The following is a 72,089-nucleotide window of genomic DNA, read 5'->3' on the forward strand; positions in this document are numbered from 1 at the left end:
TGTCAATAACCTGACATACCTTCGGGTTAGACGACAATCTTATGGTCACTTGATTAAGTTCACCAATCACTTCGACTTGAGATCGATCAAGCTGAACTATGCGTACTGCGGATTTTTGTGGTTGAACATTCAACTTGGCACATATTGATCTGGGTAAAATATTCGTTGAAGAACCAGAATCTACCAAACAATTGTGCACATTTTTATTGAAAATTTCATATGTGAGAAGAAAAGGGGGAGTATGAGACCTTGATCTTCCTCCAATCAAGGCGATGTCATTTGGATCAACCTTATTGATCGTGTTGGTTGGAGGTCTTCCCATGTTGTGGGAAGCTACAGCTGTAGGCAAAGATGTAGTAGGCACGGCATGTAATTCTTTCATCATTATCTTCTGTTGATGTTTCAATTTGCTCAACTCATAAAGAGTGATATTAGCCCTAGACTTTTTCATGTCATCAATAATATTGTACTCCATTTCATCCGACACAATCAATGTTCTTGATGGAGGTGTTTGATCTGATTGGACTGGCTAGATTGAGTCGCTTTAGCGGTCGTTTTCTTTGTTGCGACTTTATCTTTTGCTTCAGGGCTTGCGCCCTTCTGCTTAGGGTTAGTTTGGGGAGGATCAAGTTGATTTTTGCTTCGTGTGCTAACCGGAAATGCTTCTTGATCTTCTTCTTGCGGGAGGATGAAATCCCACATTCCTTGTAGTTCCACAACTTCTTCGTCATCGGTTTGCCCTTCAGTGGTATTCTCTTCTTCTTCCTCTTCTTCGGATTCGACATTTGAGATAGCGTTGGGTGGTTTCAGATCCATTGAAGGACTTCTTTTAAAATCTCTGTAGGGCTTTCTTGAAGAAGTTTCTTCTACTTGTTTTTTTATGTCAATCATCTCATTGGACATGGTTTTTAACACTTTTTGTAATCCTTCCAAATCGAAAGGGTCATTCATTTGTTTCTTCTTGGGGTCTTCCTTGAAGGAGACTTTCTTAGATTTGCGTTCCTCTATCGCAGATCTTTTTTCCAGGGCTACTACACGTTTCTCTACTGCTATCGCCTCTGTCAAGTTTTCAACTAAGGTTGTCTTATTTTCCCTATCCACGAAGATTGCCAAGTTTGATGGTAAGGCTATAATATACCATTCACATCTTACTTCTTTGCTGGGTTGGGAAGCAGCGAGAATTTTGTTGAGGATTTTAGTGAACCGTAAATTGAAATCTTTGATGGGTTCTCTAGCGTCGGCTTTAAGATTGGACAGGTCATTGATTAACATCGCCGTTGATCTGTCATCACCAAACTTGGTAAGGAATTGACTTTGAAAAATGTCCCAACTTGTGATAGACCCGGAAGGTAATGAAAAGTACCATGACCCGGCTGTTCCTTGCATTGTATAGGGAAAAAGCTGGACAACAGCATCCTCGTTGGTAACTCCGTTGAGATTAACAGAAAGCATGAAATTATTAATATGCTCTTCAGCTAGCATGACTGCTTCTGGATTGAATTTGGGTAGCCATTTCTCAGGATGGGCCTGTATTTGGCTCAGGGGTTGGGGCATTAAAACTGCCCCAGGATTGCTCCATGGAGACTGGGCCATCGTTGAGCTGCTAGTAAATGAAAGTGCAGAGGATGATCCCTGAGTCTGGGAAGATGAAGATATTATGATCTTTGATGACTGAAGAGGAGGGGTTGTGGAAGATGGATGAGTGGTTTGGAATGAAGATGTGGGTGGATGACTTCGCGGTGAGGGAGTTGAAATGGACGACGTAGATGAAAGAGTCTCACTGTCAGACTCTGGAGGTATTTTCCTTGCTCTTTTCCTGGTGGGGAGAGGGAATTCAGTTGGCTGGATGCCAAATTTTTCACTCTTTAATCTGGTCAGTGGATGAGCAGGATTGTACTGCGAAGTCACGATGCTTTGAGATTTATCAGACCTCTGTGTAAAAATAGAAAATCCCTGGAGTTTGCGAATCAGAGTTTGAACTTCAGGGGGTTCAATGGCAAATTGGTCTGAAATATTAGGGTATGTAGCAGCGGTTGATACTCGAGCGACTTCTGACTCTGGATTTAAACGTATTGGGGAAGTCGGGGGAGTTGATGAGGGTGATTTACTCTCAGAATGGTATTCAGATTTTGATTTAGGTGCCATTCATAGTTCGGGCCCTCCTTCTAGCGCCAAATATGTTGAAGCCCCGAAAATCGGGTCGACAACAAGGGGGATACCCACCCGGTCCGGACCTTGGTTGGCATCTCCTTATCCGTTTGGTATAGCGGGTCCGACTGGGGATAATGGGACCAGTTTCCCAATCTAAGGGGTGTGTGTGTGTGTAGAGTTGGATGATGCTGATCTAGGAGTACTTAAAGCTAATTTAATTCAAACTTCTAAACTAACTCTATGCTATTGTAATCTAATGAGAAACAACACATCTAATCTACGCTAACCCCAGGGTGTATTTATTCTATTATGCGACCTAAAGAGATTTCGAACAATAACTAGTAATAAAGATCATTCAGCTATCATAAGAATAGAAATCAATTAAGATAAACCACTCTGAATAAAAAGTTAAGCAAAACAGTTGTGAACAACATATCGCATAATAAGTTATTCATATATCAAACACAAATAAATGACTCCACCGTACAGAAGTGCCAAATGGTAACCCACACATTCATGCATTAACATATAAACAACTGAAAACTGTATATCACTTTAAGAATATAAGCAGAAATGGTCAAGATATAAAAGTACCATTTATGACTGGTTCCACTCATAAGCTTCAAGCAACAACGATTTATCTCTACTTGTTCTAACATCTACTAAGAGTACAAAAGTGCAACATCAGTAGCAGATATCAAATGCAAACATTGATAAATCTCGATCCATCCATTCATCAAAAACACCCTCCGAGGGAGCAAAAGTGCATGTTATGAGGACAAGTTTTTTGACAAATTTCTGGACCCTTCTCCAAATGCCTGAGAAGGGTTTAAATACTGCTAACTAATTAATCTTAATTACATAAATTTAGGACACAGTTTTAAATGACCGCCCTTCTACTAAAGCAAAATTATTTCTAAAAATTGAATCTAATTCCTAACCGTTTCTGTATTTGCTCCTTAGTGCTGTAAGAATGCAACATTCGCCTGGGAAGAGTCGGCTGGTCGTCTTTTCCTTTCGTTTGAGCTACGAAAATAGAAATAACAATCGCTGGCACTACTTTCTGGTAAACTAGAAGATATTTTCGAAAATCTTCGTCTGGCTTGGTGTATTCACTGTGTGTATACTTGGTAATAACCCAAATTTCTCTCAAACTAATTCTGCTTTTGCTATTTCGGTTTCCGGTCTTGCGAATGACTGAATAAGTTAGGGACTTTGCTCTCTGAACAATTTTCTGTATTGAAAACTGCCTCCGTTCTTTGTTCCAGGCTTTTCTGGTGCGTTTTCCCTCTTTAGCGCCTTTTTATTTTTGCTTTACCCAGTCTAAGCTTCAGGATCTTTTGTAAACATGTTGCTTTTGTGCGCCTTTGACTCTGAGTTTTGGATGGCCTATTGACATCAGTATCTGTTGAGTGATACTCTGGAATCTGTGGTCCTGTTGCATGCGACATCCGTTTGTGAAGGCATCTCTTCTCTGTTCTCCGAGCATTGACGCTTTCCCCTTTTCCTTAGATGTTTCCTGCACATTGCTTTATGTTATTTGCTATCTTACAGTTTACCCAAAGGAAAAGAGTAATGATGAAAAGATTGACATGAAAGCTTTAAGCTCTAATGAATGCATAATCATGACACCCATAATGAACTGACTCTTCGAAAAACACAACACAATACTTCTTGGATACTTTGGCGTACAATCATTAATTTCTTTTGAGGCGCGCACCCAATTTTGGTCTACAGATAGCTTTCCTTGAATAGTGTGCCGAGGAAATTTTGCGATGGGTGATTTCTGCGACTCGCATCGCAGTATCGAGGATTGCGTTGTCAAGATGTGTCATCACAGGAATTGATGATCGCATTCATCGCAGATCGCAACATCGTAGATCGCAATATCGCAGATCGCGATATCGCAGGTCGCGAATCGCAAATCGCGCTTAGTCATCCAATCATCGTGTGCTGCTTATGCGATGTTGCGATATGCGATGTCGCATATCGGCCGTCAGAGATTCCTTAAGTTTTTTGATTTAAGAGTGCTTCATAATATAAGCGATGCGATGAATTTCGCGTCACTTCTTCACAGCTTATTATGCGCATAGGAAAACGTTTCAATGTCTTCTCGTGATGCGATACAGCTTTAGGGAGTTAAAATACAAAAATTTTGATAAAATGTTTTTTTGGATTTTTATTAAGGGTCCCCATTTGCTTGGTGTTATCGCTAATACCAAACAAAGAGGGGGGTTGTTGGTGGCCACAACAGAAACCTACAGGAAACCTACATGATACAGAGAAATCAGCATACAGAGCTATCAGTGGACACTAAGGAAAATCAAATCAAGGGTTATCCTCACTAGAGCGTGGAAAATTGAGGTATGATCCATACCTTCCATATTTTCCATTTAAAAAAAAAGGATAATCCTCAATTCTGTTAGGAATTTGCAGTGCATCTCGGGATAGAAAAATTGTATTGCATATCAGTAAAAGTCAAATTCCAAAACTTCCTCACCTACTAGAAGTCTTAAACTGTACCCTCACAAGCCTCAAGAATTACTAGGAAAATATGACAGGAGGTTTCAATAAGAGATAACCCACCTACACAACAAGGATTGACAAGCATCCTCCTATGGTGGAAATTTTTACAAGGCATCAATGGATGGGGTTCTTTGAGAGGATGAGAGGATATGATGATCATGTGGCCAGAGAATTTTCCCTCTCACTCATACCCCTCACTAGGACTAGTGCTACTGTTGTGGTGAAGGGTTTATCAATAGAAATTACCCCTAAGGTTATAGAAAAATCACTACACTCCCCCTAGGGTTGCCATAGAGAAAAGAAGACAAGGGTAACAACACCCTTGCAAAGAAAAGCTTCCTTTTTGGAAGGAGAAGAGCCAATAGAGGAAAACAATTGGGTTAGAAGGAAGACCATTCCATACCCTTGGAATGAAGTTAGTTACCACCTCATCAAATATATTTCATGTTAAGGGAGATACAATGTAGTGTATGGATACCACTTCCGACTGCTTCAAGAAATGAGATTTGGAGAGAACACACCTCCTCATAACAGATTGAGTATACCCTGTTTTCTTCTATAATCCATGATAGACATGAGAATTAAGGAGCAAGAGGGAAAAAATCAGCAACTAGCCCATCATGGGCTGATCAAACTCATCCTTAAAGATGCTCTACAAAACTTATGATTCCCTATTGCATGGACAAAATTTGAGACATGCAGATAGAAGGAGAAATTCAAGCTATTGAGTATGACAGAAGCCCTACTGCTAGTGAGGGAGAAGAAGAAACAGAGGAGGAAAAAGAAAAAGAAACGAAGGATGAAAATGAAGAAGAGACAAAGGAGGAAAATTAAGAAGAGACAGAGGAGGAAAAAAAGAAGAAATAGATGAGCAGAGTGAAGAAATAGAGGAATATAAAGAAGAGCAAGGAGACAAAGAAGAGGATGAAAAAGAAAATGGAAAGGAGGAAAAAGGATAGAAGGGTGAACAAACATTTGTAGCTCAAGGAACAGAAGAAGAATAATCACCAAGGGTGTCTCCAAAACCTACAAATAAGGAGGCAACAACTACTCTAACTTCCCTAAGTACACCTATAAAATCAAAGGAAAGAGGCAAAGACAAACCCCACTGTACTTCAGGACAAGAAAGAGAACTAGGATTAGACAAGGGAGACCTCAAATCCCTACCAAAACTCCATTTGTCATTGAGGATTCACCAAAGAAACAAGAGAAGGTAGTCCCTCTAAAGAAAAATGAAGGAGAAGGAGCATCAAGAAAGCTTCTCCCAAGTCTCCAATCACCTATGTTAGGAGGCATGTCACAAGGTCAGCCTCATCAAAGGGAAAAGGTCTCCTACAGGAGACATAGCCAACCCTACAGGAAGCAGAGACCATCCTATAGGAAACTCTTTCAAACCTACAGGAAACATAGAAAAGAGACGAGGAAGGAATTACTCAACATGAAACAAAGGAAGAGGGCGAAGAACTGAAAGAACCTCACCCATAGCCAAACCTTAGCTCCTATTACAGGTTCATTGAAGGAGGTTGGGTGATACCACAGAAGTTTTCCATTCCAATATTCTTTGAACTTTAAAAAGAGAGGGCAACGACATAGAGGTGGATGAAAATTTCTAAATCAAAAGGGGTAGAGGATATAGGCCACATGGAGGAGAAATTGTAGGAGATGGGTAGAGAATTGAGAAGCATGAGAGACACAGAAGCAATGATGAAATCTCAGTTAGAGACTGAGAACACATGGCTAAGGAAGTAGCTACAAGAAAGGGAAAGCCATTTGGCAACTATGGCAAGATTTTCCATGGAGGAAATCCAGTGCAGGATTCCAGTAAATTTTTATGCCTTGTACCTCAAGGGACAATGGCTACAATTCCAGATAAAGAACCTGGCACAAAGAGTAACTATGCCCTTCCAAGACTATAGAAAATTCATTGATCTTTGTGATAAAAGAACCTTGGAAGATAGAGAAAAGATATATGAGTTTTACCTACACAATTTGGCCTTGACAGATTTAAATGTGTGGCGCCCAAATCCAAAGCTATGGGACTTGAAATTGATGGCCTTATCATCTTGGATTAATCACGAGGAGGAAAGAGCTACAGAGATGAAAAAGGTATTGGAAAAAGAAGGGGCAAAACCCCTTATTATCAGAGCAAAAAAATCTAACCCAATGGTTGTCATCAGCACCGACAACCTTATTGCAAATGATCCCAAGCTTGCACCAAGTTACCTTGTTGTATAAGAACAGGTAATCACACACTTTGAAGACATGCTAAGATTTATAGGAGATGACAGCTAGCAAGCCTACCAAAGGAGATGGAACACCTTGCCTTACAACCTAAAAATCATAGAATATCATTCTCCCGACAGAATGAGAGAGGCAATAAATAGAAACCCAATGTATAAACAGGCACTACAAAGACTCAAAGTCAATTGGATTGGATTGAGGTTTAGTTCACCATTTATTTTGGGAATGTTGGAAGGAAGAAAAGAAGAAGAAGAAAGAAATCAGTGGGAAGAGATAGAGAAAAATGCACGGTTTTATTCACAAGAGGAAGAGACTACAACAGAAGCATCGGATGTCAGGGAGGCCATGAAATAAATGAAGGACATGGACATAGATTGAGTTGCTTAGAGGATGAGCAACACTTTCAGTAGGGGGTGATGATGAGGCTAATCATTGGGTAAAATATATGGACCTTAATACACCTCCAAGCTTAGTAAAATCATCTCTTATCATAATTCTTTACATGTTTTAATTATATTTTGCTTAATGAGATCAGTGAAAGTAAGATTTTATGTCTAGTGGTCTAATGTGCATTGAGTACAGGTTTTTGGGAGAAAATTATGGATAATTAAGGTGCAGGAACTCGAATGAGATAGGGATGAGAGATTATAGGAGATGGATCTCCCTCATTAAATCCTCACTCACTCGAAGATACCTCAATCAAATCACACCAACTCAAAGTTTCAGGAAGTCGAGTCATGAGGATCATTGGTAGCCAAGCGAGTGATAGTTAAGAACCAGTTAATATTAAGATTGGGAGGCAAGCCTTCCTATATTTAAGGAATTTGTTGGAAACTTCAGTTGTATAAATAAAGAGGCCTACAACCTCATTAGGATTCTAATTTTTTAGGTAAAATAGCTAAGCATTTTCGAGTTAAAGGATTGTGACCAAACATTGTTATGTATTTTTTGATACGTTTATGAAAATGAGCATTCCCTTGATCCAGCACTGAGTTGACTCAGAGAGCTAAAGCTCTTGAGTTAGGGCCCAACTCTAGTAGCGTAGGTTCCTATTATATTATTTGTATGCTTAGGTTATTTAATAGATTACTTGTTAAATTGATTTTGGCATTGTTTCATTGCAGGTATTAGTGAATTTGATTAGTTTGCTTCCATTTTTGCATAGCTTTAATAGTAGCATTAGAGAGATAAGGAAATATCAAAAAAGGCTGATAATAGGTGGATCTTACCTCATTCCTCCCTTCAAGGACCATGGGTTGAGGAAAAATTCCCATTCAACCCAAAAATATAGAATTATGGTTTCTTATGAGACTTAGGGTTTTTCTGCTAATTAGGTCATCATATTTCAGTTCTAGAAGATAGGTTGCAATTGTCATTTCTGATATCTTAAGTTCTATAGATTTTATGTTGCTTTCATAATAGATTTAAAGCATTTCCATGCATGAACTTGGCAAATAAATGATGCGAATTATGTTTCCTTATATTGTTGTAAACCCTTCATGTTTTGAAATGATTTATGGATAAATGCCAATAGTGATGTGTATGTTGCAGGAGTTTCAATATTGCAGGAGGACCTCTTCTTATCAGCCTCAGCCAAACCATACACACCCATGATCACCAAATGCCACTAAGTTCTCAATCTGAGTTATCATTTCACAAGGACAACTTTCCATGCTTGTTGAACAAATCCAACCATCATAGAGCTTCGGTTTGAGTTCTGACTGAGTTCCAACCACTTCCTTGCCTTATTCCTTCCGTAAATCACCTTCCCTAAGCTCCATACCACTGTAAAAATCACTCCTTATGCTTTTGGCCTACTCCTGTAGGAAAATAGGGGATCCTGTAGGTGAACTTGGACATCTTGTAGACATCCTGTAGGAAAACCTGTAGTGGCTTGTTTTCAGCGCAATTTGTGAAAAATGCATCATGAAATCTAGGAGAAGACCCCTACTTGCTTCCCAAGCCATTTGACCCATCACACTCATCTCGCTCCACACCTATCCCACTTCCCATGTGATCAGGTTCTCATGTCCTAAGTGTCGTAAAATGCTCAAAATTTAAAGTGCTCAGTTCCTTGGCGCGATCGTTGCCTCTTTCCTTTTGAAGTTCACCACTGGTGGTTTGAGCACACCCCCTCACAACATTGCTCCAGGCGTAAGCATCATTGAGGGTGTGGTGTTCGAGATCGTTATCACATTTGGTCTTGTTTACACTGTCTACGCCACCGCGGCCGACCCAAAGAAGGGCGACCTGGGCACCATTGCTCCCATCGCCATTGGCTTCATCGTGGGGGCCAACATCCTGGCCGCCGGCCCCTTCTCCGGTGGCTCCATGAACCCCGCCCGCTCCTTTGGCCCTGCCGTTGTGAGCATAGACTTCACCAACAACTGGGTGTACTGGCTAGGCCCCCTGATCGGAGGAGGCCTTGCCAGTCTCGTCTATGCAAGCATCTTCATTAGCGACGAGTCATGCATCCCCCACGTGCCGCTACCCGTTTCTGAATTCTTAGATGAGCTGAAAGAAGATATAATCCTTGACAGAAGGACATGCACTTCAAGAAGGGGTAGTGTAGATTATGTTTGGGTTGGTTTCAAAGGCAAAAAACCGAAAAAAGCAAAGTGGATGGAGGTGGACAGAGTGAGGGAGTTGTACCCTCACCTCTTTAACAGGTAGTTGAAGGCCTTTGGGGTCCAAAAGCTTCCCAATGGGGAGGCGTGATCAGGTGCTCATGTCCTAAGTGTCGTAAAATGCTCAAAATTTAAAGTGCTTAGAACTAGTTCAAAGTTGAATTACTAGAAATTTCTCATCTTCCCGATTCCGGCGCCGCAAACGGTTTGAAAAACGGTCGCCGTATGAGGAAGTTATGGCAAAAAGAAGAATTTGTCCATAACATTAGAAATTTTAATTTTTCAAAAAAAAAATTAAAAAAGGAATATTCCGCTGGGCACGAAATCCGAGGCAACCACCAAACATTAAATGTAACTGCAGTTAAGTTGGCAGAATTTTGGCAGGAGCGCCAAATTTGGCGGACCCGCCATAATTGGCGGAGCTAACTGGAGTTAACTAAAGTTAGCTGGAGTTTTTCTAGGGGCAAACTGGAGAAACTTTAAATGGCCATAACTTTGGCTAGGAAAGTCGGTTTTGGACGATTTTTTTTTTGATTTTGGGTATTTTCGACCTTATGAAGCCATTGGTGCTAGTCTTATAGCCATCTGAGGTCATTTTTAGAGGTTTTAGAGCCGTGAAAGTTCTAGGAGCCACTAGGGCCCAATTTTGTGAAGAATGTATAGGGTTGCAGGTATCCATTGGAGGTGATCGAATAGTCAATCCTGAAGGATTCAAGTGTTCTGAATCCATTTTTACCATCTATTTCTCCTTTAGATGCTTCTATTCAGCTGTATTTTCAATTTGAGCATTTAATAAAAACAAGGACAAGCCCGGTTGGGAGCTTTGGACCCAGCAGACGTAGCCCTGGAGGGGGTGAACTGCTTTATCAACTTCTTTTGAATTTGTGGTTGATTTATTTTGCAGATCAAATTCATTTTAATGTGTTAAACAGTAAAAGGAAATAACTCTGCTATGCTTAAATGGGTCATGAACAGCTGAAAATTTCATGTGTTTTCTTTCTACAAGACATGGAAATCTTTTAAACATGTTTAATTCTGAATTGAATACCTTGCAAACAAATTTCAAGTAGTTTCAAATTTAGATCACCATGCAACCAAGAAGGATTAGCATTCATGTTTTCAGAAAAAGACAAAAAGAAAAAGGTAGTTAGGCTTATTCATGTGCACAATAGGTAAGTGCTTGTTTAGATCAGATTTCATGCTTAGGTTAGTTATGGTCTCACATGTTAAAGTAGAATTCTTTTGAAGCAAGGTATCTTAACAAATAGCTAGATGAGTTGTTTGTTTTAGGCATCTATTTCAGTATTTCATTACTGCAATAGGTAGCATTTCAATCCTCTCAATTAGGGTAAAATTATCCTTTTTCAATTGGCAATCAAACTTCTTATAAATCAATAGAAGCCTCGTCTTAGAAACCCTAGTGGTCTATCTCCCTACCTCAGCAATGACAAAGAGTGGACCCATTACATCTATTTGTGTATACAACACTATCACCTCTAAGTTTGTACAAACCCCGGGTTGATGACATAAAGTTGGTAGCCCCCAGAAGTTGCAGCATTCTTATTGCAATATTGGTGCTCATCAACCTCCTCATGAGTGAAACACTATTTAAAGATGATATTTACACCATGACGATAAAGTGTGTCGCTAATTATAATGTAATTTTTTCCCTATATAATAGCCCTCGTGAAAATTCTATGTAATAAAAGTTAAAAACAATAACCACGGTTGATGGGACACTTATTCCAAGTTGAATGTTGGGAAATACATCACAAGGGGTGTTCATTTGATTTTTTATGGCTAAGGAAACTGGAAAAGTAAATGGCTAACGCTTTGGAAAGGCAAAATGACATTTTTGACAAATTTATTTATGAAAATAATGGAAATTAAGACAAAAAGGGAGGTGAAAGGTCACTGGTTGCATGTGAGGAGGAAAATAATGGAAAATGAATAAAGTAGAGGCCTTATTCATAAAAAGGCTTCTGAGGATGAGTTGGTAACATTTTCTCAGTTGAGTTTTGGAGATCTCTCATTATTCTCTCTCTCTCTCTCACTCTTGAACATTGAGAGTTCTCTTGGAGCATTTTGGCATTGGAGCTAGAAAGGAAAATAAGGTAAGAGGAAGCGAAGATCAAGCAGGGAAAGGCAGGATCAAGTAGCTAGAACAAGCTTCATTGCAGGTATCGACTTGCATGTGTATATTCCTTGCTAGATTTGGCATGCATGGTATTGAATGTGGTTCTCTTCTATCATGGCATGGGTTTTGCTAGGTGTAATAATGTTTTTTAGACTAGCCTTGCCATTTCCACATAGCCATGGTGTGATGGCATTCTCATGTTATGGTTGAGTTGGATTGTTGGATGAATTTGAAGCTAAGTGGGGTGGATCTTCAAATGCTAGAGCGCATGGCCTAATTGTCCCTAAACCGAATTATGGATCACGGTAAATCCAATGGCCTAGTGATCCCTAAGCTAAACTGTGGGTTGTTGTAAAGCAAGGATTATGTTGCCAGAGTGGGCCTAGGAATAATTGACAGTGAATGGTAGGATATACGGTAAAGCCAAGAGGTGATTTTCTCTTCGTTGGGCCTAGTACTCTTGGGTTTGGGAAATGTGATAAATACTAGAGAGTGGGTCTCATTTTAGGGCCTAGTGATCCAGGTTTGGATTGCGGTAAAGCCTCAAAGACTAGGACATAGGAAAAAATCCTCACAGTGTAGGTGTAGAAACCCAGTGGCATCCATGCTTGTTTGGCCTAGTGGTCGGGTGGAGATCATGGTAAAGCCTTTTATGATGTGTTCATTGTGTTGGCCTAGTGATCCAAGATGGATTGTGATAAAGCCTGGTATCTATTGATGAGGGTCAAGTGTTTTATCCTTGGTATGCCCTAGTCGGTTCATTTGGTTCGAGTCCCACATTCATGCTTGGAATATGGCACGGGGGTGAATGTCTGAAGAGATATTTGGCTCAGTTGTTCTATGGTGGGGTGGAACATGGTAGTCCCATCTTCGGTTGGTTTATTTCATTCATTAATGAGTAATTCATTCCATTTATTTTCATGTTTAAATGTACTGATGTATATGGGGATTTCATGGTTGATATGCTTATGATATTTATGTCCCTATTATTATAGTTATATGTATGTTTTATGACACCAACTATGTATGGCTCTCAACGTGTTTTTGCTTGTGAATGAATGGATAACGTATCTATGGCCTAATAGATGATAATGCAGAAAATGACATGAGGGAACAATGGTTCATATCGATTCTCATATAGGTATCAGATCCCTACACTAAATTATGTTGTTTACACCTGTAGATTACATGTTGATTATATGTTTGACAGAATGCTTGTAATGGCTAGTAGGGGTCTAGTTAAGTTCTTGTTCAACTTATTTATTTGGAATCATTGTTTCCCTATACTTTTATTGATTTTAAACTATCACTCCATTATGGGCATTGAACTCAACTCTGGGCCTAAAAAAGTGTCTTGAATCCTGATGTCGCTGGCATAGAATTAGCAATTTCAGTCTCTAGTCACTGGCAGTCAAGCCTGTGAGAGCGACTTTGGGTTTCTGGATGGTCTCTTGCCCATAACATGGGAGAGACAAACGTCTAAGATTTCCTGAGTGAGACCCAGGGACAAGTTGTCTAAGTGGTTGACTTTTATCCTGAGGATTTTGAAGTTGATGTTGGATGACTGTGTGATGTTTCCATTGATTCCACTTCCTTAAGGTCACATAGGAGGTCAAATCCAATCATAGTAGCCTCTTATCTCATGTTTACTCCGATTGGGGAGTTACTTGGGTAGATGTGGGAGGAGGGTGTTATAAAATGGTACCAGAGCATGGTTTAACCCTTGGACTGGATGGGCAGTGTGCGTTGGTCATGCATGCATGCCAGCTGCATGTGTTCCTCTTACACTTTCATTTTATGGGCTTGCTTCATTTGCTTGATGACCGATTATGGTTGTAGTAAGGTTGTTATGGAAAATTGGATATTGATTTTGTGGAATTCATTTGTCATGAGTATATGACTGGTTACATATATATATCGCTTACATGTTGATTTTATGTCACCTACTTACATCCCGGTATGTTGGGCTACATTCCTGTAGGTTTTATTACATGTATCAGTCTTGTAGGTTGATTACAAGAATTAATCACTTATGATCGACTACATGCATCTATGCGTATGTGTAGTTGATTTGGCATTGCTTATGAATGTTGATGGTTGGATGTGGCAATGTGTACAATGGAGTAATGGTTGTTGTCATGTATGAGGTCATAGCATGCATTTTTATATGGCCTTGCATTGATGACTTGACCCTAGCTAGAATGATTTTTATGCATTGATGAACTTACTTGTTATATGTCTATATTTTTTTATGATTATGTTATAAATGTATCATGATGATTTGATGGTCTTGTAGACAATGCATCCTCCCGAAATTATGCTAAGGTATGTTGACTTATTGTGATTTGGTTTATCTGACATATTATGTGTTGCAAGAAAACGATAAAATGGCTAGCAATGTGTAGACTACATAGAATATCCCTATGCATCAGATGAGAAAAGTGGTCTGGGGAGCTATTCTAACTTGGAAGACACATTGAGAAGCATGAAGGAAGAAATAAGGAGTTTTAAATCAGACAATGACAAAATCATGAAGGCACAAGAGAAACAAGCAGAGGTGAATGTGATACTACTTCAAAGTTTGTCAGACTTTAAGCGATAAGGGCCACTTCAGATCAGCAATGGACATGAGGATAGAACTAATGGGGAATATGGTAGTAGGTCTCCTGGTAGACACAGTTCAGATAGATCTGATACGGTGAGAGATGGCAAGTTGTTGGACACTCTGGATAGAAGGGGTGATGAGTACATGTATCATTCTAGTTTTGGTTCCGATAGACATCATGGTTGTCATCGTTATCATCATTAAAGGAGAAATGATAGGGGATACTTTCCAGATGAGTTCAAGAAAGGAAAACCACCTATTTTTGATGGAGATGTGAAGAAGCTGGAAGATGCAAAGGCTTGGATACTTGGGATGAAAAAATCATTTGAGTTGCATGAGTACGTGGATAACATGAAGGCCAAAGTAGTTATCTTCATCTTGAAAGGTAAAGAAAACATCTCATGGGACGATGTTAAGCCGGTCAAAGACACATGACAGATGACTTGAGTTGGTGGGAGTTTAAGAGGCTTTTCAGGAAGAAGTACTTGTCAAAGAGATACTACAAAAGTAAGACCGAGGAATTCTATGAGCTAAATATGGGATCAGTGACAGATGAAAAGTACACGACCAAGTTCATGGAGCTATTGAGGTATGTATCATATCTTACTAATGAGAAGGCTAAAGTTCAACAATTTTTCAGTGGTTTTCCATTAGCATTTAGAGATCGGATTGAGTATGATGAGCCTTGGTCACTTGAGGGTGTTATTGGGAATTTAAGCATTGCTATGAACAATCAAAGTGCAATAATGAATCTCAGCAAGGATGGAAGGGAAAAGACAAAGGTAAAGGTAAATGGCAGCCTAAGAGGACAAGGGCTCAGCATGCAGATGAAAAGGAGAATGTTGCACCACAAAAGAAGTTTAATGCAGCTAGACGGGGACATGAGTCATAGAAGAAACATAGAAGTGTGGGTACTAGTAGATTGGAATGTTGGACATGTGGAAAGGAACACCTTAAGAGAGATTTTCCATAGAATCAAGGTGGTAGGCCTCAAATATACAATGAACAGGAGGTGCATACTGTTGGGAATCTTGGTTAGATTGTTCCTTGTATCTATGCAATAGTGGACAACATACATCCAGAAAACCAGACATCTATGATTGAGATGGGCTGTAAGCTTTATCATCAAGTTATTTATATTTTGATTGACCCTAGATCTAAGTATAGCTATGTTAGTCTTGAATTGGTGGACGAGTGCGGTTTGAGTAAGGAATTGCATGTAGAGTCTTGGTTAGTGTAGTTGGATACAGGGATAAAGAAGCGAGCTCATCATTGGGTAAGAGCTTGCACATTTGACTTGAATGCAATGCCTACCATAGCACATCTAAATCTATCATCATTGGGATATACAATATGTTGTTGGGCATGAATTAGTTATATCTACATAGAGCCAAGGTAGACTTCTATGATAAAGCTATTGAGTATGTTGATGATAATCAGGAACGAAGAGTCTTGTAGGGTAAGAAGAAAGCCACATCACTCAGGATAGTGACAACTATGCAAGAAAAGTGTAGTCGTAGGAAAGGGTGTATGTTATTTGTAGTCCACATTTCTAGTGATAAGCAAAAGGAGGTTGAGGATGTAGATGTGTTGAGCAGGTGCCCAGTTTTACAATAGTTTCAGGATGTATTTCCTGAAGAAATTACAGAGTTACCATATCATAGGGTAGTATACTTTTCTATTAAGTTAGTGCCAGGGACAACTCCAGAATCAAAATTATCTTACTAGATGAGCACACCTAAGTTGGTTGAGTTAAAGTTGCAACTGAAGGAAATGTTGGACAAGGGATACATTAGGCCAAGTGTATAATCTTGGGGCACACCAGCCTTGTTTGTGAAGAAGAAATATGGAATCCTCAGAGTATGCATTGACTACAATAAGTTAAACAAAGTGATTATCAAGAAAAAGCACCCTTTGTCGAGGATTGATGACTTGTTTGATCAGCTGTAGGGAGCATCACTATTCTCGAATACTGATCTGAGATCTAGATGGCATCAGGTATGCATCAAAGAAAAGGAAATTTAGAAGACTGCATTCAGGACCAGGTATGGGCATTATGAGTTTGTTGTTTTTCCATTTGGATTAACTAATGCTCCAACTACATTTATGTGCTTGATGAATAGTATGTTGCATCTGTATTTGGATAAGTTTGTTATTGTGTTCATTGATGATATTATGGTATATTCTAAAAATAAGGAAGAAAATGTTGAGAATTTAGCAGTAGTGTTGAGGTTGTTGAGAGAGCATTAGTTGTATGTTAAGCTCAACAAGTGTAGTTTATTTCATAGTGAGGCACACTACTTGGGACATGTTGTCTCCAAGGAGGGCCTTGTATTAGATCCAGAGAAGATGAGAGCCATCATGGAATGGGTAGCTCCTAAGAGTGTGGATAAGGTGAGATATTTCATGGGTTTGGCAGGCCATTATCAGAGGTTTATCAAGAATGTCTCATAGATTGATTATTTTATCACATCATTGCAAAGGAAAGGTAAGAAGTTTGAATGGACAGAGGAGTATGAGCCTAGATTTGAGTAGCTTAAGCAGTTGTTGACACATCCACTAGTGCTATAGATTGCAGATCTAGACAAGGAGTTTGTAGTATGTACAAATTCTTGCAAGAGAGGACTTGGTGGAGTCCTTATGAAGGATGGACAGGTGATATGTTATGATTCTGGGAAACTATACGAGCATGGGCAATAAACTACCTCACACATGATCTTCAGTTGGCAGCGATTATACATGCATTGAAAATGTGGATGCACTATCTTCTTGGTAGGAGGTTTGTACTTATGAGTGATCAGATTGTGTTGAGGTATTTGTTTGACCAGTTGAATATGAACATCAGGCAAGCTAGATGGTTTTCTATAATCAGTGAGTTTGATTTTGAGATCAGGTATATCACAGGTAAAGATAACATGGTGGCAGATGCTCTCAGTAGACAGGTACTGGTAAATCACTTGGCAACAATGAGATCCTATGGGATAGATCTATAACATAGCATCTTGTACGCATGTCAGTAGGATGTTAGGTATATGGAGGTTGTGTAGAGGTTGCAGTAGGGTATTGGTATAGGTACAGGTATTAGTACAGGTACAGGTGGTAGTACAGGTACACAAACAAGTACATGTGCAAATTGATAGGGTATTCTTATAGCGAATAGATTGGTCAAATTCAGAGATAGGATACATGAACCAAATAAAAGTGAGATCAAGAAGGTTATCTTGAGAGAGTTTCGTGTGAAACCCTATTCGGTTCACCCAGGTTATGAGAAGACACTGACAGCAGTGAAGAGATTTTACTATTGGCCTAATTTGAAGAGGGATATAGCAGAGTTTGTGGCGAGGTTTTTTGACTGTCGTAGAGTGAAATCAGAGTGTAAATATCCAACTAGAGCGCTACATCTGATCTCGATTCTAGAGTCAGAATGGGAGTCTATTTCCATGGATTTCATCATAGGAGTGCCGAAGATAGTGAAGTAGCATTATTCCATCATCGTTATTGTGGACAAGTTGAAAAAGATTCCACATTTCATTCCAGTGAAGTCTACATTCTCAGCTAGCGATGTGGCACAGGTATTCATCAGAGATGTGGTTAGGTTGCATGGTGTTCCAAAGAATATTTTGTCAAACAGGGATGCGAAGTTCACTTCCAAGTTTTGGAAGGATTTGTTTACAGGTTTGGGCACAGATTTGGCCTTCAGCGCAACTTATCATCTCCAGGTAGATGGATAGACAGAAAGGGTCAATAGGATATTGGAGGACATGTTGAGGATGTATGTGATGCATCAGCAACAAAAGTGGGAAGAGTATCTCCCCTTGCTAGAGTTCTCATACAACAACAGTTATTAGGAGTCACTAAGGATGAGTCCTTTTAAGGCATTGTATGGGCGGAGTTGTAACAACCCTATCAGTTGGATTGATCCAGTTAGAAGGGTATTGATTGGATCAGATATGTTGGGAGACATGGAATAGGGAATGTAGGTGATCAAGAAGAATCTAAAGGCAGAACACGATAGGCAGAAAATTTATGCAAACAGGAACAGGTCGTTTAAGGCATTCCAAATTGGGGAATAGGTGTACTTGCACATCAAACTAAAGAAGAGCTCCTTACGGGTTTAATCATGTGCCAAGACAACACCATGGTTTTGTGAACCCTTCAGTATCATTGAGAGGATTGGGCTAGTAACCTATCGACTTGCATTCCATGACGTTTTCCATGTATCATTGCTTAAGAAGTATGTTAAAGATGTTGATCATGTGATTGAATGGTCTGTATTGTAAGTGGAATCAGATGGACAATTCCAAATGGAGCCTCATTGTATATTGCAGATAAAGGTGCTCATGCTCCAAAACCGAGAAATCGAGTAATTTAAAGTGTAGTGAAGCACTTTGGGCCCATTGAAGCTACATAGGAGATGGTGGATTAGATGCAACTATGTATCCTTCCTTGTTTTTTGGTTGAGGCAAAGAAACTTTGATATGGTGTTTGATATATTCTTTGATATGGTGTTTTGGTATATGCTTTGATATGGTGTATTGGTATATGTTTTGATATGGTGCTCTGGTATATGTTTTGGTACATGTTTTTGGTATATACTTTGGTGATATTTCTATATGTACATATGTATATGGATGTAAATACTGACATGAGTTATGTTATAAAGCTCCAATAATCGAGATTTGTGTCATGTCATTATCATTATGTTGTCATATTACTATGATATCATGTGGCTATCATATCCTGATGTTATGAAGTCATGTGGGTTGGCACTCAGTAGGATGATTATTGTAAATATTGTAATGAGCTAGGTTATAAAGCTCTAGTATGCGGTATGTTGTCATGATGTTTTGTTTTAAGAAGGTCTTTCATTGTAAGTATTGCATCCAGCTATGGTATAAAGCTCCATGAGCAGTCATTATTCTTTTAACGGGTTGTTGAGGTATATGTGTGATTGAACACGGAGGATAGTGTCCCCCAAGGAGGAGGGTTCTGTAACAGCCCTGGTGAAAATTCTATGTAATAAAAGTTAAAAACAATGATCACGGTTGATGGGAAACTTATTCCAATATTAATGTTGGGCAAGACATCCTAGGGGGTGTTCATTTGATTGCTTAAGGCTAATGAAATTGGCAAAGGAAATGGCTAAGGATTTGGAAAGGGAAAATGGCATTTTTGGCACATTTATTTATGAAAATAATGGAAATTAAGAAAAAAGGGAGGTGAAAAGCCACAGGTTGCATATGAGGAGGAAAATGAAGAAAATAGAGGCCTCATTCATAAAAATGCTTCTGAGTATTAGTTTCTAACCTTTTGTCAGTTGAGTTTTGGAGCTCTCTCATTATTCTCTCTCTCTCTCTCTCACTCTTGGACACTTAGAGTTCTCTTGGAGCATTTTGGCATTGGAGAAAGAAAGACAAAGAAGGTAAGAGGAAGAAAAGCTCAAGCAGGGAAAGGCATGATCAAGCAGCTACAACAGGCTTCATTGCAGGTATCGACTTGCATGTGTATTTTTCTTGCTAGATTTGGCATGCATGGTATTGGATGTGGTTCTCTTCTATCATGGCATGGGTTTTTCTAGGTGTAATAGTGTTTTTCAGCCTAGCCTTGCCATTTCTAGATGCCCATGGTGTGATGGGGTTCTCAAGTTTTGGTTGAGTTGGATTGCATGATGGATTTGAAGCTGAGTTGGGTGGACCTTTGAATGATAGAGAACATGGCATAATGGTCCCTGAACCAAACTATGGATCATGGTAAAGCAACTGGCCTAGTGACCCCTGAGCCAGACTATGGGTTGCGGTAAAGCTAAGATTGTGTTGCCTCAGTGGGCCTAGGAATCCTTGTCGGTGAATGATAGGATATACAGTAAAGCCAGGAGGCGGTTTTCCCTTCGATGGGCCTAGTAATCCTGGGTTTTGGATATGCAGTAAAGCCTAGAGAGTGGGTCATGATTTAGGGCCTAGTGATATGGGTTTGGATTGTGGTAAAGCTTGAGAGACTAGGAGACAGGAAAAATTCGTCACAGTGTAGGTGTAGAAACCAAGTGTAATCCATGCTTGTTTGGTCCAGTGATCGGGTGGAGATCATGGTAAATGCTGTTGTGATGTGTTCATTGTGTTGGCCTAGTGATCCAGGATGGATTATAGTAAAGCCTGGTTTCTATTGATGAGGGTGAGGTGGTTTGGCCTCTATATGCCCTAGTTGGTTCTTTTGGTTTGAGTCCCACATTCATGCTTGGAATATGGTACAGGGATGAATGGCTGAAGAGAGATTTGGATCAGCCATTCTATGGTTGGGTCAAACGTGGTAGTCCCATCTCTGGTTGGTTTATTGCATTCATTAATGAGAAATTCCTTTCCTTGATTTTCATTTGTAAATATACTAATTTATATGTGGATTTCATGACTGATATGCTTATGATATTTATGTCCCTATTATGCTGTTTATATGTATGTTTTATGACATCGGCTATGCATGGCTCTCAACATGTTTTTACTTGTGAATGAATGGATAATGTATCTATGGGCTAATAGATGATAATGTAGCAAATGGCATGAGGGAACAATGGTTCATAGTGATTCTCAAATAAGTTTGAGATCCCTACACTAAATTCTATTGTTTACACATGTAGGTTACATGTTGATGATATGTTTGACAAAATTCCTGTCATGGATAGTAGGGGTGTGTTTAAGGTGTTGTTCAACTTATTTCCTTGGCATCATTGTTTCCCTAGATACTTTTACTAATTTTAAGATATCACTCCATTCTGGGTAGTGACCTAGGCTCTTGGCCTGAAAAAGTGGCTTAAATCCTAGGGTTGCTGGCACAGAACTAGCAATTTTAGTCTCTAGGAGCTAGTAGGCAAGCATGTGAGAATGAATTTGGGTTTTTTGATGTTTTGTTGCCCATAACATGGGAGTGACTGAGGCCTATGATGTCCTGAGCATCAGTGGGAACCAGGGATAGGCTGTTTGAGTGGCTTCCTTGTCTCCTGAGGATTCTGAAGCTGATTTTGGATGACTATGTGTGATGTTTCCATTGATTCCACTTCCTTAAGGTCACATAGGAGGTCGAATCCAATCATTTTAGCATATCGTGTCATGTTTACCCTGGTTGGCTAGTTACTAGGGTAGATGTGGGAGCAAGGTGTTACAACCTGGTATTGAATAAATCGTTGATCCTAGCAAGAGGTATTAGGCTAGAAATTCTAGTTTTGGAGATAGATGATGATATCTCCATACCAAGGATCAAATGAATCAATTAGAAACAAAAACGAATCAAGAATAGAATCATTAGATGTAGACTCAGTTTTAGATGAGGGAAGATCATATATTAGTTCGCAAAAGACTAAGGACTTCCTAGAATTTGATTTTATGAATTCCAAACCAAACTCTTGGAGAATAATAATCCATTTATAGTACTTCCCCCCTAGAAATTGTTGTGATAGAATATATGTCATTGGGTTGGAATTAGAAACTATCATAGTCTTTCGAAGCAGAATGTAGTGGCAAAACCTCTGTACATCTTAGACAACTTCCAAATCTAACTTTTCAATGTTAGTATATTAGATTTCAGTGTTTTTTAAATTTCAATTCAAATAATAGATTGCATTTTCATCCCCTAAGTCATCTTCTTGAACCAATACCATAAGAATGGTAGTAACGACAACAACGAGATATAGGAAATAATCACATTGATAATCAAGTGGAGACAACAATGATGCTCGAACCAAAACATATTTCAAAGCAACAAAAGCCTTTTGGTCTATCTCATCCCAATGGAAGGGAACCCCTTTCTTCAATAGTCGAGTAAATCTTTGGTTAGTTCTACATAACCTAAGTCAAATCTCCATAGGAAGTTAGCCTTCCCTTGGATTCATTGTAACTGAACAAGTGAGGAAGGTGTAGGAAAATTAGGATTGCCTATACTTTAAATGGATGAATATGGATTCCTTGCTTCAACACAAAGAAGCCAAGAAGTCTACCAAATTGGACACAAAACATGCATTTGTGCGAATTTAACCTAATACTATAATGTCGACAATGTAAGAAAATAACCTTGAGATGCATCAGATGATCTTCGTGATGTTTGTAGTGGGAAGGTAAATCATCCAAATAGGGTTGTATAATGTGCTTGATATCATGGAAAGCATAATTCATAGCCATCAGAAAAGTTGCACCAGTGTTCTTCAAATAGAAAGGGAGATTACGATAGGAAAATGTGATCCATGGAAAAATAAATGGAGTGTTATGTTAATGAGAAGGGAGTATGTTGATTTGGTTTTATCCATAAAAACTATCCATAAACGAGGAAAAAAGTCTTCCAACATCATCATCAACAATTTGGTCCATAAACGGGGTTGGGTAGTTATTTTTAGGACAAGCATGGTTGATATCCCGATAATTGACACATACTCAAACCATTCCTTATTTATTCATCATAGGCACTATGTTAAGGACCCAATAAACGAGAGAAAATGGGTAAATAAAACTAGCATGCAAAATTGTTTCAAACTCTGCCTTAATTGCAAAAAAATTCTTAGGGTGCACCAGACGCAAGCATCGTTGAATTGTCTTAGCATTCAGATACATTTTGATCTCATGTACTATGATATTGGATCAATACCTAACATATCTTCATATGTCCAGGCAAAAATGTCTAGGAATTCTTGAAAATGGGTTTATAGATATTGACCTCATCAAGAGAACAAGACGCAACACTATGGACATTTTTGACAACTCCGAGTTTAATTAAAATATCAATAGGATTAGTCTATTCAATATTCACTAAATTTTTCTCATAATTTATGTGATGAATGTATAGGGAATCCATATATGTCTTAACAATATTGGGTAGATAAATTTCTCCAATATTATTTTCAAAGTTTTCAGGTAAGGAGGAACAATGATGATTATTTTCCCACGACACATCATCTAACATCATGATTTCCATGATGTTTTCATGAGTAGAGAATGTACAAGAGAAAGGATCAGAAGATGAAACATAATCTGAGGAATGATAGACCTAATCTATCAAGGAGGGGAAATCATAATGTGTCCAAGAGGATGAATACATATCTTCATATTCAAGCTCGACAGGACTGAGTGCCATGTGGTCACCAAATGTATCAAAATTAGAAATATCTAGCACAATGCAGGGATCAAATGGAATAGTACAAGAAGAGATAATATTGATTAATGAAACGAGATTTGGAATGTTAGGAGGAGGAAGTGAAAATTTCCCACCAAAGAGGAATCCTTAAGAAATCCTACTTCGACATGTTGATAAGATTGTGGGGACTCACACACAAGAGGGATGCTTTCAATAGTCTGAGAATTATTGGAAAAAAAGGTGAGCTGATCAATTTAAACGATGCCCCCTAGTGAGGGAAGGAGAACATCCTAAAATAGGTTGAAACGAAAAATTACATGGCATAAATCCATGTGTGTCCTAGTAAAGGTTATAATACAACGATCCTTCTATAACTTCAACTTCTACTGAAACTGTTTCTCCAACTAATTCTACTTGCAATGTATTTAAAATTTCGTAAGGTTTGAAACTGCTTCAATCAAAATCTTCAAGAGTAGTGGGTGTTTAATTAAGTTGAGTAGAATCAATAGCCTTCCAACAGGAAAGTGACATGATACAAGTCTAAGCACCTTCGTCCATAATTGTTCGATGGATAGTGTTACTTTGAACAACAACTTGGATCATAAATGTTAGTTGTGGTGGAAGTTTGGGGGTATGATTCTCATGATTAAATACCACAAGACTCAAATATGAAGGATATATGCCTCTAATTAATGCAAGTAAAGACCCCTTCTGGGCAAGAAAATTATGTAAAAACTCAAGAATTGACATAGTAGAAGGAGCTTGAGCTAATTCCTCAACTATATTATAGTTTTGTGAAGCTCTTGCATGAGGATTGAATGTTGATTTAAAAATAATTCCTTTGGGAGGTTTAATGGTCAATTAAGTCAGTACCACATTTGGAGAAGGATCTGGGTTAGATGAGGAGGTGGAACTAGCAGGTTTATTAGTAGCATTACTAGTCAAAGGATTCAGGTTACCACAATCTTCATTTTTGGTAGCCAACATAATTTCATTTTTCGATTTGGTGGAAGATAACATTATCACCTAGGAAGAGGAAGATGGATCTTGTGCAACCACATTCGTCTCCCAGTTGGGAAATGGATATGTTAACACAACAGGCACATTAGATAATGAATTCAGGAATTTATTAACTTCCACCGGATGTGGACAGTCACGAGTAAAATTTTCATCATTACAAATAAGGAAAGGATAACAAGGCTATCATTTTTCTTCATTAGACTGATTACTATGTTTTTCCTATGAAGAATTATCTTTCTTCTTTCTTCATTTTCCTCTCTTCTTACATATGGGTTGTTGAGATTTTCCTTTCGTATATTGAATGACATTAATCTCGGAAGTAGTCACAAGAGTAGCAGAGGTTAGGTTTTGAGTAGCCATAACAAGAGATGAACCAAATAATTTACTCACTATATTTTGGCTAGTAGAACCAATCAGACCATCAATAGTATGTGATTCTTTAGTGGGAGGTGGTGGAATAGTGTGTTGGGGTCTCTGAGTATTGGGTGTTTTGTCGTAGAGCGTGCCAAATTGAGTATAAATGTGATCAAGGTATTCGGAATGAGAAATGACTTTCTCTTTGGTAACAACTCTACCTTTACCAATGTCTTCAGTTATGGATGGTAACAAATATTTGATAAACCATTGAGCCAATAATTGATTGGGAATGAAGGTTTTGACCAAATGAGGTCAACGTTGCCACTCATGAATATGATCAGAAATGCGAGTGGAGTCAAATTGTTTAAATGAGGTTAAAAGCTCAGTTCCAGTTTCATATCAAATATGTAATCTAAAATGAGTGAGGAATGTAGTTTCTAAGGCATTAAAATTGTTAAATGAAGCTCGTGGAAATTCAACATACCACTTAGTTGTCGTACCAGTAAGAGTTCTCTAGAAAATCCATAAATAAATAGAATCACCATTTAAGGAGTTGGATGAACACCATAAATGATAGGTCATAACACGAGTAGATGGGTATTCTCTAGGATTTCCATTGAGTTTTGGAATATCACTTGACAATTTCGTAGGAATGGTCATCCAATAAGGAGAGCGAAAAATAGGAGCATTCGTTAGCTAGGATAAATCTGGAAATTCAATAGTTTCCACAAATGACAACTTCCTATTAAAGTTAGGGGGAAGTTACCCTGAGTACCACAAAATGGATTGAGAAATAGGAATTTTCATTCCACGACAAGGAGGATTTTTGTAACCAAGATAAACATACCTGGATTGTCTAGTTATGAGATAACTTTGAAAAGGTTGAAATGATTGTGTTTGAATTTTTTTCCCTTGATAAGGAATTTGCATAATGGAAGTTTGACCAACATGAATTTGTGGAATAGTTTGGAAAGATTTCCTAGATGGATTTTTCATCATCCCTGCATTAGGTTGACTGGTGAACACCTAGGCCATACCATATACAGGTTGACTTACTTACATTTGAGGAATAGCTTGGCCAAGTGGTGGAGTTTGCAAGGTAACTTGAAGACAATGGGTAAGTGGGATTGGAGAGATCCTAGACACTGGTGGAAAAGGCTATGTTTGATGTACATCCTGGATAAGTTGACTTGTGTGATATAAAACTTGGGTGGGTTGAGGCATACATTAAGTAGGTTGACAAATAGGAACCTGGGGTGTCACCGAGGTACGTTGAGAAATGGAAAGTTGATTCAAAACCAAACTAGGTTGAACAAGAAATGTGGGAATCCAAGGATTATAAGTCATTACTAGAAATGGAAGACTCGAATAGGATGGAACACCAACTTGTTACATTTGATTAGGAGATGGAGACATAGAAACAATAGGTTTCCCCCTGTCAAAGGATAAGGAGAATAAGGAGGAAACTTCCCCCCAGGAGGAGAGTACCCAGTATATGATGGACTAGACTATTGTAGATGGCCCAATTTAGTAACAAATGAATGATATTTCTACTCCAAAGAAGTTTGGGGCACAACAGGTTGAATGGGTTGTGAGGTGTTCATCAAACAAGTACTAAATAACATTTCAGATGAGGATGAGAAGGGATAAATCCATGGAGTAGTAGACTCACTATAAAAAGTTCAAGATAATGACTGGTAGATAAATTGTTGGGTAATTTAATTGACCTTAAATTACTTCATTAATTGTCAACCAAGGTTCGTGTATTGATGAAGTGTATGTGCACCATATATGCTACGAATTATATCTTTGGATGAAATTGATCTAAGTATGGATAAATGTTAAATGAGATTAAAGGGTTTTCATGCAAATGTTATTTCCATTAAAGCTACATCAAAACCAAATTCCAAACTGAATTGAAAATTAACCTAAAACTTGAAATATCAATTTAATCTAATTGTAAATTTGAAAGCCTATTTCTAATTGAAAAAAGGAAATATTAATGCTAAGTTGCAGAAAAAAGATCTTAATAATAATTGCAGAATTTAAAGTCTAACACTACTTCATAAAAACGAAATCTTAACACTATTTGTAGAAAAGGAAATTTAAGTCAAAATTGCAGAAAACAAAATTATAATTGTAAATTGCAGAAAGAAATACTAATGCTAATTGTTTGTAGAAGGAAAGTAAATAGAATGAAAATGTATCTTGAAGTGATTAATAATGTGCGCTAATGAGCTTTGAAAACAAGATATTCATCATCCACGAAATATAACTAAATTAAGGACTAGATTACTAAAATGAAATGCATTATGGAAATAAATATTTTTCATATTTTCTTTTTATGAGCGCTCTAGAAATAAAAAAATAGGTGATTAGAAAATAACTGAAATTTAACTATTCTTATTGACAGAGAGAAAAAACTATATGAAATTGTGAGTTAAATGCAAACTATTTATGAGAAATTGCAATGTAAATAGAAACTGACTACCCTTATGACTCTCTAGGGGGCCCTTTCGTGAGTGTAATTTCTTCACTTATCAAATGCTTACTGAACCATGCATTGGAAAAGAGGAACATATTATTGTATTAATCCGCATAAGTTTTTTAAAACAGAGCTTGCAAATATTGAAATAAACAATGACTAACTATGTTTTTGGTCTTGCCTCATGACTTTTCTACAATTCTTTAATGAGATGATCTAAGAGTCCTATGCCGATAAGAAATTAAACTAATATACCATCTAAGAATTAAAATTAAATTAATATTCTATCTCCTCATGATTTTCTACTGGAAGATAAAATCATGAGGGTTTCTTCTCGAACATGTCTTCACAATCGAACAAGTCATATCCACGCTCGATCTCACCATGATCTCCTGCCAGACTTCGCTTGACTGCTGAAACATCATAGCCAGAGTTTGACTTTCGATTTGAACTTTATATCTTTCGATCTTTGTATCTTGCCAGATCATGATGGTACGTGGACATCCATGTGCAGAACAACTTTTATCTGCAGGTACCTTTTGTTCCTTCATTGGTGCATTGAAATCTGTCTAACCATGGAGATGGCTACAAAATTTGATACTACATACGAAATGAGAAACATTTTGTAGTTGTAGAGATGTTTTAATTATATTTCACAAAGAAACAATAGATTCTAAAATATGGAATATTAATACCTTTTATATGCTTGATTAAGTCTATGATGACCTTGATTAGGCTGAAACTGCAACAAGATGGTCACAAAAAGGTAAAGGAGAGGGAAAAAGGATAGTAAAAAAGAAAACATTTTTGGATTTCAACATTCCTGCACATCAAAGTTATTGCATTTCCTCATGCATCAAAAATTCAAAATTGGTTCCTTCTTCTTCTTGAGTGTATGTTCTCAGAAGCTTCTACAAGCACTTCTAGGCTAGTGCTTTCTTTTATCTTTTTTATGCTGAAGATTGCCCTTGGTTTCTTCATCATAATTTTACTTTGCAATCCCTTGATTCTTTTTTTGAGGAATCTGTTGTTTTCTTTGAGCTTCTTGTTTTTCTTGTGCAAGTGGCATAGATGAAAAATTATATTATCATTTTGAGTCCTCAATATTTCATTTTGTATATTTGTGGGTTATTGTTCATGTGTAAGATGTTTATTAAGAAATTATAATTCATATATATCTATCTTCAGAGTGTCCTCAATTCTATGTTCTTTTTGAAGAGTATGTTTTGTCAGATGGGTTTCATTAAATACAATCTCTTGATTCTGAGAGGAGATGTTTACCTTCTATTTCAGTCTCTTTTCTAAAGACTCCATATAGTCATAGATTTCTTGCTACACTCGATCAATGCCTGGCGTCTTCCTTGTTTGGGTCATTGTTTGAGGCAACGTCTTGTATCCTTGTTCTTCAAGATCAAAAATTTCTGGAGATTTTTCATTTGAGAGTTTGGAAATTCTCTTGCTTATTCTCAGTTTCATTCCTCATTCTTCAATGTCCTCATCTTTCCTCCTTTTGTTGGTTTGTTCTTGTTTCTTCTTCTTTGGTTCTTTATTTTCTTCAGGAATTTTAGTAATTGGGCTGGATTTATTTCTTCTAACATTTTGTTTTCCACTTTTCTATTTATATTTTTCCAAATGCTGAGAGAGAAGAGTGTCATCATCAAGTGGCTCTTCTAGTGCCTATATTTCATTTTGCCCCAAATTTTCCTTTTTAATTTCTTCTTCAGGGTTAAGGTTTGGTAGTGACATGTGTCAACTTCTTTTAACCGTTTTGCTAATTTATCCCTCCTAAGATTCTACAAAGTGGTTGTGGACTAGAAAATATTGCCAATTATCTCCCTTAGCTTCTAAATGTGCTTCTATGAGGATTTTGGTAGTTCCATGATGGTAGAGAGAATTATCAAGGGATTTTGATTCTCATTGCACACTTAAGGCCATTTTTCTAAGACTACAGAGAAAGGAATATGGAATATTGACTTCATTTCCGTAAATCAAATGCATTAGAAGTCGAGAATGATAGAAGAACATGGTTCCAAACCTTCCTTCACAAGTTAAAATTTTATGAATAACTAACAGTAAATTTCTGCATTTTCCTTTTAGTGTTGTGATCGGAATTACCTTTTTAAATATAGATATGTCCATACTTGGTTCTCTCAGGAAGTTTATCTAGTATTTCTCCTTGAATTTTATGTCTTTAAAACAACTCTCTCATATTTTTGGAAATTCCGAAGCTTCTGTCGTGACAGACTCTGTCAATATAAGATTAATGTTGCCAATTTTTTCCTCGACCCCATCAAAATCTTTAGTCACTTCTATCTCATTCCCATCAAACTTTTCAAAGAATCTGAGCCACCCTACTTGCTGCAAGTGTTCTCTCACTCTTGGATATGCTTGAAGGAACTTGACTCCGTTGGGTTTTGATTAGACAATGATACCCATGGTGGAGATAAGTCTCGATCTTGAGTTGCTTCCTTTTGACAAAGGCAATGGAGGGTTGACAAGAAGGAGGTGAGCAAACTGAATAATGAGGGATATGGAATGGATTTAAATGGAGTGGAATGGAGTGGCATGATTATGGAGTGGGGTGTTGGTGGGGTATTTGATTTATGATAGGACTAAACCTTTTCACATGATTTCCCATGAATTTTAGATCGGATTTCATAGGATCGATATGATTTATGTGATTTCTTATAGATTTGATAATACAAGTTAAGTAATGATGATGAAATGAGGTTGTAATGACTCTACTAGTGGGACATAGTCTTTAGGTAGGGCATAAGGTATTTTAATAACTCAAGTTTTTTTTTAACGAAAACATCAAATGAATTAAAATCTAATGCTCTTATATGAAAATAATTTAACATCATACATACCTTTGTTGTGGATCCTTTGAATGTGAGGTGTGAAGTTGTTATGACTATAGAAATTAAACTCAGCTGTGAAATTGAAGGCTAGTTGCAGAATGCCATTAATTTTGTTGTTTCTTATTCCTTGAGGTTTCTTGCTCGATCATAGGAGGATTCTTTATTGTTGTTTCTTCTTTGATGATCATTGAATAAGATTGGTCTTTAGATGATCCAAACATATACAGGAATGCAACAAGATACAGATACAAACATAAACACTAAGATACAACAAAAATAAAACTTCATTTCATTAATATCAAAGAACTGAAATATGCTTAAATACATAAGGGAAGTAAACTATCTCGGGTGACGGTATATTATATATGAGGAGAGATGTGGCGGCTACATGTATATGAAATGTGTTACAATGAGGCTTGAATGCCTATTTATTGTTGAGAAACAATGGAAAACCCTTAATATCCAAAAACTTAACCCTTGGAGATGAAGCACCAAATTTTTGGGTCTCATTGGGGTAAGTTGGTACATCAACTTCCCCGGGTCTTAACTTTGGCATATGATCTCCATTTGACATGCACGATACCTCATTAGAAAGTTCTATTCGAGGAAGAACTTGTCACAATATTTTTATTTTTATTTTTACCGAAAAAATTTCATTTAGGGCCTCAAAATGGCTTTGAAATTTTAGGAACCAAAAAATTTCCAAAAATAATAAATTGTGCTACAATTAAGGAAACTGAAAAACGGAAAGAAACAATGGTGCGGGTATAAATGCAATAGTTGGGTAGTCACCAATATCCACTTAGATCATCAGAGGTGTTCCTTACCACCTATAAAATAATTAGAAAAGGAGGGATAAAAATAAAATAGGGAAAAGACAAGGGAATTATGAAAATCTAAATTGCGAAGAATTGTTGGTTTTCAATTAAGATTTTTTGTATAAGTATGCCAATTGGTTTTCATGCTTATACTTTTATTATTATTATTATGAATATATATATCTATATCTATATCTATCTATCTATATATATATATATATATATATATATATATATATAGAGAGAGAGAGAGAGAGATATAGATATATATATATATATATATATATATATATAGATAGATAGATAGATAGATAGATAGATAGATAGAGAGAGAGAGAGAGAGAGAGAGAGAGAGAGAGAGAGAGAGAGAGAGAGAGAGAGAGATGATAAAAATAATTACAATTGAGTTGGATAATGAGGAGAATGATCTCCTTTCTTAACCAACCTGAATTCATAATTTTCTTGCAATATTCAACAAACTCTTCCTTTGTTAGTGGTTTATGATAAAATCTTAATCTGTGACCATTAACAAGGAATGTGACTTGTTCATCATCAATAGTTTTGATCTTGACTACTGAATTTTCATAAACAATATTCTATCTCATAAGGACAAAGCCAATGAGTTTGAAACTTTCCCTGAAAATCTTTGAATTTAGAATAAAAAACAAGAGTCGAGTCACCTGGCTTGAAATGTTTAGTTTTTATAAATTTGTCCTGCTAGCTTGATCTTTGTTGCTGAACTATGTTGGTTCTTTGAATAGCACCTTGTCATATCTCACCTAGCTCATTCAATTGTGCTAGTCATTGTATTTGAGTTTCTGATATATCAAGGTCCAATTTAGCAGTTTTTCTAAAGGTCTCCACGTGGAACACAATTGGAAGAAAAACTTGCTCCCATAGACAACCTCATAAGGAGTATTTCTAGTCATATTTCTCCATGTTGTTCGATATTCCCATAGTGCTTCTGGAAGCTTTTCTAGCCAATATTTCCTATACAAATGCACAGTCTTAGTTAGAAATGATTCAAGTACCTTGTTGGTGGATTCCACTTTTCCATTGGCTTGTGGAAGATATGGAGTAGACTCACGATGCTTGATTTTATATTTATCCATGTTCTTTTGAACCAGCTTGGATATGAATTGGGTACCTTGATCTGTTACAATTTCTTTTGGAAAACCAAAAAGAGTAAATATATCCTCAAAAAGAAATGTAACTACAACATTTTCAGTTGAAAATAAAAGAGGTTTAGCTTCTACAAAAAATTATATACCTTTTCCGTTTAGATGGAGGATTTATTGTCCCAACAAAATCTAGAGTTCATTTTTCAAAAGGATCTACAAGTCCCTATGGTTGTATATGCATTCCATATGATGGAATAGGCTTCACCATTATTTGACAAATATCACATCTTTTGACATATTCTTTGGCGTCCTTAAAAATAGATGGCCAATAATATCCCCAAAGAAGGATCTTGTAGCAAATTCTTTTGCCAGGAAAGTGTCCTCCACGTGGCTCATCGTGACAAGATTTCAACAATTATGGTACCTCATATTCTCGAACACACCTTCAGATGATCAAATCAGGTCCAGTTTTGTACAACTCTCCATCTATCCAAGAATAAGGTGCACTAGTTATGATAACTTTTTTCTTTTCCCTGGATGATAGTTATGGAGGTAATTTTCCTGTAGCTAAATAATTGGAAATATCTGAAAAGAAAGGTGTTTTAGTAGATACTGAAAAATGATATTCATTAGGAAAATTATCTTTTACAGGAACATCATCATTACTATTCTACATTCTATAAAGAAAATCAACTATATTTTCTTTTCCTGGTCAATCAAGAATACTAATGTTGAATTCTTGGAATAATAACAACCATATTGTAATTATTCCATTAGTAATTGGTCTGATAATTAAATATATAATAACAGAATGATCTGTGTGAATGATATAATGTCGAAACTTATTAATGACATGTGCAATAACTAAAAAAATTGTGTTCTGTTACAGTGTAATTTAACTCTATTGGCATCAAATTTTTTCTTGTGTAATAAATGACATAAGGAGTTAAATATTTTTGTCCCAACACAGCTCGTAAAGTTGTATCTAAAGTATTAGTAGATATGTGGAAAGCGAGAGACCAATTAGGTCCTCTTAAAATTCGTTCTTCAAAAATCTTTTGTTTTAATGCCTCAAATTCTTTTTTACAGTCAAAATTCAAAACAAATTCACAATCTTTTGTAAGAATTTTGAAAACTGGAGAGGCTATTTTTGTGAAATTTTCTATGAATCTTCTATAATAACCAGTAAATCCGAGAAAAATTCTTACATCTCTTTGACAAACAAGAATTGAAATTTTAGAAAGTACTTCTACTTTAGATGTATCCACTTTAATTCCATCACTTGAAATATGGTGCCCTAAAGCAATCCCTTCATCGAACATCATACAAAAAGTTCTCATGTCTTAATGAAAGGTTTTCTGCTTTACATCTAATAAGAACTCTTTCCAAATTTTCAAAAGATTCTTCAAAAGTATCTCAATACATAGTAAATTCATCCATGTAAACTTCCACGCAGTCATGAATTAGATCAGAAAATATACCTAAAACTACTCTATGAAATGTGGTAGGGGCATTACATAATCCAAATGGAAGTACCCTATAGGCATATGTTCCCCATGGACATGTGATAGCAGTTTTATCTTGATCTTATGGTGCTATTTGTATTTTTTTATACCCACTAAAACAATCTAGAAATGAAAAATATTTTTTCCCTTCCAAGGTATCCAATATTTGATCTATAAAATTTAGCGGAAAATGATCTTTCAAAGTAGCATTTTTTAATTCCCTGTAGTTAATACACACTCTCTATTTCCTATTTTTCTTTGGAACAATGATCAAATGTGAAACCCATTGACTGTCTAATATTAGATAGATGAAATCCACGTTAAGTAACTTTTGTAATTCCTCCTTAACAATTTCTCTCAAATTATGGTTCATTCTTCTCTGAGTTTGTCTAACTGATTTGGTATTTTCCTGGATATAAATATGATGCATACAAGTTTTAGGATCAATCTCTTTCATATTACTATACTCCCATGCATAAGAAGAAGAGTGTTTTTGGAGCATATTTATCAATTTTTTCTTTTGAAATTGTTCCAAGTTATTATTAATATTCAATGTTTTTCCTCGAAAAAATTTCACTTGAGAATTACCAAACTTTTCCATAGAATGTAAATCCATTTGGTGAGATGATAAATATTCAATATTTCATTGTTCATGAAAACTTTGATCTTGCTCACAGTATGAGGAAGGATCATTATTATTCATTAAATTTATTAGTTGATCTTCCTCATCTAATTGTGAAAGAGTAAATATTGATTGCATATCATCAAAGTCTTCATTATCATAATCTATCCAAATTTCACTTTCTACTTCATTTATTGTTTTTGCAGGTGGACATAATCAGAATTTATTAGTGGAGTTTCCACAGAAATATGCATATCACCAGATCTACAACTTAGAAATTTGTCAGCTATAGCTAGTCAAGGTCTACCAAGGATCAATAGATGGCCTTCTAAATTATTCTTGGGAGTTAAAATCATGAAATCTACATAATATTCCCAAGAATCTAGAGAAACAAACACATATTCCAATACACCATCTGATTTGGTAACAAATCTATCTTCTAATTGTAACAATGTAGGAGTATATTGAAGACTAGGAAGCTTTAATTGCTCCATTGTCTATTTACTCATAATGTTGTGGCTCCTACATCAATCAAATTGTTTGGAATATCAATACCATTGATATACATTTTTACAATAGGGCTACTTGGATCTAGATATTTTTGAACAATTAATTTCCCCATCATAATATCAAAATTTTCCCTACCAATTGGGTCTTTTTAACATCTTTTCTTTTTCTTCATAGGCTTCTAATGCATAGCTCCTTAATAGTTTTTGCAAATATTGGTATTTCCTTTATATCTTGAAGTAAATTAATTTTGATGCAAACATTCTTAAGTTCATCTAGCATATCGTAATCTGGTAAAACAATTTGCCTTTCTATTACTTTATCAATTTTGAGCCTTTCAAGAAAAGGTGGATCCTATAAGGAAATAGAAGGTTTCTATACTAGAGGAACAGTGGGAGATTGTTTTATTTTCTCATCCTTTGATTGTATAGGAACATATTCCTTTAGAGGAGAATTTTCTTGATCAAGATTTGCATCTTTTTCATGAACTTCATCCTCTTTAGACTATTGGATGGCAATTGTTGGTGACTTATTTTGCAAAACCATGCCAGATATAAGTTGAACATCATTTAGAGCTAATGGGGTTATCATACAAGCTTTAAAATTTTGTCCTTCAACATTATAGACAAGTTGTTGATTCTTATTATTTTGATTAGGGAGTAACTGAGTGGGTAGTCGATTGGATTTTTGAGGAAATGGTAATGAAAGTTGTTGATTTGGATGTTGAAATTAAGGAAGTTGATTTGGTTGAGGAGCATAATACTGTGGTGGAAAAGAATAAGGTTGCTGGAATTGAGGATATTGAGGATTTATACCATAAGGGTTTTCCAACCTTGTGCCCATGATGGATTCTTAGGTTGTGGGAGTCAAGGTTCCAAAGGCATAGGTGTAGCCCAGTTATTTTGTGGTTGTGCATATGATTGAGTATTGAAACCTTGAGTCATATTTGGTTCTTGATTTTGTGATGGCCTTTTAGCAATAAAACAAAGTGATTCAACTTGGCTTGTTCCAACCGCATATTGAAAAATAACTTTAAGACCGTGTATTGAGGGGCATTCATTTGTGTTATGATTTTTAGCACATATGAGACAAATTTATATACTATCAAGGGGAAATTCTCTCAAGGCATGTTTTTTCCTACATCTGGGAAAACAAATAGATAATGCAACATTCTCAGCATTTTGATTATTTTGTATCTTAAGAGTATCTAGTTGCTCACTAAGACTCCCAAGGATATATGTTTTGAAATTATCTAGAAAATTTTCTATTTCAGCTCTACTTACTATTCCAGTTGCATATTTACTAATTCTGGACATAATAGTGTCTCTTGGATTGTTACCAGTTCTAGCCTTGCCCCTTGAAATATGTTTACAAATATTGTAGATTTCACCAAATGAAAGTTGAGAAGCAACTCCAATGCCCATTAAATTGATAAGATCAATCCATTCGTCTCTGATAGATTTCAAAAAAAAATATCTTTTAATTTTTCATCATCTAAGTCATGCATCCTAGCCCTTTTAACATTATATGAAAATCTTTCAAATAGGTCTTCAACGATTTCATCCTTTATTTGAATCATCTTAAAGACTTCATCCTTAAGGTTATCGGGCATGCAATAATCCTTGTATTTTTCTAAGAACACATGTTTTCATTTCTTCCCATGTTATAATAGAATTTGTTCCTAGTCCCATGAACATTTAAGTGTTCCATATTTAAGAGTAGTTGGAAATAATTTCAATTTTTGAGGATCATGTAAGTAGTCATAAGATCTACATAAAAATTCAAACACAAAAATAATTTTTTTTTGATCCTCATTACTTAAACTATGGAAATTGGGGAGGATAGAGGGTGAAATGTTTTTCATTGTGGCTATGGTATCTTCATCAAAAATAGGAAATACATAAGGATATGGTTCTCCTCTACCACCTCGTCCTCCAACACCTCCTCTATTTCCTTCTCTTCCTCTTCCACCTCCAATCCTAAGTTCACCATTTACATTATGTACTTCTCCTTTTTCTTTCCCTTCCATTGTAGATTCCTCGGAGCTAATATAAGGTTCTATAATAGGATTATCTATCTCTTCTTTTGGTTACTATACTAATGGTATATTAAAATAAGTTTCCTTTTCTTATTCGCTAGGAACCTCTAATTCTTGTCCTAAAATTTGTTCTCCTGTTGAAGAGAGAAATATTATTCCTCCTGTTGGGGATGTAGGTTCTTCAAATACAGCTTCGGTAGAACAAGTTGGTGAATCTCTTGTTTTTATTGAAGACCTATGCACCTCAGGGTGTCTATGTCTACCTAAAAATGATGGGATGCGAGTGTCAGTGGATGGTTTGGCACTACAAGGTCTAGCAAGGGTGAGTGGTGATGTTGGAATTAAACTTCTATCTCTACTTACAAATATACCCTTAGAATCCCTTTCTCTAGACATAAATGATTTTTATAATTCTTTAATTATGCATCTACAAAATCAAAGTTAAATGTACTTAAAATTATATGCAAACCAATAATTGAATGCTATATACATGTCCCTGGTAACGGTGCCAAAATGTTGGGTAATTTAATTCACCTTAAATTACTTCATTAATTGTCAACCAAGGTTCATGTACTTATGAAGTGTATGTGCACCATATATGATATGAATTCTATATTTGGATGAAATTGATCTAAGTATGGATAAATGTTAAATGAGATTAAACCGTTTTCATGCACATGTTCTTTCCATTAAAGCTACACCAAAATCAAATGCCAAATTGAGTTGAAAATTAACCTAAAACTTGAAATCTCAATTTATCCTAATTGCAAATTTTAAAGTCTATTTCTAATTGAAAAAGGGAAATATTAATGCTATGTTTTAGAAAAGAGATCTTAATACTAATTTCAGAATTGAAATTTTAACACTACTTTGTAAAAAGGAAATCTTAACACTATTTGCAGAAAATGAAATTTAACTCCAAATTGCGGAAAAGGAAATTCTAACTATAAATTGCAGAAAGAAATAATAATACTAATTGTTTGTAGGAGTAAAGTAAATTGAATGAAAAAGTAGCTTCAAGTGATTACTAATTTGCGTTAATGATCTATGAAACCCATATATTCATCATACATGAAATTTAACTGAATTAAAATACTAGATTACTAAAATGCAATGCATTCTGGAAATAAATATTTTTGGTATTTTCTTTTTATGAGCGCTGTGGAAATAAAAAAACAGGTGATTAGAAAATAACTAAAATGTAACTATTCTTATTGACAGAGAGAAAATACTATATTAAATTTCAAATTGAATGCAAACTATCTATGATAAATTGCAATGTAAACAGAAACTAACTACCCTTATAACTCTCCATGGGGCCCTCCCGTAAGTGTAAGTTCTTCACTGATCAAACGATTACTCAACCACGCATTGGAAAAGAGGAACAAATTATTATATTAATCCATAGATTTTTTTTTAAACAATCCCTTCAAACACTGAAATAAACAATCTAGCTGTGTTTTTGGTCTTTCCCCACAACTTTTATACAATTCTTCATCGAACTAATCTAAGAGTCCTATGTCGATAAGAAATTAAACTAATCTTCCATCTAAGAAGTAAACTTAAATTAAGATTCTATCTCCTCAAGATTTTCTATTGGAAGAGAAAATCATGAGGGATTCTTCTCAAACATGTATTCACGATCAAACAAATATTCTTCATGTTGGCTTTATCTCACCATGATCTCCTGTCGAACATTGTTTTGACTACTGAAACGTCATAGCCATATTTTTACTTTTAATTTGACTTTTAGATCTTTCAATATTTGTATCTTGCCATATCAAGAAACTGCCTTCCTTATTCATTCATTACTGCCAGAATTGATGAGATCATATCATCATGAAGGTAGGTGGACATCCATGTGTAGAACAATTGTCATATATAGGTACCTTTCATTCCTCCAATGCATTGAAACCTATCTAACCATGGAGATGGCTGCAGAATTTGATATTAGCTATGAAATGAGAAATATTTTGTAGTTGTAGAGATTTTTTAATTATATTTCACAAATAAACAATATATTCTAAAAAATGGATGATTAATACCTTTTATATTCTTGAGTAAGTCTGTGATGACCTTGATTAGGCTAAAACTGCAATAAGATGGTCACAAAAAGGTAAAGGAGAGAGAAAAAGGATAGTAAAAAAGAGAACATTTTCAGACTTGAACATAGGTGGTATTGAAGGGCCACCATACGAGTGTGTTTCTAGTGAAGTAAGAAACATGGAAGTAGCTACAACTTTGGTTAACTCACTCATGATAGCAGATACAGGTTGAGAAATTGTCACTGACTCAGTCATGGTTAATTTTCCCAAAGAAGTTGATCAAGGGAAACTCAAAGGTGAGTTGAAACAGAGATTATTAGGCAAAGTACATTGTATCAAAGTATGAGGAGTAAGGAAAGGATGGTATTGATAAAGAGGAGTCTCCCTTAAATGGATAGGAGAGAAATATTGAGACTCTTAACTAATTTCCTCTACTCAAAATATTAGGTGGAATTTGTTCTCCGTCAGGAGCAAAATATGTGGTTTGTGGTTGAGTCGACGGTAGAGGAAGAGAGGAACTAGACCCAGAGATACTACAAAAGTAAGACCGAGGAATTCTATGAGCTAAATATGGGATCAGTGACAGATGAAAAGTACACGACCAAGTTCATGGAGCTATTGAGGTATGTATCATATCTTACTAATGAGAAGGCTAAAGTTCAACAATTTTTCAGTGGTTTTCCATTAGCATTTAGAGATCGGATTGAGTATGATGAGCCTTGGTCACTTGAGGGTGTTATTGGGAATTTAAGCATTGCTATGAACAATCAAAGTGCAATAATGAATCTCAGCAAGGATGGAAGGGAAAAGACAAAGGTAAAGGTAAATGGCAGCCTAAGAGGACAAGGGCTCAGCATGCAGATGAAAAGGAGAATGTTGCACCACAAAAGAAGTTTAATGCAGCTAGACGGGGACATGAGTCATAGAAGAAACATAGAAGTGTGGGTACTAGTAGATTGGAATGTTGGACATGTGGAAAGGAACACCTTAAGAGAGATTTTCCATAGAATCAAGGTGGTAGGCCTCAAATATACAATGAACAGGAGGTGCATACTGTTGGGAATCTTGGTTAGATTGTTCCTCGTATCTATGCAATAGTGGACAACATACATCCAGAAAACCAGACATCTATGATTGAGATGGGCTGTAAGCTTTATCATCAAGTTATTTATATTTTGATTGACCCTAGATCTAAGTATAGCTATGTTAGTCTTGAATTGGTGGACGAGTGTGGTTTGAGTAAGGAATTGCATGTAGAGTCTTGGTTAGTGTAGTTGGATACAGGGATAAAGAAGCGAGCTCATCATTGGGTAAGAGCTTGCACATTTGACTTGAATGCAATGCCTACCATAGCACATCTAAATCTATCATCGTTGGGATATACAATATGTTGCTGGGCATGAATTAGTTATATCTACATAGAACCAAGGTAGACTTCTATGATAAAGCTATTGAGTCTGTTGATGATAATCAGGAACGAAGAGTCTTGTAGGGTAAGAAGAAAGCCACATCACTCAGGATAGTGACAACTATGCAAGAAAAGTGTAGTCGTAGGAAAGGGTGTATGTTATTTGTAGTCCACATTTCTAGTGATAAGCGAAAGGAGGTTGAGGATGTAGATGTGTTGAGCAGGTGCCCAGTTTTACAATAGTTTCAGGATGTATTTCCTGAAGAAATTACAGAGTTACCATATCATAGGGTAGTATACTTTTCTATTAAGTTAGTGCCAGGGACAACTCCAGAATCAAAATTATCTTACTAGATGAGCACACCTAAGTTGGTTGAGTTAAAGTTGCAACTGAAGGAAATGTTGGACAAGGGATACATTAGGCCAAGTGTATAATCTTGGGGCACACCAGCCTTGTTTGTGAAGAAGAAATATGGAATCCTCAGATTATGCATTGACTACAATAAGTTAAACAAAGTGATTATCAAGAACAAGCACCCTTTGTCGAGGATTGATGACTTGTTCGATCAGCTGTAGGGAGCATCACTATTCTCGAATACTGATCTGAGATCTAGATGGCATCATGTATGCATCAAAGAAAAGGAAATTTAGAAGACTGCATTCAGGACCAGGTATGGGCATTATGAGTTTGTTGTTTTTCCATTTGGATTAACTAATGCTCCAACTACATTTATGTGCTTGATGAATAGTATGTTGCATCTGTATTTGGATAAGTTTGTTATTGTGTTCATTGATGATATTATGGTATATTCTAAAAATAAGGAAGAACATGTTGAGAATTTAGCAGTAGTGTTGAGGTTGTTGAGAGAGCATTAGTTGTATGTTAAGCTCAACAAGTGTAGTTTATTTCATAGTGAGGCACACTACTTGGGACATGTTGTCTCCAAGGAGGGCCTTGTATTAGATCCAGAGAAGATGAGAGCCATCATGGAATGGGTAGCTCCTAAGAGTGTGGATAAGGTGAGATATTTCATGGGTTTGGCAGGCCATTATCAGAGATTTATCAAGAATGTCTCGTAGATTGATTATCTTATCACATCATTGCAAAGGAAAGGTAAGAAGTTTGAATGGACAGAGGAGTATGAGCCTAGATTTGAGTAGCTTAAGCAGTTGTTGACACATCCACTAGTGCTATAGATTGCAGATCTAGACAAGGAGTTTGTAGTATGTACAAATTCTTGTAAGAGAGGACTTGGTGGAGTCCTTATGAAGGATGGACAGGTGATATGTTATGATTCTGGGAAACTATACGAGCATGGGCAATAAACTACCTCACACATGATCTTCAGTTGGCAGCGATTATACATGCATTGAAAATGTGGATGCACTATCTTCTTGGTAGGAGGTTTGTACTTATGAGTGATCAGATTGTGTTGAGGTATTTGTTTGACCAGTTGAATATGAACATCAGGCAAGCTAGATGGTTTTCTATAATCAGTGAGTTTGATTTTGAGATCAGGTATATCACAGGTAAAGATAACATGGTGGCAGATGCTCTCAGTAGACAAGTACTGGTAAATCACTTGGCAACAATGAGATCCTATGGGATAGATCTATAACATAGCATCTTGTACGCATGTCAGTAGGATGTTAGGTATATGGAGGTTGTGTAGAGGTTGCAGTAGGGTATTGGTATAGGTACAGGTATTAGTACAGGTACAGGTGGTAGTACAGGTACACAAACAAGTACATGTGCAAATTGATAGGGTATTCTTATAGCGAATAGATTGGTCAAATTCAGAGATAGGATACATGAACCAAATAAAAGTGAGATCAAGAAGGTTATCTTGAGAGAGTTTCGTGTGAAACCCTATTCGGTTCACCCAGGTTATGAGAAGACACTGACAGCAGTGAAGAGATTTTACTATTGGCCTAATTTGAAGAGGGATATAGCAGAGTTTGTGGCGAGGTTTTTTGACTGTCGTAGAGTGAAATCAGAGTGTAAATATCCAACTAGAGCGCTACATCTGATCTCGATTCTAGAGTCAGAATGGGAGTCTATTTCCATGGATTTCATCATAGGAGTGCCGAAGATAGTGAAGTAGCATTATTCCATCATCGTTATTGTGGACAAGTTGAAAAAGATTCCACATTCCATTCCAGTGAAGTCTACATTCTCAGCTAGCGATGTGGCACAGGTATTCATCAGAGATGTGGTTAGGTTGCATGGTGTTCCAAAGAATATTTTGTCAAACAGGGATGCGAAGTTCACTTCCAAGTTTTGGAAGGATTTGTTTACAGGTTTGGGCACAGATTTGGCCTTCAGCGCAACTTATCATCTGCAGGTAGATGGACAGACAGAAAGGGTCAATAGGATATTGGAGGACATGTTGAGGATGTATGTGATGCATCAGCAACAAAAGTGGGAAGAGTATCTCCCCTTGCTAGAGTTCTCATACAACAACAGTTATTAGGAGTCACTAAGGATGAGTCCTTTTAAGGCATTGTATGGGCGGAGTTGTAACAACCCTATCAGTTGGATTGATCCAGTTAGAAGGGTATTGATTGGATCAGATATGTTGGGAGACATGGAATAGGGAATGTAGGTGATCAAGAAGAATCTAAAGGCAGAACACGATAGGCAGAAAATTTATGCAAACAGGAACAGGTCGTTTAAGGCATTCCAAATTGGGGAATAGGTGTACTTGCACATCAAACTAAAGAAGAGCTCCTTACGGGTTTGATCATGTGCCAAGACAACACCATGGTTTTGTGAACCCTTCAGTATCATTGAGAGGATTGGGCTAGTAACCTATCGACTTGCATTCCATGACGTTTTCCATGTATCATTGCTTAAGAAGTATGTTAAAGATGTTGATCATGTGATTGAATGGTCTGTATTGTAAGTGGAATCAGATGGACAATTCCAAATGGAGCCTCATTGTATATTGCAGATAAAGGTGCTCATGCTCCAAAACCGAGAAATCGAGTAATTTAAAGTGTAGTGAAGCACTTTGGGCCCATTGAAGCTACATAGGAGATGGTGGATTAGATGCAACTATGTATCCTTCCTTGTTTTTTGGTTGAGGCAAAGAAACTTTGATATGGTGTTTTGGTATATGCTTTGATATGGTGTATTGGTATATTTTTGATATGGTGCTCTGGTATATGTTTTGGTATATGAGTTATGTTATAAAGCTCCAATAATCGAGATTTGTGTCATGTCATTATCATTATGTTGTCATATTACTATGATATCATGTGGCTATCATATCCTGATGTTATGAAGTCATGTGGGTTGGCACTCAGTAGGATGATTATTGTAAATATTGTAATGAGCTAGGTTATAAAGCTCTAGTATGCGGTATGTTGTCATGATGTTTTGTTTTAAGAAGGTCTTTCATTGTAAGTATTGCATCGAGCTATGGTATAAAGCTCCATGAGCAGTCATTATTCTTTTAACGGGTTGTTGAGGTATATGTGTGATTGAACACGGAGGATAGTGTCCCCCAAGGAGGAGGGTTCTGTAACAGCCCTGGTGAAAATTCTATGTAATAAAAGTTAAAAACAATGATCACGGTTGATGGGAAACTTATTCCAATATTAATGTTGGGCAAGACATCCTAGGGGGTGTTCATTTGATTGCTTATGGCTAATGAAATTGGCAAAGGAAATGGCTAAGGATTTGGAAAGGGAAAATGGCATTTTTGGCACATTTATTTATGAAAATAATGGAAATTAAGAAAAAAGGGAGGTGAACAGCCACAGGTTGCATATGAGGAGGAAAATGAAGAAAATAGAGGCCTCATTCATAAAAATGCTTCTGAGTATTAGTTTCTAACCTTTTGTCAGTTGAGTTTTGGATCTCTCTCATTATTCTCTCTCTCTCTCTCTCACTCTTGGACACTTAGAGTTCTCTTGGAGCATTTTGGCATTGGAGAAAGAAAGACAAAGAAAGTAAGAGGAAGAAAAGCTCAAGCAGGGAAAGGCATGATCAAGCAGCTACAACAGGCTTCATTGCAGGTATCGACTTGCATGTGTATTTTTCTTGCTAGATTTGGCATGCATGGTATTGGATGTGGTTCTCTTCTATCATGGCATGGGTTTTTCTAGGTGTAATAGTGTTTTTCAGCCTAGCCTTGCCATTTCCAGATGCCCATGGTGTGATGGGGTTCTCAAGTTTTGGTTGAGTTGGATTGCATGATGGATTTGAAGCTGAGTTGGGTGGACCTTTGAATGATAGAGCACATGGCATAATGGTCCCTGAACCAAACTGTGGATCATGGTAAAGCAACTGGCCTAGTGACCCCTGAGCCAGACTATGGGTTGCGGTAAAGCTAAGATTGTGTTGCCTCAATGGGCCTAGGAATCCTTGTCGGTGAATGATAGGATATACAGTAAAGTAAGGAGGCGGTTTTCCCTTCGATGGGCCTAGTAATCCTGGGTTTTGGATATGCAGTAAAGCCTAGAGAGTGGGTCTCGATTTAGGGCCTAGTGATATGGGTTTGGATTGTGGTAAAGCTTGAGAGACTAGGAGACAGGAAAAATTCGTCACGGTGTAGGTGTAGAAACCAAGTGTAATCCATGCTTGTTTGGTCCAGTGATCGGGTGGAGATCACGGTAAATGCTGTTGTGATGTGTTCATTGTGTTGGCCTAGTGATCCAGGATGGATTATAGTAAAGCCTGGTTTCTATTGATGAGGGTGAGGTGGTTTGGCCTCTATATGCCCTAGTTGGTTCTTTTGGTTTGAGTCCCACATTCATGCTTGGAATATGGTACAGGGATGAATGGCTGAAGAGAGATTTGGATCAGCCATTCTATGGTTGGGTCAAACGTGGTAGTCCCATCTCTGGTTGGTTTATTGCATTCATTAATGAGAAATTCCTTTCCTTGATTTTCATTTGTAAATATACTAATTTATATGTGGATTTCATGACTGATATGCTTATGATATTTATGTCCCTATTATGCTGTTTATATGTATGTTTTATGACATCAGCTATGCATGGCTCTCAACATGTTTTTACTTGTGAATGAATGGATAATGTATCTATGGCCTAATAGATGATAATGTAGCAAATGGCATGAGGGAACAATGGTTCATAGTGATTCTCAAATAAGTTTGAGATCCCTACACTAAATTCTATTGTTTACACATGTAGGTTACATGTTGATGATATGTTTGACAAAATTCCTGTCATGGATAGTAGGGGTGTGTTTAAGGTGTTGTTCAACTTATTTCCTTGGCATCATTGTTTCCCTAGATACTTTTACTAATTTTAAGATATCACTCCATTCTGGGTAGTGACCTAGGCTCTTGGTCTGAAAAAGTGGCTTAAATCCTAGGGTTGCTGGCACAGAACTAGCAATTTTAGTCTCTAGGAGCTAGTAGGCAAGCATGTGAGAATGACTTTGGGTTTTTTGATGTTTTGTTGCCCATAACATGGGAGTGACTGAGGCCTATGATGTCCTGAGCATCAGTGGGAACCAGGGATAGGCTATTTGAGTGGCTTCCTTGTCTCCTGAGGATTCTGAAGCTGATTTTGGATGACTATGTGTGATGTTTCCATTGATTCCACTTCCTTAAGGTCACATAGGAGGTCGAATCCAATCATTTTAGCATATCGTGTCATGTTTACCCTGGTTGGCTAGTTACTAGGGTAGATGTGGGAGCAAGGTGTTACAACCTAGTATTGAATAAATCATTGATCCTAGCAAGAGGTATTAGGCTAGAAATTCTAGTTTTGGAGATAGATGATGATATCTCCATACCAAGGATCAAATGAATCAATTAGAAACACAAACGAATCAAGAATAGAATCATTAGATGTAGACTCAGTTTTAGATGAGGGAAGATCATATATTAGTTCGCAAAAGACTAAGGACTTCCTAGAATTTGATTTTATGAATTCCAAACCAAACTCTTGGAGAATAATAATCCATTTATAGTACTTCCCCCCTAGAAATTGTTGTGATAGAATATATGTCATTGGGTTGGAATTAGAAACTATCATAGTCTTTCGAAGCAGAATGTAGTGGCAAAACCTCTGTACATCTTAGACAACTTCCAAATCTAACTTTTCAATGTTAGTATATTAGATTTCAGTGTTTTTTAAATTTCAATTCAAATAATAGATTGCATTTTCATCCCCTAAGTCATCTTCTTGAACCAATACCATAAGAATGGTAGTAACGACAACAACGAGATATAGGAAATAATCACATTGATAATCAAGTGGAGACAACAATGATGCTCGAACCAGAACATATTTCAAAGCAACAAAAGCCTTTTGGTCTATCTCATCCCAATGGAAGGGAACCCCTTTCTTCAATAGTCGAGTAAATCTTTGGTTAGTTCTACATAACCTAAGTCAAATCTCCATAGGAAGTTAGCCTTCCCTTGGAGTCATTGTAACTGAACAAGTGAGGAAGGTGTAGGAAAATTAGGATTGCCTATACTTTAAATGGATGAATATGGATTCCTTGCTTCAACACAATGAAGCCAAGAAGTCTACCAAATTGGACACAAAACATGCATTTGTGCGGATTTAACCTAATATTATAATGTCGACAATGTAAGAAAATAACCTTGAGATGCATCAGATGATCCTCATGATGTTTGGAGTGGGAAGGTAAATCATCCAAATAGGGTTGTATAATGTGCTTGATATCATGGAAGGCATAATTCATAGCCATCAGAAAAGTTGCACCGGTGTTCTTCAAATAGAAAGGGAGATTACGATAGGAAAATGTGATCCATGGAAAAATAAATGGAGTGTTATGTTAATGAGAAGGGAGTATGTTGATTTGGTTTTATCCATAAAAACTATCCATAAACGAGAAAAAAAGTCTTCGAACATCATCATCAACAATTTGGTCCATAAACGGGGTTGGGTAGTTATTTTTAGGACAAGCATGGTTGATATCCCGATAATTGACACATACTCAAACCATTCCTTATTTATTCATCATAGGCACTATGTTAAGGACCCAATAAACGAGAGAAAATGGGTAAATAAAACTAGCATGAAAATTTTTTTCAAACTCTGCCTTAATTGCAAAAAAATTCTTAGGGTGCACCAGACGCAAGCATCGTTGAATTGTCTTAGCATTCAGATACATTTTGATCTCATGTACTATGATATTGGATCAATACCTAACATATCTTTATATGTCCAGGCAAAAATGTCTAGGAATTCTTGAAAATGGGTTTATAGATATTGACCTCATCAAGAGAACAAGACGCAACACTATGGACATTTTTGACAACTCCGAGTTTAATTAAAATATCAATAGGATTAGTCTATTCAATATTCACTAAATTTTTCTCATAATTTATGTGATGAATGTATAGGGAATCCATATATGTCTTAACAATATTGGGTAGATAAATTTCTCCAATATTATTTTCAAAGTTTTCAGGTAAGGAGGAACAATGATGATTATTTTCCCACGACACATCATCTAACATCATGATTTCCATGATGTTTTCATGAGTAGAGAATGTACAAGAGAAAGGATCAGAAGATGAAACATAATCTGAGGAATGATAGACCTAATCTATCAAGGAGGGGAAATCATAATGTGTCCAAGAGGATGAATACATATCTTCATATTCAAGCTCGACAGGACTGAGTGCCATGTGGTCACCAAATGTATCAAAATTAGAAATATCTAGCACAATGCAGGGATCAAATGGAATAGTACAAGAAGAGATAATATTGATTAATGAAACGAGATTTGGAATGTTAGGAGGAGGAAGTGAAAATTTCCCACCAAAGAGGAATCCTTAAGAAATCCTACTTCGACATGTTGATAAGATTGTGGGGACTCACACACAAGAGGGATGCTTTCAATAGTCTGAGAATTATTGGAAAAAAAGGTGAGTTGATCAATTTAAACAATGCCCCCTAGTGAGGGAAGGAGAACATCCTAAAATAGGTTGAAACGAAAAATTACATGGCATAAATCCATGTGTGTCCTAGTAAAGGTTATAATACAACGATCCTTCTATAACTTCAACTTCTACTGAAACTGTTTCTCCAACTAATTCTACTTGCAATGTATTTAAAATTTCGTAAGGTTTGAAACTGCTTCAATCAAAATCTTCAAGAGTAGTGGGTGTTTAATTAAGTTGAGTAGAATCAATAGCCTTCCAACAGGAAAGTGACATGATACAAGTCTAAGCACCTTCGTCCATAATTGTTCGATGGATAGTCTTACTTTGAACAACAACTTGGATCATAAATGTTAGTTGTGGTGGAAGTTTGGGGGTATGATTCTCATGATTAAATACCACAAGACTCAAATATGAAGGATATATGCCTCTAATTAATGCAAGTAAAGACCCCTTCTGGGCAAGAAAATTATGTAAAAACTCAAGAATTGACATAGTAGAAGGAGCTTGAGCTAATTCCTCAACTATATTATAGTTTTGTGAAGCTCTTGCATGAGGATTGAATGTTGATTTAACAATAATTCCTTTGGGAGGTTTAATGGTCAATTAAGTCAGTACCACATTTGGAGAAGGATCTGGGTTAGATGAGGAGGTGGAACTAGCAGGTTTATTAGTAGCATTACTAGTCAAAGGATTCAGGTTACCACAATCTTCATTTTTGGTAGCCAACATAATTTCATTTTTCAATTTGGTGGAAGATAACATCATCACCTAGGAAGAGGAAGATGGATCTTGTGCAACCACATTTGTCTCCCAATTGGGAAATGGATATGTTAACACAACATGCACATTAGATAATGAATTTAGGAATTTATTAACTTCCACCCGATGTGGACAGTCACGAGTAAAATTTTCATCATTACAAATAAGGAAAGGATAACAAGGCTATCGTTTTTCTTCATTAGACTGATTACTATGTTTTTCCTATGAAGAATTATCTTTCTTCTTTCTTCATTTTCCTCTCTTCTTACATATGGGTTGTTGAGATTTTCCTTTCGTATATTGAATGACATTAATCTCGGAAGTAGTCACAAGAGTAGCAGAGGTTAGGTTTTGAGTAGCCATAACAAGAGATGAACCAAATAATTTACTCACTATATTTTGGCTAGTAGAACCAATCAGACCATCAATAGTATGTGATTCTTTAGTGGGAGGTGGTGGAATAGTGTGTTGGGGTCTCTGAGTATTGGGTGTTTTGTCGTAGAGCGTGCCAAATTGAGTATAAATTTGATCAAGGTATTCGAAATGAGAAATGACTTTCTCTTTGGTAACAACTCTAACTTTACCAATGTCTTCAGTTAGGATGGTAACAAATATTTGATAAACCATTGAGCCAATAATTGATTGGGAATGAAGGTTTTGACCAAATGAGGTCAATGTTGCCACTCATGAATATGATCAGAAATGCGAGTGGAGTCAAATTGTTTAAATGAGGTTAAAAGCTCAGTTCCAGTTTCATATCAAATATGTAATTTAAAATGTGTGAGGAATGTAGTTTCTAAGGCATTCAAATTGTTAAATGAAGCTCGCGGAAATTCAACATACCATTTAGTTGTCGTACCAGTAAGAGTTCTCTAGAAAATCCATAAATTAATAGAATCACCATTTAAGGAGTTGAATGAACACCCTAAATGATAGGTCATAACACGAGTAGATGGGTATTCTCTAGGATTTCCATTGAGTTTTGGGATATCACTTGACAATTTCGTAGGAATGGTCATCCAATAAGGAGAGTGAAAAATAGGAGCATTCGTTAGCTAGGATAAATTTGGAAATTCAATAGTTTCCACAAATGACAACTTCCTATTAAAGTTAGGGGGAAGTTACACTGAGTACCACAAAATGGATTGAGAAATAGGAATTTTCATTCCACGACAAGGAGGATTTTTGTAACCAAGATAAACATACCTGGATTGTCTAGTTATGAGATAACTTTGAAAAGGTTGAAATGATTGTGTTTGAATTTTTTTCCCTTGATAAGGAATTTGCATAATGGAAGTTTGACCAACATGAATTTGTGGAATAGTTTGGAAAGATTTCCTAGATGGATTTTTCATCATCCCTGCATTAGGTTGACTGGTGAACACCTAGGCCATACCATATACAGGTTGACTTACTTACATTTGAGGAAGAGCTTGGCCAAGTGGTGGAGTTTGCAAGGTAACTTGAAGACAATGGGTAAGTGGGATTGGAGAGATCCTAGACACTGGTGGAAAAGGCTATGTTTGATGTACATCCTGGATAAGTTGACTTGTGTGATATAAAACTTGGGTGGGTTGAGGCATACATTAAGTAGGTTGACAAATAGGAACCTGGGGTGTCACCGAGGTACGTTGAGAAATGGAAAGTTGATTCAAAACCAAACTAGGTTGAACAAGAAATGTGGGAATCCAAGGATTATAAGTCATTACTAGAAATGGAAGACTCGAATAGGATGGAACGCCAACTTGTTACATTTGATTAGGAGATGGAGACATAGAAACAATAGGTTTCCCCCTGTCAAAGGATAAGGAGAATAAGGAGGAAACTTCCCCCTAGGAGGAGAGTACCCAGTATATGATGGACTAGACTATTGTAGATGGCCCAATTTAGTAACAAATGAATGATATTTCTACTCCAAAGAAGTTTGGGGCACAACAGGTTGAATGGGTTGTGAGGTGTTCATCAAACAAGTACTAAATAACATTTCAGATGAGGATGAGAAGGGATAAATCCATGGAGTAGTAGACTCACTATAAAAAGTTCAAGATAATGACTGGTAGATAAATTGTTGGGTAATTTAATTGACCTTAAATTACTTCATTAATTGTCAACCAAGGTTCGTGTACTTATGAAGTGTATGTGCACCATATATGCTAGGAATTATATCTTTGGATGAAATTGATCTAAGTATGGATAAATGTTAAATGAGATTAAAGGGTTTTCATGCACATGTTCTTTCCATTAAAGCTACATCAAAACCAAATGCCAAACTGAATTGAAAATTAACCTAAAACTTGAAATATCAATTTAATCTAATTGTAAATTTGAAAGCCTATTTCTAATTGAAAAAAGGAAATATTAATGCTAAGTTGCAGAAAAAAGATCTTAATAATAATTGCAGAATTTAAAGTCTAACACTACTTCATAAAAAGGAAATCTTAACACTATTTGTAGAAAAGGAAATTTAAGTCAAAATTGCAGAAGACAAAATTATAATTGTAAATTGCAGAAAGAAATACTAATGCTAATTGTTTGTAGAAGGAAAGTAAATAGAATGAAAATGTATCTTGAAGTGATTAATAATGTGTGCTAATGAGCTTTGAAAACAATATATTCATCATCCACGAAATATAACTAAATTAAGGACTAGATTACTAAAACGAAATGCATTATGGAAATAAATATTTTTCATATTTTCTTTTTATGAGCGCTCTAGAAATAAAAAAATAGGTGATTAGAAAATAACTGAAATTTAACTATTCTTATTGACAGAGAGAAAAAACTATATGAAATTGTGAGTTAAATGCAAACTATTTATGAGAAATTGCAATGTAAATAGAAACTGACTACCCTTATGACTCTCTAGGGGGCCCTTTCGTGAGTGTAATTTCTTCACTTATCAAATTCTTACTGAACCATGTATTGGAAAAGAGGAACATATTATTGTATTAATCCGCATAAGTTTTTTAAAACAGAGCTTGCAAATATTGAAATAAACAATGACTAACTATGTTTTTGGTCTTGCCTCATGACTTTTCTACAATTCTTTAATGAGATGATCTAAGAGTCCTATGCCGATAAGAAATTAAACTAATATACCATCTAAGAATTAAAATTAAATTAATATTATATCTCCTCATGATTTTCTACTGGAAGATAAAATCATGAGGGTTTCTTCTCGAACATGTCTTCACAATCGAACAAGTCATATCCACGCTCGATCTCACAATGATCTCCTGCCAGACTTCGCTTGACCGCTGAAACATCATAGCCAGAGTTTGACTTTCAATTTGAACTTTATATCTTTCGATCTTTGTATCTTGCCAGATCATGATGGTACGTGGACATCCATGTGCAGAACAACTTTTATCTGCAAGTACCTTTTGTTCCTTCATTGGTGCATTGAAATCTGTCTAACCATGGAGATGGCTACAAAATTTGATATTAGATACGAAATGAGAAACATTTTGTAGTTGTAGAGATGTTTTAATTATATTTCACAAAGAAACAATAGATTCTAAAATATGGAATATTAATACCTTTTATATGCTTGATTAAGTCTATGATGACCTTGATTAGGCTGAAACTGCAACAAGATGGTCACAAAAAGGTAAAGGAGAGGGAAAAAGGATAGTAAAAAAGAAAACATTTTTGGATTTCAACATTCCTGCACATCAAAGTTATTGCATTTCCTCATGCATCAAAAATTCAAAATTGGTTCCTTCTTCTTCTTGAGTGTATGTTCTCAGAAGCTTCTGCAAGCACTTCCAGGCTAGTGCTTTCTTTTATCTTTTTTATGCTGAAGATTGCCCTTGGTTTCTTCATCATAATTTTACTTTGCAATCCCTTGATTCTTTTTTTGAGGAATCTGTTGTTTTCTTTGAGCTTCTTGTTTTTCTTGTGCAAGTGGCATAGATGAAAAATTATATTATCATTCTGAGTCCTCAATATTTCATTTTGTATATTTGTGGGTTATTGTTCATGTGTAAGATGTTTATTAAGAAATTATAATTCATATATATCTATCTTCAGAGTGTCCTCAATTCTATGTTCTTTTTGAAGAGTATGTTCTGTTAGATGGGTTTCATTCAATACAATCTCTTGATTCTGAGAGGAGATGTTTACCTTCTATTTCAGTCTCTTTTCTAAAGACTCCATATAGTCATAGATTTCTTGCTACACTCGATCAATGCCTGGCGTCTTCCTTGTTTGGGTGATTGTTTGAGGCAGCATCTTGTATCCTTGTTCTTCAAGATCAAAAATTTCTGGAGATTTTTCATTTGAGAGTTTGGAAATTCTCTTGCTTATTCTCAGTTTCATTCCTCATTCTTCAATTTCCTCATCTTTCCTCCTTTTGTTGGTTTGTTCTTGTTTCTTCTTCTTTGGTTCTTTATTTTCTTCAGGAATTTTAGTAATTGGGCTGGATTTATTTCTTCTAACATTTTGTTTTCCACTTTTCTATTTATATTTTTCCAAATGCTGAGAGAGAAGAGTGTCATCATCAAGTGGCTCTTCTAGTGCCTATATTTCATTTTGCCCCAAATTTTCCTTTTTAATTTCTTCTTCAGGGTTAAGGTTTGGTAGTGACATGTGTCAACTTCTTTTAACCGTTTTGCTAATTTATCCCTCCTAAGATTCTACAAAGTGGTTGTGGACTAGAAAATCTTGCCAATTATCTCCCTTAGCTTCTAAATGTGCTTCTATGAGGATTTTGGTAGTTCCATGATGGTAGAGAGAATTATCAAGGGATTTTGATTCTCATTGCACACTTAAGGCCATTTTTCTAAGACTACAGAGAAAGGAATATGGAATATTGACTTCATTTCCGTAAATCAAATGCATTAGAAGTCGAGAATGATAGAAGAACATGGTTCCAAACCTTCCTTCACAAGTTAAAATTTTATGAATAACTAACAGTAAATTTCTGCATTTTCCTTTTAGTGTTGTGATCGGAATTACCTTTTTAAATATAGATATGTCCATACTTGGTTCTCTCACGAAGTTTATCTAGTATTTCTCCTTGAATTTTATGTCTTTAAAACAACTCTCTCATATTTTTGGAAATTCCGAAGCTTCTGTCGTGACAGACTCTGTCAATATAAGATTAATGTTGCCAATTGTTTCCTCGACCCCATCAAAATCTTTAGTCACTTCTATCTCATTCCCATCAAACTTTTCAAAGAATCTGAGCCACCCTACTTGTTGCAAGTGTTCTCTCACTCTTGGATATGCTTGAAGGAACTTGACTCCGTTGGGTTTTGATTAGACAATGATACCCATGGTGGAGATAAGTCTCGGTCTTGAGTTGCTTCCTTTCGACAAAGGCAATGGAGGGTTGACAAGAAGGAGGTGAGCAAACTGAATAATGAGGGATATGGAATGGATTTAAATGGAGTGGAATGGAGTGGCATGATTATGGAGTGGGGTGTTTGTGGGGTATTTGATTTATGATAGGACTAAACCTTTTCACATGATTTCCCATGAATTTTAGATCGGATTTCATAGGATCGATATGATTTATGTGATTTCTTTTAGATTTGATAATACAAGTTAAGTAATGATGATGAAATGAGGTTGTAATGACTCTGCTAGTGGGACATAGTCTTTAGGTAGGGCATAAGGTATTTTAATAACTCAAGCTTTTTTTTAACGAAAACATCAAATGAATTAAAATCTAATGCTCTTATATGAAAATAATTTAACATCATACATACCTTTGTTGTGGATCCTTTGAATGTGAGGTGTGAAGTTGTTATGACTATAGAAATTAAACTCAGCTGTGAAATTGAAGGCTAGTTGCAGAATGTCATTAATTTTGTTGTTTCTTATTCCTTGAGGTTTCTTGCTCGATCATAGGAGGATTCTTTATTTTTGTTTCTTCTTTGATGATCATTGAATAAGATTGGTCTTTAGATGATCCAAACATATACAGGAATGCAACAAGATACAGATACAAACATAAACACTAAGATACAACAAAAATAAAACTTCATTTCATTAATATCAAAGAACTGAAATATGCTTAAATACATAAGGGAAGTAAACTATCTCGGGTGACGGTATATTATATATGAGGAGAGATGTGGCGGCTACATGTATATGAAATGTGTTACAATGAGGCTCGAATGCCTATTTATTGTTGAGAAACAATGGAAAACCCTTAATATCCAAAAACTTAACCCTTGGAGATGAAGCACCAAATTTTTGGGTCTCATTGGGGTAAGTTGGTACATCAACTTCCCCGGGTCTTAACTTTGGCATATGATCTCCATTTGACATGCACGATACCTCATTAGAAAGTTCTATTCGAGGAAGAACTTGTCACAATATTTTTATTTTTATTTTTACCGAAAAAATTTCATTTAGGGCCTCAAAATGGCTTTGAAATTTTAGGAACCAAAAAATTTCCAAAAATAATAAATTGTGCTACAATTAAGGAAACTGAAAAACGGAAAGAAACAATGGTGCGGGTATAAATGTAATAGTTGGGTAGTCACCAATATCCACTTAGATCATCAGAGGTGTTCCTTACCACCTATAAAATAATTAGAAAAGGAGGGATAAAAATAAAATAGGGAAAAGACAAGGGAATTATGAAAATCTAAATTGCGAAGAATTGTTGGTTTTCAATTAAGATTTTTTGTATAAGTATGCCAATTGGTTTTCATGCTTATACTTTTATTATTATTATTATGAATAATATATATATCTATATATATATATATATATATATATATATATATATATATATATATATATATATATATATATATATATAGATAGATAGATAGATAGATAGAGAGAGAGAGAGAGATGATAAAAATAATTACAATTGAGTTGGATAATGAGGAGAATGATCTCCTTTCTTAACCAACCTGAATTCATAATTTTCTTGCAATATTCAACAAACTCTTCCTTTGTTAGTGGTTTATGATAAAATCTTAATCTGTGACCATTAACAAGGAATGTGACTTGTTCATCATCAATAGTTTTGATCTTGACTATTGAATTTTCATAAACAATATTCTATCTCATAAGGGCAAAGCCAATGAGTTTGAAACTTTCCCTGAAAATCTTTGAATTTAGAATAAAAAACACGAGTCGAGTCACCTGGCTTGAAATGTTTAGTTTTTATAAATTTGTCCTGCTAGCTTGATCTTTGTTGCTGAACTATGTTGGTTCTTTGAATAGCACCTTGTCATATCTCACCTAGCTCATTCAATTGTGCTAGTCGTTGTATTTGAGTTTCTGATATATCAAGGTCCAATTTAGCAGTTTTTCTAAAGGTCTCCACGTGGAACACAATTGGAAGAAAAACTTGCTCCCATAGACAAGCTCATAAGGAGTATTTCTAGTCATATTTCTCCATGTTGTTCGATATTCCCATAGTGCTTCTGGAAGCTTTTCTAGCCAATATTTCCTATACAAATGCACAGTCTTAGTTAGAAATGATTCAAGTACCTTGTTGGTGGATTCCACTTTTCCATTGGCTTGTGGAAGATATGGAGTAGACTCACGATGCTTGATTTTATATTTATCCATGTTCTTTTGAACCAGCTTGGATATGAATTGGGTACCTTGATCTGTTACAATTTCTTTTGGAAAACCAAAACGAGTAAATATATCCTCAAAAGGAAATGTAACTACAACATTTTCAGTTGAAAATAAAAGAGGTTTAGCTTCTACAAAAAATTATATACCTTTTCCGTTTAGATGGAGGATTTATTGTCCCAACAAAATCTAGAGTTCATTTTTCAAAAGGATCTACAAGTCCCTATGGTTGTATATGCATTCCATATGATGGAATAGGCTTCACCATTATTTGACAAATATCACATCTTTTGACATATTCTTTGGCGTCCTTAAAAATAGATGGCCAATAATATCCCCAAAGAAGGATCTTGTAGGAAATTCTTTTGCCAAGAAAGTGTCCTCCACGCGGCTCATCGTGACAAGATTTCAACAATTATGGTACCTCATATTCTCGAACACACCTTCAGATGATCAAATCAGGTCCAGTTTTGTACAACTCTCCATCTATCCAAGAATAAGGTGCACTAGTTATGATAACTTTTTTCTTTTCCCTGGATGATAGTTATGGAGGTAATTTTCCTGTAGCTAAATAATTGGAAATATCTGAAAAGAAAGGTGTTTTAGTAGATACTGAAAAATGATATTCATTAGGAAAATTATCTTTTACAGGAACATCATCATTACTATTCTACATTCTATAAAGAAAATCAACTATATTTTCTTTTCCTGGTCAATCAAGAATACTAATGTTGAATTCTTGGAATAATAACAACCATATTGTAATTATTCCATTAGTAATTGGTCTGATAATTAAATATATAATAACAAAATGATTTGTGTGAATGATATAATGTCGAAACTTATTAATGACATGTGCAATAACTAAAAAAATTGTGTTCTGTTACAGTGTAATTTAACTCTATTGGCGTCAAATTTTTTCTTGTGTAATAAATGACATAAGGAGTTAAATATTTTTGTCCCAACACAGCTCGTAAAGTTGTATCTAAAGTATTAGTAGATATGTGGAAAGCGAGAGACCAATTAGGTCCTCTTAAAATTCGTTCTTCAAAAATCTTTTGTTTTAATGCCTCAAATTCTTTTTTACAGTCAAAATTCAAAACAAATTCACAATCTTTTGTAAGAATTTTGAAAAGTGGAGAGGCTATTTTTGTGAAATTTTCTATGAATCTTCTATAATAACCAGTAAATCCGAGAAAAATTCTTACATCTCTTTGACAAACAAGAATTGAAATTTTAGAAATTACTTCTACTTTAGATGTATCCACTTTAATTCCATCACTTGAAATATGGTGCCCTAAAGCAATCCCTTCATCGAACATCATACAGAAAGTTCTCATGTCTTAATGAAAGGTTTTCTGCTTTACATCTAATAAGAACTCTTTCCAAATTTTCAAAAGATTCTTCAAAAGTATCTCAATACATAGTAAATTCATCCATGTAAACTTCCACGCAGTCATGAATTAGATCAGAAAATATACCTAAAACTACTCTCTGAAATGTGGTAGGGGCATTACATAATCCAAATGGAAGTACCCTATAGGCATATGTTCCCCATGGACATGTGATAGCAGTTTTATCTTGATCTTATGGTGCTATTTGTATTTTTTTATACCCACTAAAACAATCTAGAAATGAAAAATATTTTTTCCCTTCCAAGGTATCCAATATTTGATCTATAAAATTTAGCGGAAAATGATCTTTCAAAGTAGCTTTTTTTAATTCCCTGTAGTTAATACACACTCTCTATTTCCTATTTTTCTTTGGAACAATGATCAAACGTGAAACCCATTGACTGTCTAATATTAGATAGATGAAATCCACGTTAAGTAACTTTTGTAATTCCTCCTTAACAATTTCTCTCAAATTATGGTTCATTCTTCTCTGAGTTTGTCTAACTGATTTGGTATTTTCCTGTATATAAATATGATGCATACAAGTTTTAGGATCAATCTCTTTCATATTACTATACTCCCATGCATAAGAAGAAGAGTGTTTTTGGAGCATATTTATCAATTTTTTCTTTTGAAATTGTTCCAAGTTATTATTAATATTCAATGTTTTTCCTCGAAAAAATTTCACTAGAGAATTACCAAACTTTTCCATATAATGTCAATCCATTTGGTGAGATGATAAATATTCAATATCTCATTTTTTATGAAAACTTTGATCTTGCTCACAGTATGAGGAAGGATCATTATTATTCATTAAATTTATTAGTTGATCTTCCTCATCTAATTGTGAAAGGGTAAATAATGATTGCATATCAAAAGAGTCTTCATTATCATAATCTATCCAAATTTCACTTTCTACTTCATTTATTGTTTTTGCAGGTGGACATAATCAGAATTTATTAGTGGAGTTTCCACAGAAATATGCATATCACCAGATCTACAACTTAGAAATTTGTCAGCTATAGCTAGTCAAGGTCTACCAAGGATCAATAGATGGCCTTCTAAATTATTCTTGGGAGTTAAAATCATGAAATCTACATGATATTCCCAAGAATCTAGAGAAACAAACACATATTCCAATACACCATCTGATTTGGTAACAAAACTATCTTCTAATTGTAACAATGTAGGAGTATATTGAAGACTAGGAAGCTTTAATTGCTCCATTGTCTATTTACTCATAATGTTGTGGATGCTCCTACATCAATCAAATTGTTTGGAATATCAATACCATTGATATACATTTTTACAATAGGGCTACTTGGATCTAGATATTTTTGAACAATTAATTTCCCCATCATAATATCAAAAATTTCCCCTAACAATTGGGTCTTTTTAACATCTTTTCTTTTTCTTCATAGGCTTCTAATGCATAGCTCCTTAATAGTTTTTGCAAATATTGGTATTTCCTTTATATCTTGAAGTAAATTAATTTTGATGCAAACATTCTTAAGTTCATCTAGCATATCGTAATCTGGTAAAACAATTTGCCTTTCTATTCCTTTATCAATTTTGAGCCTTTCAAGAAAAGGTGGATCCTATAAGGAAATAGAAGGTTTCTATACTAGAGGAACAATGGGAGATTGTTTTATTTTCTCATCCTTTGATTGTATAGGAACATATTCCTTTAGAGGAGAATTTTCTTGATCAAGATTTGCATCTTTTTCATGAACTTCATCCTCTTTAGATTTTTGGATGGCAATTGTTGGTGACTTATTTTGCAAAACCATGCCAGATATAAGTTGAACATCATTTAGAGCTAATGGGGTTATCATACAAGCTTTAAAATTTTGTCCTTCAACATTATAGACAACTTGTTGATTCTTATTATTTTGATTAGGGAGTAACTGAGTGGGTAGTCGATTGGATTTTTGAGGAAATGGTAATGAAAGTTGTTGATTTGGATGTTGAAATTAAGGAAGTTGATTTGGTTGAGGAGGATAATACTGTGGTGGAAAAGAATAAGGTTGCTTGAATTGAGGATATTGAGGATTTATACCATAAGGGTTTTCCAACCTTGTGCCCATGATGGATTCTTAGGTTGTGGGAGTCAAGGTTCCAAAGGCATAGGTGTAGCCCAGTTATTTTGTGGTTGTGCATATGATTGAGTATTGAAACCTTGAGTCATATTTGGTTCTTGATTTTGTGATGGCCTTTTAGCAATAAAACAAAGTGATTCAACTTGGCTTGTTCCAACCGCATATTGAAAAATAACTTTAAGACCGTGTATTGAGGGGCATTCATTTGTGTTATGATTTTCAGCACATATGAGACAAATTTATATACTATCAAGGGGAAATTCTCTCAAGGCATGTTTTTTCCTACATCTGGGAAAACAAATAGATAATGCAACATTCTCAGCATTTTGATTATTTTGTATCTTAAGAGTATCTAGTTGCTCACTAAGACTCCCAAGGATATATGTTTTGAAATTTTCTAGAAAATTTTCTATTTCAGCTCTACTTACTATTCCAGTTGCCTATTTACTAATTCTGGACATAATAGGGTCTCTTGGATTGTTACCAGTTCTAGCCTTGCCCCTTGAAATATGTTTACAAATATTGCAGATTTCACCAAATGAAAGTTGAGAAGCAACTCCAATGCCCATTAAATTGATAAGATCAATCCATTCGTCTCTGATAGATTTCAAAAAAAATATCTTTTAATTTTTCATCATCTAAGTCATGCATCCTAGCCCTTTTAACATTATATGAAAATCTTTCAAATAGGTCTTCAGCGATTTCATCCTTTATTTGAATCATCTTAAAGACTTCATCCTTAAGGTTATCGGGCATGCAATAATCCTTGTATTTTTCTAAGAACACATGTTTTCATTTCTTCCCATGTTATAATAGAATTTGTTCCTAGTCCCATGAACATTTAAGTGTTCCATATTTAAGAGTAGTTGGAAATAATTTCAATTTTTGAGGATCATGTAAGTAGTCATAAGATCTACATAAAAATTCAAACACAAAAATAAATTTTTTTTGATCCTCATTACTTAAACTATGGAAATTAGGGAGGATAGAGGGTGAAATGTTTTTCATTGTGGCTATGGTATCTTCATCAAAAATAGGAAATACATAAGGATATGGTTCTCCTCTACCACCTCGTCCTCCAACTCCTCCTCTATTTCCTTCTCTTCCTCTTCCACCTCCAATCCTAAGTTCACCATTTACATTATGTACTTCTCCTTTTTCTTTCCCTTCCATTGTAGATTCCTCGGAGCTAATATAAGGTTCTATAATAGGATTATCTATCTCTTCTTTTGGTTACTATACTAATGGTATATTAAAATAAGTTTCCTTTTCTTATTCGCTAGGAACCTCTAATTCTTGTCCTAAAATTTGTTCTCCTGTTGAAGAGAGAAATATTATTCCTCCTGTTGGGGATGTAGGTTCTTCAAATACAGCTTCGATAGAACAAGTTGGTGAATCTCTTGTTTTTATTGAAGACCTATGCACCTCAGGGTGTCTATGTCTACCTAAAAATGATGGGATGCGAGTGTCAGTGGATGGTTTGGCACTACAAGGTCTAGCAAGGGTGAGTGGTGATGTTGGAATTAAACTTCTATCTCTACTTACAAATATACCCTTAGAATCCCTTTCTCTTCACATAAATGATTTTTATAATTCTTTAATTATGCATCTACAAAATCAAAGTTAAATGTACTTAAAATTATATGCAAACCAACAATTGAATGCTATATACATGTCCCTGGTAACGGTGCCAAAATGTTGGGTAATTTAATTGACCTTAAATTACTTCATTAATTTTCAACCAAGGTTCATGTACTTATGAAGTGTATGTGCACCATATATGATAGGAATTCTATATTTGGATGAAATTGATCTAAGTATGGATAAATGTTAAATGAGATTAAACCGTTTTCATGCACATGTTCTTTCCATTAAAGCTACACCAAAATCAAATGCCAAATTGAGTTGAAAATTAACCTAAAACTTGAAATCTCAATTTATCCTAATTGCAAATTTTAAAGTCTATTTCTAATTGAAAAAGGGAAATATTAATGCTAAGTTTTAGAAAAGAGATCTTAATACTAATTTCAGAATTGAAATTTTAACACTACTTTGTAAAAAGGAAATCTTAACACTATTTGCAGAAAATGAAATTTAACTCCAAATTGCGGAAAAGGAAATTCTAACTATAAATTGCAGAAAGAAATAATAATACTAATTGTTTGTAGGAGTAAAGTAAATTGAATGAAAAAGTAGCTTCAAGTGATTACTAATTTGCGTTAATGATCTATGAAACCCATATATTCATCATACATGAAATTTAACTGAATTAAAATACTAGATTACTAAAATGCAATGCATTCTGGAAATAAATATTTTTGGTATTTTCTTTTTATGAGCGCTGTGGAAATAAAAAAATAGGTGATTAGAAAATAACTAAAATGTAACTATTCTTATTGACAGAGAGAAAAGACTATATTAAATTTCAAATTGAATGCAAACTAACTATGATAAATTGCAATGTAAACAGAAACTAACTACCCTTATAACTCTTCATGGGGCCCTCCCGTAAGTGTAAGTTCTTCACTGATCAAACGATTACTCAACCACGCATTGGAAAAGAGGAACAAATTATTATATTAATCCATAGATTTTTTTTTAAACAATCCCTTCAAACACTGAAATAAACAATCTAGCTGTGTTTTTGGTCTTTCCCCACAACTTTTATACAATTCTTCATCGAACTAATCTAAGAGTCCTATGTCAATAAGAAATTAAACTAATCTTCCATCTAAGAAGTAAACTTAAATTAAGATTCTATCTCCTCAAGATTTTCTATTGGAAGAGAAAATCATGAGGGATTCTTCTCAAACATGTATTCACGATCAAACAAATATTCTTCATGTTGGCTTTATCTCACCATGATCTCCTGACGAACATTGTTTTGACTACTGAAACATCATAGCCATATTTTTACTTTTAATTTGACTTTTAGATCTTTCAATATTTGTATCTTGCCATATCAAGAAACTGCCTTCCTTATTCATTCATTACTGCCAAAATTGATGAGATCATATCATCATGAAGGTAGGTGGACATCCATGTGTAGAACAATTGTCATATATAGGTACCTTTCATTCCTCCAATGCATTGAAACCTATCTAACCATGGAGATGGCTGCAGAATTTGATATTAGCTATGAAATGAGAAATATTTTGTAGTTGTAGAGATTTTTTAATTATATTTCACAAATAAACAATATATTCTAAAAAATGGATGATTAATACCTTTTATATTCTTGAGTAAGTCTGTGATGACCTTGATTAGGCTAAAACTGCAATAAGATGGTCACAAAAAGGTAAAGGAGAGAGAAAAAGGATAGTAAAAAAGAGAACATTTTCAGACTTGAACATAGGTGGTATTGAAGGGCCACCATACGAGTGTGTTTCTAGTGAAGTAAGAAACATGGAAGTAGCTACAACTTTGGTTAACTCACTCATGATAGAAGATACAGGTTGAGAAATTGTCACTGACTCAGTCATGGTTAATTTTCCCAAAGAAGTTGATCAAGGGAAACTCAAAGGTGAGTTGAAACAGAGATTATTAGGCAAAGGAAATTGTATCAAAGTATGAGGAGTAAGGAAAGGATGGTATTGATAAAGAGGAGTCTCCCTTAAATGGATAGGAGAGAAATATTGAGACTCTTAAGTAATTTCCTCTACTCAAAATATTAGGTGGAATTTGTTCTCCGTCAGGAGCAAAATATGTGGTTTGTGGTTGAGTCGACGGTAGAGGAAGAGAGGAACTAGACCCTGAAATAACAGGTTCAGTTAGCTGAGGCTCCTCAGGTTGTATAAGATCAAGTTGTAATGTATCTAAATCAAGAAATCCAGGTTCAATGACCTCAGGTAGTGAAATTTCAGGGCTTCAGTTTCGACCGTGTTAGACTCACCAGCCATTAAAGTGGTGATTTATGGTTTATTACTTATGGGAAGTGATGATTCTAGTTCACTGGTTTCATATGTAATTCCAGAAGGAGTAGCTTTTGAAGTCCTAGTTTTGGTAGTTTTCATTTTGTATTCTTTCGACAACCACATGTTTCCTTTGGAGGTAGAGAAGGAAATATTTTCTTTCTTCATGAATGATGGGGTTGTAGAGGGTGTTCTTCCACGATGGTTTGATAAATTTTAGAACTTTAATCATAAAAAATAAATCAAAAAGGGTTAACTAAGCAAAAATGGATTACCATGTCACTATGAGCTAAAAATATCTTTTCCAGTATGTGTAGGAAATCTCCATGAATGTTGTGTTTGGTGTATCAAAATTGACAAGGCAACCAACTCAGTTACCTATGGAGGGATATCAACCTATAGGGGACTTCCATAATATAACCAGAGGTACATGGAAGTGCGGTCTGTGATTGTGTTTTCTAATGTGTCATGTATGATAGGAAATATTCTAATATACTTTTCATACATAAAGTGCCATCTGATATACCCAAGGGTACGTGGAGAGTGATCCGATATACTTATGTGCATGGAATACCGGCAGCCCCTGGAATTTAACACAGACATGTAACAAAAAATCCTATGTTTAAAGACACCAGAACATGCCTCTAGCCTAGACCTCTATGTGTGTCGTTAATGTTCAAAAATTCCCCATAGCTTGAATGAGAAAATTTTAGAGTTGATATTCAATTATGTTTCAGTTTGAATGCTCATGGTACGATTTCACCTAAATTCCCTATAATGCAATCTAGTATGATAAAAATAACTATCTATTTACAATGAAAATCTATCTACGGGAGGGAAGAAAAAAAATAATAATGCAACACACAATAATGTAGCAGACAAAGCTTCCTAAGTAGATCTTTTAATACAACCGCTCTAATTTAAATTCAAAACACTATATGGTGCAAATAATGAACTTTTTTCTTTTCTTTCCTCTTAATATCCAAATGAAATGAAAAAAAAGATGTAGCTGTATAATTGATATAGAAATCACATGTAATATGGCTCTAATAAGTTTCTTCAAACCAAACAATAATCAAGCCAATTGCTTACAAAAACCTAATTGATATACCAAATAAATTCTCATCAAAGGCTAATAAAATCAAATCCAAACATTATGATGGCCTTTTAGAGACACGGAAAAAATTAGAGACTTGAGAAAAACTTGTTGGGCCAAAGAAGAATGAGGAGCAAGGAAAAGGAATGATTTTTTTTTTTACATCCTACAGGATCAACACAGGTGTAGAACAGACATCAATGTTCTACAACATAGTTGTAGAGAGGAGAGGTTGAATTGGGGTGCTCTGTCTCAGAATAGAGAGTGGACTAGGGCAAGTTTAGTCAAAACACGACATAAGAAACCCAGCCAATCTAAAAATATGTTTTCCTAAGGTCAATTACTATATGAATAAGTCAATTAAGGTTACTTTGAAAGGTGAAAAAAATGCTAAGGTGAAGGAAATCAATAAGGGAAATATCGATCCCTAGTGGAGTCGCCAATTTTTTATACGTAAAATTCACTTTTGCAGACGAAAATGAACTCCCAAGATCTAGCAATATGATCTAGAACAACAGAAGACAAAAAGAATCTTAGTTTTCCTTAAAGATATTAGAATACGAGAATGAGACCTACCAAGAGTCTGTAGCAAGTCCTCCTCTTCTATTTGCTTGTAAACTCTAATCCTAGCTCCATGCATTATAAATGAAATTGCAATAATGACTAAAACAAGCAAAGGAACTACAATATCCACATAGCATAATCTAATATCTCTATTCAATGAGTCAACATGGCACTGAAATACATAAGCATCAACATGACAAAAGTATAGGAAAACAAAGTACTTTTTGTAATAATAAATAAATTAGAGATTCACAACCATATATAGAAGTTGACTTTGTAGATGTCTCCCCAAATGCCTTATCCTTGCTTTCCATAAAGAAAACCTTCACACTTAACCCTAATGAAAATGGATGATGATTCCTTAAGCTCAAAGTAGTCACATGAGGGCACTAGCAATCTCCATAAGCCAACCCACACTGCATGGGAAGCAGTAAGTTTATAGGGTAAACATGGTAGTTTAGGATTTACCAATCTAGGCTTGAGATTCACTTATGAGGGAGGATAAGCTCAAGGGATAATAGATAAGATCACTAGGGTATGATTAGATAGGAATTCAAGATATTTATCCATGGTAAATGGTTAAAACCACCTTAGAATTTTTTGGAAGGAGAAGATTCTAAAATATTTTTTAATTATCCCAAAACTCCATAATCAATGCACTTGGATAATGGAGAAATCTACACTAATAAATGCATATTCTCAGTTATGCAACTTGCATCCAACACAGGTGGACATGCATGTAGAGTGTAATGGAGCTAAAAAAATGATTTTTAACAAATAGACCTAGAAACTCAAAAATTTTGGAGAGATGATTCTTAAGGATTTGCAAATGGATTATGACAAAGTGTTTAAGGATGTTGATTGATCCTTTTTTCAACCCTTTTTGGTCGATGTGACAAAATGGCCTACAACACCCACATTATCAAAATCTCACTCAGTCATGAGTGAAAAGTCTGAGTTAACTCATTATGAAACTCATGTTCACATAAGGAAACACTTACACGATTGAATCTAATCGCTTTGACCTCATATTCAAAATTTTTCTATTCAAATAAATAATCCAAAAATCAACTTAAATAATTTTATAGGAGGAAAGACCTCCCACTCCAAATTGTTTGCCAAATTTTCACTGGAGATAATCTGCTCGTCTTTGTATCCTCCATTTACCTATAAATTGAGAGCTTGGACATTAAGAAAGGGGTCAAAACTCAAATCATTTTTACATTGTCGACATCATCTTTGAGATAGAGAATATTGGAGCTAGGATAAAGAGGAGGTCATGTTGCAAATTCAACATCTAGTTGTAAACTTCCTTCTCCTTATTAATATATAGATCGATTTCTCTTACTTCCAAATAATTGCTTAATTATTATTTCTATTGTATTTAACTAATGGTTGTTTGTAAGATTGAGCTACAATGGTTTATTTAGTAATGCCTAGGATTTTATCTATTGGAATCTTGATTGGTGAGATCATTATGCTCTGAAATGTTCGGTTTTGGTTTCCTTTGTGTGCATGACAAATCTTTGGAGCTAGATATGAGCACTTCTCTGCTACACTGAGAACTCCAAATGATCTACATAGAAGGGAAATAAGGTTATTCCTTAGCATTTCCTTGCCAATATTTTCTCTATTTCTTTTATTTCTGAATGGGTCATGTCTTAGAATAATTTATCCCTTATCCTATCTCTCTTGGGTTTCCGGGAAAACCTGAGGGCAATTTCTTGTCCATCTGAGCATTATTCCCTATATCGAAATTGGAAACTACAATGGGGATCATATAGATTCATGGTTTTTTTTCTCTCCTAGAGCCCATATCTCTAATCTCATCACTTACTAAGTTCCTGTTATTTACATGCTTGCTAGTTTAGTTTATTTGAGTTCTTGTTTGTTGACCCAAACTATTTTTACTGAACAACAATATAGTAATGCAATCTGCGTGTGGAAATTAGTGCGTTATAAAGAACTTTTTCCCTTATGTATAGTATGATACCTTTGTGTATAATTCATTTCCTTTTCCTAATTACCTTTGTTACTATCTTTAACGTTGTGTCTTTCACCCTTGCTTCGGATTTCCCTATCTCTATTTTGTCTGCTTTTGGTCTTGGAGTCTTCACAATCATAAACTTTGATTACTTTTGTTGCATTCATCATTTTCTTTTGAAGATTAGCTTATCTTGCATTTCCTTCATCCTTAAAATAAAATAAAAAAATCATTTTCTCTACTTATTTTCTTGATTGTTCAATTCATATTACAGTTAATTTAACTTGAGTATGATTGTCTACATTTCTTAGGTGTGCTAGAATTTGGATTGTTCTTGTTTATTTTTGGAAATGAATAGTTTTTCTATCTCCTTGTAGAATTATTATTTATCAAAAGAAAATATAAAGAGCATGATCTATATGGTTTGAGTCAGAGTCACCACAAATTTCATATTTCAAAACCCCTATCGAAGACATTCAAGAAGTAACCTAAAAGATATTGAATATAATAAAATTGATTAACAACCCTTTTAGTAGGAAAAACACAGAGTAGTATAGGACATGGTCTTTTATTAGGTTGTGCAATTCAAATCCCCAAAGTTACAAACTAGACTAGAATCACTCACTACAAGAAGAAAGGACATTGGTGAGGGGCGAAAATGTCACCATAAGCTCCTTGGTGACGGTCAAAAGAGCATTCGTCACCAAAAACTGGACATCACCAAAGGTGGCATCGCCAAAAGCATAGGTGTTGTAGTGACATACCAAGTTTGTCACCAATAATGATTTATAATGATAGATAATGACCATCATCATTTCATATGAGAAATGGTGATAGACCATAGCCTCCATCACCAAAAACTGAATGTCACCAAAGGTGGTGTCACCAAAAGTATAGGTGTTGTAGTGACATTAAAAGTTCGTCACAAATAATTATTTATAATGACAGATAGCAACCATCACCATTGCATATGAGAAATGGTGATGGACCATAGCCTCGGTCACCAAAAACTGAACGCCAGCAAGGTTGCGTTGCCAAAAGTATAGGTGTTATGGTGACATTCAAGGTCCATCATGAATATTGATTATAATGATGGATAATGACCGTCACCATTTCATATGAACAACAATGATTTATTGTGTTGGATCTTTAATGGCCGTCATTATTGGTGCATATATATGGTGACGTTTGTTGACCATCACCAAAAGGCACATTGCCAGAAGTATTGGTGTTGTGATGACATTCAAGGTCTGTCACGAATAATGACTATAATGATGGACAATGACCGTCACCATTTCATATCAACAATAACGATTTATGGTTACAGACCTTTGAGGGTCGTCACTATTGATGCGTATATATGGTGGCATTTGTTAACCATCACATTTTCATATTTTTGGTTAGGGTTGAAAAATGTCACCAAAGCTCATTAGTGATTGTCAAAAGAGCCTCCGTCACCAAATATTGATCGTCACAATTCCATATGGATTTCAGGGAACGATGGAATCAAACCACCAACCTCCTACTTTTAAAGCAGGCGATCTTCCATTGAGCTAGCACCGTTTAAAGAATTATACTTTTAAAAATTAGACCTTGAAACTTCATAAATTGTAAATTCTACAACTTTCAATAAATTAAAGTCTCGATAATATTTTACTAAACAAGCAAGGCAACATCGAAGCTACAGGTCCCTACCTAATGGTTATTGAAGTTATGAAAAGTGGGTGCAGGGAAAAATAGTTATGTATAAGAGAATAAATATTTTTAGTTGAATACTTAATTAGAAGTGAAACTCTGAAGAAATTTATAACCTATAAATGACCTATAACTAGCAAATGCACCAAATATTGAAAAGGAAATGTCATAAGTGGATAGCATATGGAAGAAGAGGAGGTAGAGACTTGGAATCCTTGTACATCTTGGCATGATTTAGCACTTGGCACATCATAGCTTGTTTGACATGTCTTCATACTATCTGGCACATGTTAGCATGCCCTAGCATTCCCTAACACACCTTGGCAATCATGACCTCACAACTAGAATTACTTTTTTCTATGACTTGGGAACCTTACATTCACTAGAACACCTTGGCACTCCCTAGTTGTCATGCCCTTTGTTATCCTCCATAATGTCCCAAGCTGATGAGGAGATCGATGGAGGTAACCACATACCAAGCTTTTAGTTTGGTAGCTAGCCCTACCAAATTAGAGAGGGTTCTCTCTATGAAATCACAGCCAAGAGATGACTGGAATGTAAAGGATTTTAGGCTAGATAGTTAGGCTCAGGTGGGTTTTTGGAAAATTTAGGGACTTGGAACTCTATCCACCGGTGTCTTTTCTGGCAAGCACTTTGTCAAGGAGGCAAGAAATTGGAACTCTCTCTAGGATAAAACACCTAACATGCATGCCAGAAGCTCCCTAGAATAAAGTACCTCCAACCAAGAAGAGTGTCCCCTGCTCAAAATATAGAACCCTTCTCTACTGTGCACTTTTCTTAAAGATAAATCTGTGCATAAAATAGTACTAAGAAAAACACCTAAATTAAGAAAAGTGAGCATCTAAGTCAAACTATAAAAGTATACTAAATATGGCTCTATATAAGTTTGGGAAACACTAGGAAATCATGCTTGCATAAAACAACCATAAGATGCCTAAAATTGATGTGCTTCTTTCATCATTGCTATACCCTCACAACAAAACTGGAATCTGTAGCATGTACCCCAAGGCTGTATGCATCTGCTGAAGGTGTAGATTGAAGGGATCTGCTGAGATGAGGTACTATTGAAGGAGAAACACCTTCGAAACAACAAATAAAGTCTACTATGAATTCAACCCATTTGCACACAGACCAAGGATGCTACTTGGTACACTTCTCCACTGAATGGAAACTGCAATGTATTGTAGTGTTGTTGAAGAAAAAACACCTTTACTGTAACACAGATAAAACTCTAACAGATATTGTCACTATTAGTATATAAATTGCAAGGTAGTTTGTTGTATCTTTATGTCACAGGCCAAGGATGCGAAGAAATATATAAAATATTAAATAACATGGTATATGTAGAATGTAGGTTCTTTTGAAATAGGGATGGAATTATCCTTGTGCAGTTTCTAATCTAGTGGGTATAACTTTAAATAAGAAATTGGTAGTTATGGGGTTGGAAATGTCTCATAATTCATGAAAAGTCCCAAATTTGTTCACTCTAAAGAGGAACAAACATCTTTGCAATGGATTCCATTTAGAGTTGTGGAGGAATTCAGAAATTTTGGAAGGGTTAGTAATGCTATAGGTCAATTTTATCTCCTTGGAGAAAATTGCCAGTTTCAATGATAGGAGAGTGGTTAAAATACTGATAGAAACCGATCTTCATGGAAATACTGAGATTGCCTACAGATACTAAGATTTCCCAAGGAAAATGGATTTTAAACTAGAAGTTGGACTTTTGAAGAGTTAAAAGTCCCATTTCATTGGGTTGGCTCTCATAAAATTATGTGGGAAGATTGTAGAGAGAGAAAAAAGTATGAATGGTGGTGTCTATAAATTCTAATTTGGAGGCGAGTTTGAAGTCTTGACAAGGTAAAAGAAAAATGGTAAGCAAATCTCAAGGCTGTTGATTCAGATGTTATTCCAACTTCCAGCTTTGGAAGGTGATAAGTGCTAGTCTGAGGTATGTGTTCCTAAAGTGGTTGAAGGAACACATGATTTTCCTATGACTTTTCAAGGTAGGCCCCCTTTTATTAATTCCTCATGCTATCAAACACTACTAAAAGAATCCCCTTCCATTATTGGGTGTTCCAAAATTGTTTGTAACGTTAAGGAAGGTTTAGGGGACTTTAAGGCCCCCCACTGGAATTTGGGTCCATCATTTGCTTTAGGAAATTGTGGCATTCTCTTCATGTCAGGTATCCATTCTTTAGACCATGCAATCCAATATTCAGAAGCTTCATCAGATGATGCAGGGATTTTTTCTTTGTCCTATTTGGGTGGTTAGCCAGTTAAAGAGGCCTCACAAAATAAAGGTGATGAGATGTTCAATTCATATTACCATCCAAGATCAAAGAAAGAATGTTGTGAGTGATTTTGAGGTTTGGATGGGGGTTTAGCACTTGATCAGGATCACCACCACGTCTCCATTGGAAGAAACTCTAATAACTCTAAAGCAAAGTCATGGTTTCAAAAAAAGAGGATGGAAAGGGCACGATTGGCAATGATTGGGGCCCTTGCAACAAGTAAAACACCATTTCTAAATGATTTTTCAGTCATTTCTTTGAAGTTCAAAAGTTGATTGACGTAGAACCAATTAAATAAGCACCTACTTGGAGAAATAACTAAAAAGGAAGAAGTGGAATTTCAAAAAGGCTAGATAAATCCTTTGTTTCTACTCAGTTGATGTTAGATTCAGAGAGTGAGATCATAAATTGTTTAGGGAATCTCTTCCTATGTTGCTGCAAATTGAATTAGAGAGTAAGAATCCTCCAACCCCCTTTACGTTTAATCACTTACTAGCTAAATAAAAAGGATTCCAAGGGTGTGCTCATCAAGAATTAAAGACATTACGATAGTAACAGTGAGGATAGAGGCATGAAGCATTTCATAGACAATCGGAAATGGGTGAAAGGTTAAGCTACAGATTGAGCTCAAAGCTTTT

At 35.6% G+C, this 72,089-nt stretch overlaps 1 protein-coding gene across 1 annotated transcript; it reads left to right on the forward strand.

Annotated features, from left to right (window-relative positions):
• Positions 1–6,530: 6,530 nt before the first annotated feature.
• On the forward strand, positions 6,531–59,822 carry LOC149160788 (aquaporin TIP2-1-like). The gene is made up of 4 exons (XM_089434705.1): positions 6,531–6,567; positions 6,680–6,783; positions 8,989–9,555; positions 59,688–59,822. The coding sequence occupies exons 1-4, from the start codon at positions 6,531–6,533 to the stop codon at positions 59,820–59,822; spliced, it is 843 nt and encodes a 280-aa protein (XP_089290831.1).
• The last annotated feature ends 12,267 nt before the right edge of the window (positions 59,823–72,089 follow it).

Source organism: Pinus tabuliformis, chromosome 5_2 (genome assembly GCF_031772625.1).
Source record: "Pinus tabuliformis cultivar Carrire ecotype Pingquan chromosome 5_2, CPIR1, whole genome shotgun sequence".
Taxonomy (NCBI): Eukaryota; Viridiplantae; Streptophyta; class Pinopsida; order Pinales; family Pinaceae; genus Pinus; species Pinus tabuliformis.

Excerpts from the sequence above, each read along its gene's own strand:
- LOC149160788 (XM_089434705.1), top strand. The coding sequence starts at position 6,531 with ATGGCTACAATTCCAGATAAAGAACCTGGCACAAAGA. Across the intron at positions 6,568-6,679 it reads TAAAGAACCTGGCACAAAGA|ATTTAAATGTGTGGCGCCCA; the intron begins GTAACTATGCCC and ends TGGCCTTGACAG. Across the intron at positions 9,556-59,687 it reads AGTGGATGGAGGTGGACAGA|GGAGTAACTGAGTGGGTAGT; the intron begins GTGAGGGAGTTG and ends TATTTTGATTAG.